Source organism: Lampris incognitus, chromosome 4, assembly GCF_029633865.1.
Source record: "Lampris incognitus isolate fLamInc1 chromosome 4, fLamInc1.hap2, whole genome shotgun sequence".
Taxonomy (NCBI): domain Eukaryota; kingdom Metazoa; phylum Chordata; class Actinopteri; order Lampriformes; family Lampridae; genus Lampris; species Lampris incognitus.
Window position 1 is genome coordinate 48,111,902 of NC_079214.1, and position 61,674 is coordinate 48,173,575.

Consider the following 61,674-nt stretch of genomic DNA (forward strand, 5'->3'; position numbering starts at 1 on the left):
AAGCTAAGCTAATTTTAAAGGAAGAACAGGCCAGCTACCTTAGCTCCATAGGAAACCATAAATCGATAACGTTAGCTGTATCATACTGTAGCTATTAATACTTGCTCTTATAAGAATTAATGCTGGAAATTGCTTTAATTCACAGCTAGCTACCTAATGTTAGCTAATTTAGAAAACTGTACAAAATAAATAGCTGGGGCGCATTCCAGTTTTACACTGAATTTAAACATTCCAAGTGTGTGAGCTAGCTATATAACTAGCTATGCTAGCTCTAGTCTAGCATAATCACCGTAGTTGACTCGCCCAAAAGAGCGAACGTTACATGACAAAAGACCCAAAATTTAACAGTTGGCTTGCTTTGCTAACAATATAAAAGCTATTGCACGAATGACTAACCTGTCTTTATGGCTTTATGGCTCCATATGCCTATAGAAGCTTGATGTTGTCCCAACGGTCTCCGTGATCGATTTGTGGCAAAACTTGCAGACGGCTTGATGCTTCTTTTCATATTAGACACAAACTCTTTGTTATTAGTGTAATGAATGAAAGGTCACGTGTTTAACTTGACCTACTCATGGGTGTACGTGCAGTGCGTGTGACGTATACAGGAAGTTGGAGACGCGCATGTTATGAAGGTTGTAACTCGGATGAACGCTAGTAAAAGCTACACAGTTAAGAACCTACGAAGTCGGCTCGTTCTTGAATTATTCTTATGTCAGTAAGACAAGGCGTCTACGGACATTACATGGTGTCAGAATAGTCTGTGTATCTGAACACGAGTGGTCATGCCGAGGTTTAATCCGCCGAGTGAATTCAAGTTTGACTGCCCCGTTGAATGGCCGGAGTGGAGACAACGGTTTTCGCGCTTCAGGCTCGCGACAAAGCTGGATAAAGACGACGGGGAGATTCAAGTGAGTTCGCTGATTTATGCAATGGGCAGCGAGGCTGAAAAGATATTCAGCTCGTTTGACTTCGCGGCGGAGGGTGATAAAGTGGACTATGATATCGTACTGAAAAAGTCGACGACTACTTTATTCCCCGCCGTAACATCATACATGAGAGGGCGTGCTTCTATCAACGTAGCCAGCAGCCAGGAGAGACAGCGGAGATGTACATCCGGACATTGTATGAGCTGTCTGAACACTGTGAGTTTGGGGACAAGAGGGATGAACATATCAGAGATCGTCTGGTAGTGGGCATAAAAGATAAGGTGCTCTCCCGTCAGTTCCAGCTCACAGCGGACCTTACTCTGGTGAAAGTCATTGAACAAGTGCGCCAGGCGGAGGCAATAACAAAGCAGCTCAGCCTCCAAGCTAACCAACCAGAGGCCCTGCTGGCTAACGTCAATGTTGTCCGATGGCGGGACGAACGCCAAAACAAAAAGGGCGGACAGCGTCATGGTGGCGGCAGTCCGGCAACCAACAAAGTAGACGAATGCGGGAGGTGCGGCAAGACGCAGCACACCGATGAGCGGAAGTGTCCTGCAACGAACAGTAAGTGCAACAAGTGTCATAAAAAGGGACATTGGGAGCGTGTATGTCACTCTAAAGCGGTGAGAGAAGTCACTGAAGAGGTTAAACAGCTGTACTTTCTGGGAGAAGTTGGCAAAGAGAGCAGTCAGGAAGATTGGACTGTTAGTTTAACAATAAGTGATGTACCAATAACCTTTAAAATTGACACGGGGGCTGACGCTACTGTTATCAACCAAGGGACATTTAAAAAGCTGAAGCCAAACATAAAACTGGGACCTCCTGACACATGCTTCATAAGCCCAGGTGGAAACATCAGCTGCATAGGACCGTTTCAAGCCACAACCAACTACAAGGAGAAACAATACTCCTTTCCAGTGTATGTGATCAAGGGGAGAGGCAGCTGTCTGCTGAGTCGTCCAGAGGCAGTGGAGATGGGTCTAGTGAAGCGGATGAATGAGGTCAGTGGAGTTTTCGGTTCAAGTGGACTGCTGAAAACAGACCCAGTGAAAATAGCTCTGGTGGAGGGTGCCCAGCCATACGCGGTGCATACAGCCAGACGGATACCACTGCCACTTGTACCACTGGTTAAGAAAGAACTGCAGCGCATGGAAAATGAGGGCATTATTGAAAAAGTGACTCAGCCCACAGAATGGTGCGCCGCTATGGTGCCGGTGCTGAAACCGAACAAGAAAGAGGTTCGCTGCTGCGCTGACCTCAGGAGGCTGAATCGAGCGGTGAAACGTGAGAAATACGTGCTGCCCACTATGGAGGAAATAATGCCAAGGCTCGCAGGGTCAAAGTTCTTCACAACGTTGGATGCAGCAAGTGGGTTTTACCAGATCCCCTTGCATGAAGACAGCAGGGGGCTCACCACTTTCATCACCCCATTTGGGAGGTATGCTTTCTGCCGCCTTCCATTTGGTATAACGAGTGCTCCAGAGATTTTCCAGAGAAAGATGGCGGAAACTCTGACCGGGCTAGAGGGCACAGAGGTGTACATGGATGACATCCTTATACATGGAGAGACTGAGGAAATCCATGACCGGCGCCTAGCAGAGGCGCTGGGGGTCATTGAAACAGCAGGTCTCAAACTGAACCAAGCGAAATGCAAGTTCAAACAGAAACAAGTCCGCTTCCTTGGTCATATCATCAACGAGGCAGGCATCAGACCTGACCCGGACAAAGTGGCCGGAATAGAGAACTTTCCTCAGCCCCAGAACGTGACGGAACTCAAAGGTTCCTCGGGATGGTGAACTATTTGGCAAAATACGTCCCAGAGCTGTCCACTGTAGGTCAGCCGCTTTATGGACTGCTTAAAGCAACGACAGAGTGGCTGTGGGGACCTGCACAGAACACAGCATTCCAAGACCTTAAAGCAGCACTCGCCACCGCCCCGGTACTCACCTTTTATGACGTCACTAAGGCTACGGTGGTGTCAGCAGATGCCAGCAGCTACGGGCTGGGAGGCGTTCTGCTCCAGCAGCACGGGGAACACTGGAAGCCCGTGGCCTACTGCTCCCGACGGCTGAGTGACGCAGAGACAAGGTACGCACAGATCGAGAAAGAGTGCTTAGCCAGCGTCTGGGCATGTGAAAGGTTCGAGAAGTACTTGTTTGGGCTTGACAATTTCAGACTTGTCACCGATCATAAACCACTAGTGCCTCTCATGAACAGCAAAGACTTGGATAATGTGCCCATTAGGTGCCAGAGACTGTTAATGAGGCTGATGCGTTTCAATGCAGTGGCTGAATACGCACCAGGCAAAACTTTAGCTGTGGCTGATGCACTCTCCAGAGGCCCAGAGCAGCGCTACGGAGATGGTGCTTCTCATGATGATGTTGCAGCGCACATTGATGCCATCGTGTGCCAGGTGCCTGCCACACCTCAAAGGATGCAGGAGATAAAACAGAGCATGGATGGGGATCTGCAGCTCCAGACAGTGTTGGGCTTCATCAGACACGGCTGGCCTGAGTATGTCGATAAAGTGCCGGAGACAGTCAGAGACTTTTATCAGGTGAGAGGGGAGTTATCTGAGGTAGATGGTTTAGTCATCAGAGGCAGTCGTATCGTCATTCCCACAGAGATGAGGGAGGTGATCTTAGACAGAATACACGACGGGCACCAGGGGATAGCTAAGTGCAGAGAGAGAGCTAGCCAGTCAGTGTGGTGGCCCAAAATGACAGAGCACATTACAACAAAGATACAGCAATGTCAATTCTGCAGAGAACACAAGAACACACAGAGAAAAGAGCCTTTAATGTCAAGTGAGCTCCCATCCAGACCATGGCAGAAAGTTGGCATAGACCTGTGTGAGTACAAAAAGCAAAACTACTTGATAGTGTCTGACTATTATTCCAGGTTTTTGGAGATCCTAAATCTACCAACAACTACTAGCAGTCAGGTTGTAGCTAGGCTGAAGGCTACATTTGCACGTTTTGGTATCCCTGAAATTGTAGTTAGCGATAATGGGCCACAGCTAGTTTCAGAAGAGATGAGGAGGTTCAGTGAGGATTATGATTTCATCCATGTGACTTCAAGCCCACACTACCCCCAGAGTAATGGACAGGCAGAGAGGGCTGTTCAGATAGCCAAAAGCATATTAAGGCAGGAAGACCCTCTCCTCGCCCTGTTGACATACAGAGCTACACCCTCTTCTTCCACTGGAGCCAGTCCAGCGGAATTGCTCATGGGTAGGAGAATCAGAACCACCTTACCCACATTGCAGCATAACCTGAAACCGGCCTGGCCTAAAGAGGAACTGATCAAAACCGCTGACGCCGCAGCCAAATCGAGGCAGGCTTTCTACTACAACCGCAGGAACGGCGTGCGGACACTGCGCCCACTGAACTCGGGTGACGCAGTACTCACCAAACTTGATGGACAGAAAACATGGACAATGCCAGCAGTTGTTCACAGTCAGAGCTCCGCTCCCAGATCCTACATAGTGGAGACAGCTCAAGGTGAACATTACAGAAGGAACAGGCGCCACCTGTTGGCTACACCCAAAACACTCACCTCTGTCAGCAGGGATCCTGACCATGTCACTCCAGGGGAGAGTGGAAACACGGATGAGTCCCGAGCAGCAGAAATGCCAACTTCCACACCATATGTTACTCGCTCTGGCAGGGTGAGCAAGCCTGCAATCCGGCTGGATTTGTGAGGCGTATGGACTTGTGTACTGCGGGGGATTTTTTATTTTTTGTGAAAAGGGGGGTGATATACAGGTTAAAATTGTTGGCAGTAAATGTTCAGAGAAATGTTTAGAAAATAATCTTAGAGGAGGAGATGTAATGAATGAAAGGTCACGTGTTTAACTTGACCTACTCACGGGTGTACGTGCAGTGCGTGTGACGTATACAGGAAGTTGGAGACGCGCATGTTATGAAGGCTGTAACTCGGATGAACGCTAGTAAAAGCTACACAGTTAAGAACCTACGAAGTCGGCTCGTTCTTGAATTATTCTTATGTCAGTAAGACAAGGCGTCTACGGACATTACAATTAGTGTACCCGAAGCGAATTATTGACGACAACGCAGACATGATTAATTAACTTAATTATTATTAGCTAGTGTGCGCGTATTCAGCAGCGAGAATCACAACGAACTGAGCCGTGGCTCGCAATAGAAATGAACAGTAACGTTAACGTACACAGTTGCCAATGGTAACGAGAAAGGAAGGAATGGCATCTTTACAACAGTTAGCTAGTTCCGACCAAGTACTTTGATTTGACGAGAGGCAGCCAATGAGTGCTGATATTCAGTACAACATCACTGGGACTTCACTTTAGTATCACCCCGCTTTCTGCTTTGTGTTGATTACGATCGTAATCTATTTTAGCGAATGAGGAAATGGGACTGGGTTACATTTCACGCGAATGGTTAATACAAATATGTTTACATTGTGCTAAAATACACGTAGCCTGTTAGTGTAAATACACGGATTAGTCATAGTTTAGTAAAAAGCTATACTGTTCTGAAAAGTAGGCTACGATGCTTCATATGATCTGTTACAGTCAACTTTAAACATACTGTAGCCTATCTAAGAAAAAGGCCAAAGTAGCGACTCTACTTTTGGAGGTAGGTGATTAATTAGCCTCCCATTCCGATATTAAATAGCCATTTAGAAAACAGTAACGTTCGTTGAATGTAAAATGTGTTCTCGAGCTTCGTCAATTACGCATCTAGCTACAATCTGTGTTCAGTGCGTGGATGACTGTGTGTGTCTGCAGCGCAGCCTACCGGCTGATTCTCACCAACCTATTATTTTTTAAATTGCCTCCACTTAATTTTCACTCGATACAAATTTGAGAAATGCAAGACCAATATCCGAGACCAAGACAAGACCGAGACAAAATATGTCCGAGACCAAGACCATGGGATCCTGGTCTCGAGACCGGTCTCGAGAACTACAACACTGTTCATTTGTTGACTCCATCTTCCTTGTTAGTGCTAGCTAAATCGCAGCACCCACAGTTTATTTTTTGACCGCCCCAGCGCCGTGTATAGAGAGAGTCTGGCCATCCTTTGATTTTTGTAACACGCGCTGTGATTGGCTGAGAGCCTGTGTCATTATGACGTTTCAATGATTTTTCTTGCGTTTCCGTCCATTTCTCGTCGATTTGTTGCAGTTGAAGGAGAAACGGTGTGTTGTGCGGCTTGGGGCTGTTCCGCTCGGCCGGGACAAGGCCATATGATGCATCGATTTACACAGGATGCCCGAAGGAGGGCAGTTTGGACCTTGAAGATCCACAGGCTGGGCTGGTCCCCCTCAGTTTATTCCTACTTGTGCTCGGTGAGTTCATTTCAGTGTTTACGATTTTTCGATAAACTAACTTCCCTAGAGCAATCCGGGGTCTGTAAGGTATTGATGTGTGGAAATCAGTTGTATAGCACATCCAAGCCATGTATAGCCATTGACAGAAATCAGGCAAATGTAAACAGTGTCAGATTGTCAAATGGGATGGATTGAGTGACAGGCCTGAGCCTAAGCCGAGGCAGTGTGTGGGTAGTGTTGAGATAAACTAGACAAGAGCCCCGATACAGAACTGACGCTGCACTGGCTAAACCTCAAAACAGGTAGGCCTAATATTTCTCAAGTGTCCCTGATATTATTGCTCATTATCATTCACTAGTAGCCTACTGAACGTTGCAAAATATATAATACTGGTACTGATCACCAATTTATCCACCACACCAGTAGTGCAGTGGATAAAAACTAAAGTCTCTGGAGTAAATTCTTTGGGTTGAAATCTACATGTATGCAGCAGAGGCCCATGCTCGGCGCCTGCGACTGTGTTATGACTGCTGGTGGGTTTCTTCCTGATCTCATCACCTTCATCATGGACTGAAAAAGTGAAACACGTTATTACCATAGCCTCTGCTGCTGATCTGGTGTTAAACCACCTACTCTGACTACTGGTACGCAATGATAAAAAAATGTACACCAAGCGCTGCTGCAGAGAGGGCATTTGTTCATACTGATGGCAAGATTCACTCAGCACTGTGCTGAAAACCTATTTGGATCCATTCGCATGAAAAATCCAGTGCCAGCGTCTGTAGAATTTCGAGCTGCTCTGAAAGTCATAACACCTTTTATTTTTAGAAATAACACACTCCAGGTGTCAAACTTACTATATCTGTGCATCACACCTATTGTTTCCTCTTCTATATCTGTGCATCTCACTTATTATTCACTCAAATGTACACTTACTGCTGGCTAACTGCTAATTGTGGACGACTCATTCCCCACCCATAAGACATTTCAAAAATCACGCTCACCATGCCTGAGAACCTCACCCAACACCCCATCTCTGTTTTCCCTTATTTCTTTGAAAGTGCAGCTTGAGAGATCATGAAGTGAGCGCGATTTTGAATAGCGCACGCATGGGGCTGCCTACCAGTTGGTAGGCAATGTGGCACCCATGTAGCCAGTTGGCCACACTCTGTACACGGCGCTGGACTGCCCGCAGCAAAGTTAAAACTGCCTGCTCCCATGAGATTTGCGTTCTAACACTCTCTTCACCTCCAGCACACTCTTGACATACTCTTCCTTCAGAATTAGGGGTACCATTTTTCCTCCCGTTTGCACCATGGTAGAATAAAGTCTGTCAAAATCAAAAAAGGGTGATGAATGAAAAGCATCACAGAATTTAACTGCACAGCCGGCGTTGATAATGTGAGAGCGTGTTTTAGGCTAGTGATTAGGAATAGTGAGCTGTGGGACTTTGAAAATGACAGCTTTATGGTCAGATACAGGCATATCCACCAGATTAAGACAATTGAGAGAGAAACCAGATGAGAGTACAAGGTCTAAGATGCAGCCTTTGGAATGTGTGGCCCCTTTAACAGATTGAATGAGGTTAGACAAGTCTTTAAGATTAAAAAAATGTGACGTAAGGGAATGGGGAAGGACAACACACATGAATATTAAATTAACCAAGAATAAGCACCCTGTCATATTTTGTCATGACAATAGATAGTTCGGAAAACTCACATCACTCACTCATCTACGATTCTAAGTCACAATTTGATGCCCTCAGCTACAAATTGCTCGAGGAAATTATGCTTTCTCTCTCAACTCATCCACCTGCTGTCGTGATCCTATTCCATCAAGCCTCTGTACAAACGTTTAAGCTGCCTGGCAACAGACCTGTTGCAAATAGTTAATAGTTCTCTTCTCTCCGGTAGTTTTCCAAAGGCCTTAAAACTGCTGTCATTAAGCCTCTCTTAATAAGTGTAACCTGGATACCCCTGTAATTTGCAACTGCAGTAACTTAACTTACAGTAACTCTACTTAATGGTGACGGCAATTTGCATATGAAACCGATCGTTGTTTTTGGTCGTTATGCCACTATATTGTTTATAAGGGTGGGGATACCTGCAGTCAGATGAGACTGAAGAGGTGGCTTAGATGAATGATGAAACATTTCTATCTCAATAAACGTTGTCTCCAGATGAACTGATTCAACTTTCTGTGATACAGAAATAATAACAATAACTTATTTATATAGCACTTTTCTAAAACAATGTTACAAAGTGCTTTACAAAGAAATAAAACCAGACAAGGCAAAACTAGAAATAAGACCAAAAGTAAGTAAAATAATTGAAAAGGTTTTATCTTCAACAAGTCAGTAACTTTTTTAAGCTATGGCAGAGTATGAACACTTAACACTGTCTAATGAATCCAACCGTTTTGTACTGTACTGTACATTTTACGTATACGCTCTGTCATGTCCATCTATCTCAGGCATGTATGTAAGTAACCTGCTAACATTTATTTCAGCATCTCTGATATATTCTCGCACCATTGCACTTTATCACCTATTTCACCTGTATAAGTCAATACTTGTGTATCTATCTGAAGCTTGTTGTGTTGTATAATGTTGTTATTGTATGTTAAGTACACTGAGAGAGCTACAAAACTGGAGTCAAAATCCATGTAGTGCAAACCTACATTGCCATTAAACAAGATTCTGATTCTGATCTGATTCTGAGTATTAGGGCTGCATTGAGGGAAAACAAATTTCTGAGATTTCGAGAATAAAGTCATAATATTATGAGAATCTACTACTACTACTTTCGGCTGCTCCCATTAGGGGTCGCCACAGCGGATCATCCGTTTCCATTTCTTCATGTCTTCTGCGTCTTCCTCTGTCACACCAGCCACCTGCATGTCTTCCCTCACCACATCCATAAACCTCCTCTTTGGCCTTCCTCTTCTCCTCTTCCCTGGCAGCTCCATATTCAGCATCCTTTCATAATATTATGAGAATAACGTCATAATTTTACGTATTATCTTAGAGGGGGGCAGCACAGTGGCATAGTGGTTAGTGCGGTTGCTTCACAACAAGAAAGTCCTGGGTTTGAGCCCTGGTGTAGTCCAACCTTGGGGGTCATCCAGGGTTGTCCTCTGTGTGGAGTTTGTATGTTTTCCCCGTGTCTGCGTGGGTTTTCTCCACGTGCTCCGGTTTCCTCCCACAATCCAAAGGCATGTAGGTCAGGTGACTCGGCAATACTAAAAATTGTCCCAAGGCGTGTGTGCGTGTGTGCGTGTGTGTGTGTGTGGGCCCTGTGATGGACTGGCGGCCTGTCCAGGGTGTCTCCCCGCCTACCGCCCAATAGGCTCCAGCATCCCGGCGACCCTGAGTAGGATAAGCGGTTAGGATACTGGATGGATGGATGGATCTAAGAGGGGACGTATCAGAAGAGCACCCAGGCGCCTGTGTTAAAATGAGGACGTGGAGTATGTTATGAAGTTATACTTTAGTATACTAGGTTTCACACATAATGTAATACTTAAACTTTTGGCACATCAGCACCACATTATCATAAGTATCAGGACTTTGAAAAGATTGTGCAAGAAACTGTCCATTGCGAAGAAAGAACTACATGGACTTGGAGGAGGAAATTTGCCTCTTTTGGTGGAGGAGGAAAATGTGGCCTTAATAGTCCGTTGTATGGAAGACCCGATTGTAGGCCTGATTCGATGACCGGAAACCCCGCCCATCAAAATCAACCTCTTTGTCAACTAACCGAGCTGGGGATCTCCACGTTTTGAACGTTGTTGCATTTCTGTGGTTTATTCTAAAAAATAGAAAGAAGGGATTAATAACGCGGAAAGACTGGAGATGCAATAAGGAAACTGAGGGTGGCAGCAACGCGCCTATAAACGTCTAGTCTGCCGGACATTGAAGTTAAGAAGAAGAATAGCTGTTATTTTTCTTCTTCCTTTTCGTGTAACAGATATGTCAGCCTCAAGTGAAGTCTGTGATAATTTTGACCGTTATCACCTTCATGATTGTCCAGTGTTGGCTCTGCTCGGCTTGAATTTGATGTTCTTCATAAGTGACCGCTGGATAAATCCTTAAAAAAAAATTTTTTTTTAAAAACCCAGACGCTTTAGCCCCGCCCGTTGTACTGGCCCTTCAACTTGTGAGAGAAATCCCTGCTGTTCCCCAGAGTTTTAGATCCAAACTCTCCAACTTCGGAAAGTGAGTAAGACTTCGCTCCCGGCAAGAGGAACCAAAGCGCTAACTTTAACTTATTTGTTGTTGCTGCTGTTTTTTTGCGTTAAAGCGTTGCTCTGCTGTGGGTATACGTGGGTGTATCATTACACATAGTCGGCGTTTTTAGACGACCTCATGCTCATGTTTTGCTTTTGTTGTTCGGACAGCTGGCTAACTAGCTAATGTTAACTAAGTGAGCGCGTCTAACCTGCAAAGCAAGTTTAGCGTCAAAATTCAGTTTGACGATTTTCCGTCGTTAAGGTCGCTTGGAATAGCCAGCAGACACACTGTTTCCATAGTTAACGTCACTTCGCGCAACAAGTTGTCCGCGCGGGGTTATTTATCTCCTAACGCAAAACACGCCATGTGATGGAGGGCGATCTGAAGGGGAGTGAAGTGAGGTTTTTGCAGCCTGGTGACTTCAGCTAGCGTTAACTGTTTTACATTGGGTATAGCAAACTAGTTTTGCTCAATTTTAAATACTAAGACGAGTTTTGTTTGTTCTTTGTTTTGTTTTTGTTTTTTTTACTCTCACGAGTGGCTGCCGAGGTTGTTTAATTCGTTGTGGTCATTCAATCAATCAAGTTGCATTTTCGTAATTCTCAGGGTTGGGTGTCATCAGGATTTTAAGGATCCTGGTTCCGCTTTTGTAATCCGGTTCTTGTCGAATCCCGGTTCCGAGTATTTAGATTTTTTTAATGAGAAACCAAAATGCAAAGAATATCACCTCGATATATTATTACTCGTAGTTTAGTACATAACTAGGCCGTCTCTATGCAATATTACACTAAAGATTGAGAGCCTCTTGTTGTAATTTCAGAGTTTTAATTCTCTTTTTTTTGCCACTACAAAATAAAGTTGTACATATACTGTCAATGTTGAAATAACTGATATGATATAAAGGAATATCATCTAAATAACGGTATCAATCATACCTGAATAGAGGAGATACAACAGTTGAGAAGAAACTGTTATATTCACTCATTCACATCTGCCCCTTCATTGCAGAAATTAATGGATTGTTCCTACCTGGAGGAGTTTGGGTATAAACTAGATGAGGGGGTCATTTTTCTCAGGGGAGCTCATCTAAATAAAATATAGAACATACATTTAATTTCTTATCTAATAATAGCAGAGCTTGAAGTCCGCTGATCATGTGGTGTTGTATCCATCCATCCATTATCCAAACCGCTTATCCTGCTCTAAGGGTGGCGGGGATGCTGGAGCCTATCCCAGCAGTCATTGGGCGGCAGGCGGGGAAACACACCTGGACAGGCCGCCAGGGCATCACAGGGCTGTTAATAAGTATTTCATAAGTACCTGTCCTATAAAGGCCGTATTACCTATTAACTGTGAGGCATTAACAGTGCTAGTCAAGTCAGTTTTATTTGTATAGCCCAATAATATAAATTACAAATTCGCCTCAAGGGGCTTTACAGCAACACAACATGCTAGTGACATCAGGGTTGCTATGATGACTGGGGCTGAGAAAGAAATCAAAAATGGTGCTTTCATGTTGCAACAAAGGAGTCACAGAATTAAATGTATTCATTCCCTTGAATGAAATTATTTATTTGCAATGATTTCTGTTTACTGTATTGCTATTGTCTTTAATGAAGCTTAGTCATGCCGTGTTTGCGTCACTCATCTGTGCCTATCATTAGCTTAACAGTATAGGCCTGCATGCTGTGTTGACACACATAACCAGTGATGAAAAGGTTAGAGCAACAGGTCCCAGTAGTTTACGAAAACCTTTTTCCATAGACATTTTCAATGCTGCATGTTTCATTAATACTACTACTTTAGGCTGCTCCCGTTAAGGGTCACCACAGCGGATTATCCGTTTCTTCCTGTCTTCTGCAGCTTCCTCTGTTATGCCAACCACCTGCATGTCCTCCCTCACCACAACCATAAACCTCCTCTTTGGCCTTCCTCTTTTCCTCTTGCCTGGCACTCCATCTTCAGCATCCTTCTCCCATTATCCCCAGCATCTCTCCTCCGCACATGTCCAAACCATCTCAAGCTTAACTCTCTTTCTTTGTCTCCAAACCGTCCAACCTGCGCTGTCACTCTGATATACTCATTCCTAATCCTGTCCTTCTTCATCACTCCCATCAAAAATCTTAGCATCTTCAACTTTGCCACCTCCAGTTCCGCGTCCTGTCTTTTCGTCAGTTCCACTGGCTCCAAACCGTACAACATAGCTGGTCTCACTACTATCTTGTCAAGCTTCCCTTTAACTCTTGCTGGTACCCTTCTGTTGCACATCACTCCTGACACTCTTTTCCACCCATTAGAGATTAATCTTTACACTAAGAAATTGCCATTGCCTTAAATTTACAAGCAGGAATCTGTATTTACAGAGAAAGTGTTATAAATACATTTGTAAAATAAAACCCTCTGGTTCATGGTTCCTATATCAGTGTACACAAAAGTCATATTGAGGCTGTATTCATAGTCATTTTTATTGTGCAATTAAAAATTTATGCTATTTATTGAAGGTTTGAATTCTGCAATTAATAAACATCACCAGACAATTGATATTGTGTAGGGGTGCACAATATATTGTTTTAGCATCGTCATCACGATGTATGCATGCGTAATAGTGACATCACAGGACGTGCGATGTGAAGCAAGGCAAATTAAGTCGAACACCTCATGATACAACTTTTTGCTGCTTGCTATAAAACGAAAACTCACACGGTGCTCATTTTCCACAACTAATCTACAAGAGAAGTTTGTCTGTAGCATTATTTACTCTGATTTAATGCACGGAACTTAGTTATTTCTCACTCCGTTTGGACAAATGACACCTCGATGTGTTCGTCTGCTTCTCGGCTAGTGATGCATGGAGCACAGTTATATCTGCTTGCACTGCGGTTAATCTGCGGTTTGGGGGGGGCTGAGTCATAAAAATTAACATTCTGATTAATAGTGGATGGGTTGCGGGTGGGTGAAATGATATATAATTAATGAGGAAGATATTAATTACATGAACATATTCTAAGCTTCATTTTTCGTCAGGCACAAATTATCAAACTAGACCCCAATTGCGCCAATTGTGGCATCCATTTGTCTTAAGCAGCAATGGAGGCAAAAAAGAACCAAGAGAGAATTAAAAAAGGAATATTACAAAAAAAAGAAGAAGGGCAGAAAAGTTCTGTGTGGGAGCAATTTAGTGAAATACTTAATGAGTATAATGAGATATAATGAGAAATACTTGATGAGTAAAGTGCCTGGTATGTCCTATGCAACAGCTGTGAAGCGCTGTATGTTTATGTGATAGCCACAAAACTGGTACCTAAAATATGGTTTATGTTACCATATCATCACGCTCACATATGTCCCACTGAGAAATAATGGTAATGTGTGATGGGGTGTGGGTCTCTAAATCAGAGAAAATAATTAGTTCGGGTGGGTGGCAGGTGGATGATGCGTACATGCAAATTCGGATGACGCTGGAGCCGATCTGTACATCACTGTTCTCAGCCGTCGCGCCGCGTCGTCTGTCTGGCTCCATCTCCTTCTCTTCCTGTATGAATGATGAAAAAAAGGCACCACTAACTTTTCACAGTTTCCCAACCACTCCCCTACAAAATCACCCAATCATTATAGAATGATTAATTCTTTACGAATACAGTTATTCAAGACATCTGGTGGAAATTCCTGTATTTTTAATATCACAATATATATTGCAGAGAAAAAAATATTGCAGTGTGATTTTTGCCAATATCATGCAACTCTATTTTGTAGCAGTATTCTCTGGTAATTTCCTCTAAAGTTTTGTGGAAGGATATCAGGTCAGAGTCAACTTGTCAAATAAAGTCCACTTTGATCGCTTGAGGAATCAGATGTCATGCATGGTAGAACTTTTGAGTGGGTGTGTCATTTCTGTTACATGCAAAGCAATTAGAATATATTGCCAGAATGACAGACACACACACACGGTCTAGGTTGAAGGTGATACAGGAGAAAGACATAACCTGCCTTTTCCGTCCCTTGGGTGGGAAATGACAGGTTGGCAATGTAATGAGATGGTAATAATAATTGGGAAAGTTTCATTTGCTTGCTCCCGTCCTGGGATATCTGAGAACAGGGCCACCTACAGAACAGCACCTCTAAAACCTTTAGGATTAATGTTTTGCTCAAGAACTCTTTAGCAGGTTGGATGGTTGCAACTCAAAGGCTTAAAGGTGCTACATTATATTTTTGTCTTTCCTGACCACACTAAAGCCACGTCTAAAATTAACTGTTTCCAATCATGTGCCTAAACTTAACCATTTCTGACTTTATACGTAAATTCAACGATATCTAGTAGCTGTATCCTGGCTGAAATACTGTGTTTTAAGAGTATGGTCATATGCTGTCACAAAATACTTGGGGTCAACTGTCCAAAGTAACGGGGAGTGCAGTAGAGAGGTGAAGAAGAGAGTGCAGGCAGGGTGGAGTGGGTGGAGAAGAGTGTCAGGAGTGATTTGCGACAGAAGGGTACCAGCAAGAGTTAAAGGGAAGGTTTACAGGATGGTTGTGAGACCAGCTATGTTATATGGTTTGGAGACAGTGGCACTGATGAAAAGACAGGAGGCAGAGCTGGAGGTGGCAGAGTTGAAGATGCTAAGATTTTCACTGGGAGTAACGAAGGAGGACAGGATTAGGAATGATTATATTAGAGGGACCGCTCAAGTTGGACGGTTTGGAGACAAAGCAAGAGAGGCAAGATTGAGATGGCTTGGACATGTGTGGAGGAGAGATGCTGGGTATATTGGGAGAAGGATGCTGAATATGGAGCTGCCAAGAAAGAGGAAAAGAGGAAGGCCAAAGAGGAGGTTTATGGATGTGGTGAGGGAGGACATGCAGGTGGCTGGTGTGACAGAGGAAGACGCAGAAGACAGGAAGAAATGGAAACGGATGATCCGCTGTGGCGACCCCTAATGGGAGCAGCTGAAAGTAGTAGTAGTAGTAGAGGTCATATGCTGTCACAGATTTTGGTGTAACACCCCGCTTCGCTGCAACTTCCTTTCTGTGTGTTCTGCACAAAGGGTGTTCGTTCTCTTGAGCACTTTTAATGTTACAAAATAAGACCATGGTTCTGACTTTTTCCTCTTAGAAGGGCAGACGCTCTCCAGAGTGCAGTCACTGCAGCCAAGTTCACATTGCATACTGCGCCTGCTCAGTTGCGTACTTTGTAGGGAGATTAGTGGAAGACTTTGGTTAATGATGGGCAGTGGGTAACCACCTTTTCATAATGAAACCGATGGCCTCTTAAAACACGTAATTAAACACTTATATTATGAAGGTTAAAATTTGAAATGGTTTACTTACCGTTGCGTATTTTTACTGTGGAATAAAACCGCCATACCCATTTGACATCCCGCCCCTCATGAAGACTTGGCTCACACTTGCAATCAAGTCAAGTCAGTTTATTTTGTTTAGCCCAATATCCTCAGAAAACTATGCAGCAAACAATCTCTACTAATGGTGTCCAAAAATAGACAATGTTGGCAAATGGGCTGTGAGTCTATTTGAATTTGTATGCTTTCTCTGACTTGTTATTCACATCGCTGAACAGCAGACATCAGGAAGAATACACATAGCATCTTTTAATCCTGATCTTGATGCTCTTTTCTAACCACAAACCACGCTCATTCCTTCAGCGTCAAGATTTCCTTAATTAAGGTTACTGGTATTCAGCATATTAATGTTTACTCGCCAAAATATATCACTTTTGACAGTTGACATACAGATAGAAAGTAAAAGTTTGCACTTATTGTAATAAGTTGCATGACAGTTGTGCTAACATTACTTAACTGTTGGATGACAAATTTTAGTTGGGATTGTTTCATGGTTGCCCGGCTATGGCAAAGAGACCACATTGTGGTCATTGTTGTGAAACACTTAATCAGAGTCGGTAAATATGACAGCAAATGGCTCTACAGGTATATACTATATTCACTTTCGTCCACAATTTCAGCCTTTAGAACAACAAAAGATTGGTGACTGGTGATTGTTCTTATTTTCTAGTGGCCCAATGACGATGCACTCATAGCAGAAGAAGAAGGAAGAGGGTGTAGCAGATATGTCTCCCAAGGTGCCAAGTGGTCAGGGCAGAGGGGATGAGTCTGCAGTACAGGTCGCTATCCGGGTGCGTCCTCTACTGCCCAAAGAAATTCTGCACAACCACGAGAGCTGCATCACTGTGGACCCTGAACAACGCCGGGTTACTCTGGGCCACGACCGACACTTCCTTTGTGACTTTCTGTTTGAAGAAACTTGGTGCCAGGAGGAGGTGTATTCTGTATCTGTCCAACCACTCATAGAGGCCTTCTTCCAGGGTTTCAATGCTACAGTGTTTGCTTATGGACAGACAGGCTCAGGCAAGACTTACACGATTGGCGAGGCCAATATTTGTAAGTTTCTTTATTTCTGTTTCTTTGCTCTGTTAAACTTTCACCTTTTTTGAGCAGTTTATCTTGCATTAGAGAATTTGTTAACAACAGATGCTTCTGCCCTCATCTCATGAAATTATTAATGGGTGATGAAACCCACAATTTTATCACTTCACCGCCCACCCAAGCATTAAAAAAAAATGCCGTGAAATTGCCGTGGGGTGCAACAGTGGAGAAGGAGGGCGAGGAGCTCTGATGAAAACTGTCCTGCTCTTCATAAACAGCAAGGCTTGTCACTACCCGGCACAGAAACATAGATGCCGATGCTATTTAAAAGGGCTTGATAGCCAGTTTATTGTTTTTGAGTTTGTGTTTAACACGAGAGATTAAAATCAGTTAAAACAGCATGATGTCTGTCTGCAGTCTTAATATAGGTGAGAGAGCTTCCGCATGTCCCCTGAATTAGGCTCTTCATTTAATCTTATTTACAGTTACCAGTTAACTGTATAGTATGTTAAATATATTATAAATAATATGAGGCTGTGAACTTGAAAAATGTTTTGAAATGATAGTCTCATCATATACCAGTAATTCACTGACAGTTAGTATTGATTTATACACTTCCTGTCTTTTTGAGAGAACATCACTGAAAAGCAGTAAGTATAACAAGCTCAAACTCAAATTCAGTTGTCACAATCTTCATGTTGTCATGCTGTGAAGCCGCCACCTAATCCCAACCAACACTGCTTTCAAAAAAGTTGTATAACAAACTTGTGTATCACAAAAAGCCCAAAAACATCCCTTGTAATTTTCCTCTTTGATTCCTCTAATGTAATTGAAACTGGAAAATGGCCTGGTGGCCTGTCCAGGGTATCTTTCCGCCTGCCGCCCAATGACTGCTGGGATAGGCTCCAGCATCCCCACGACCCTTAGACCAAGATAAGCGGTTTGGATAATGGATGGATGGATGGAATAAAGCCATTTGCTTCAATTGTCATTTGACACTGATGCCTAATGAAAAAATCTATTTATGGTATAGTATTTTATCTATTTAAAACAAAATTTTCTGGCATCTGACTACACTGAAATTGGAATTCAGTTCAGCTAAGTACAAATTCATGTGTATGTCCATCTGTAGTTCATCATGTCGTGGAAGAGCAGGAATCTGTTAGGAAGATGGTACATGTGATGTTTCTGAGACAGCCGCAGCATAACAAGAGGTAGAGGGCTAGCAGGCACAACAGTTGAGCTCACCAACATTGAGTATCTCTTAGCTTTATAGGTAACCAGACAGTTATTACTGCCATTGGTATTCAATCTTAAAGAAAATGGACCAGAAGGAAAGGACGGTGCATATTAATTATGCCAAGTACTGCATTCTGGTTCAGTTTTAATAAGAAACAGTGAGCATTCTTAATTGACAGTTTATGTCCCTTATTTTTGTGATTATAGCTTCCTTTAGGGATGAAGAACAGGGCATTATTCCCAGAGCTGTGGCAGAAATCTTCAAGCTGCTAGATGAAAATGACCTCACAGACTTCTCAGTCCGAGTCTCCTACCTGGAGGTTTACAAAGAAGAATTTAAGGACTTGCTGGAGGTAGAGACAGCCAGTAAGGACATCCACATCAGAGAGGATAAGGGCAACATCGGTACGGAACAAATTTCAAACTTTTTAGCCTCTTATTTTCTTATTCAACTCATCTATTTTTTTTGCTGTTGTGATATGGTTTAAATGAGTGTAACTGGTTTGTCTGTGTGTGACTTTGTAGTGTTGTATGGAATTAAGGAGTGTGAAGTGGAGAGCCTTGACGAGGTGCTAAGTTTGCTGGAGTCAGGAAACACTGCCAGGCACACAGGGGCAACTCAAATGAATCCCCACTCCAGTCGTTCACACACCATTTTCACAGTGCACATGGACCAACGTCGGGGAGGCTCGCGCCTCTACGGGAGCTCAACGGGTGCCAGGCCTCAAATCCTGTCCTCTAAATTCCACTTTGTGGACTTGGCTGGCTCAGAACGCATTCTGCGGACAGGAAACACCGGGGAAAGGTTGAAGGAAAGCATCCAGATCAACAGCGGCCTGCTAGCTCTGGGAAATGTCATAGGAGCACTGGGTGACCCGAAGAGAAAAGGCACTCACATACCATACAGAGATTCTAAAATCACCAGGTATATTAATAATTTGTAAGATACTACAGATTTGTTTTGGAGTACTTCATTATATTTTGTTTTTAATATGTAATACCCATTTTATCTAGAATCCTGAAAGACTCTTTGGGAGGAAATTCAAAAACACTTATGATCGCTTGCATCAGTCCCTCTTCCATGGACTTTGACGAGAGTTTGAACACACTGAACTACGCCATGCGGGCACGTAACATTCAGAACCGGGCTACTGTGAACTGCAAGGGTGAGCCAGATCGGGTGGAGGGACTGGAGCAACAAATCAAGGCCCTGCGCAGAGCACTGGAGAACCGCCAGCGCTCTGAGACCCGCATCATCTCTCATGCTGATCCACACAGGAGACCTCGACATGGAGAGGCAGAGATCAGCAGGCTGCATGCCCAGAGTGCCCACTACAGGACATGCACCGACACTGCCTACAGGTTAGCCCAAAAGCAGATTATTCAGCTCTCAAATTTGTTTTAGTTCACAATAATTACCGTTGAAATATATTTCGCAATAATATTAAGACTCCTGTTTTTTTGTTTTTTTTTCTGGAATTATTGACAGTTTATTTTTTGTATGGTTGCTGCATGCCTACAAAAAGTTAGTAATGCTAAATTCTCTTTGTAATTTTTGGAAAGGATATGCGTTGTAAACTATAAATGAATTCCCAAACCTTTTTTACCACATTGCTATGTCCAACACTAATTGGAAAAAAAGTTCTTGAGCTGTGGCCATCATTCTTCATGTTAGTGTCACAGATACAATGCATCCTGCTTCCTCTTAAGTAGGTGTATTTTTCTGCTTTCTTATAGATCTGAGAACACCTCAATGAGCTGATAATGCTAGTAAAATGTCAACCCATGATGTTCTTCTAAATAGATTATAGAATTTAGATGACAGAATGGAGGAAAATAAATATAATCCAAGTTGGAGTAGTCAAAGGCCACAAATGGCCATCAAATCAAATGTTTGGTTTTTTTTTTCTTTCTGTCTGTTGGATTTCAAAGCTACAATCTGAAGATTGTTATTTTCGTTTTACCCTACCGACACTTTTGGGGATACTTATTAAATTGGTGTTTGGCCACTCCAAATCAGATCAATTTGAAAGGAAATAGAGTATCTGGTGCTGTTGTTTTGCCCAGTGCTGAGCAAAGGAAACATGGAAGTCGAAAACGGAAATGACGTAACCCAAATTTGGTTACTGATGTTTTAGTATTTTTGGTGAAGGTCTTTTACAAGCTTGTTAAGCCATTTCTAGTTGTTAGCAAGATCAACTTTGTTCTTCTGCATTTGGCTGCTTTGGTGAAGATGTAAGCTATTGTCTCAATAACACATACATTTTTTTGTATGTAAACCTTAAAGATTAGCTTTAAGTGTATTAACGTTCAAAATGTATAAGTATGTAGTCTTACTTTTTGGCGTTGCTTTGATTCCACCGAGGATGGAGCAGTTCCTCCTTACTGTTGATCATAGATCGATAACACTAATGACTTCATGGATGGTTGGTTCTTCTTCATTCTGATGCATCCTAATGCACTTCCTTTGGGCCTGTTTAATCTACAGGTTGCTGCGGGAGTTGCAGAGTGAAGGAGCTCTTACTGCAGAACAGAGTCTCAGAGTGAAGGAGTGGCTCTCTTCAGTGGAGGAGGAGCGGAGTGGACTCACCACCGCCTCAGGACCAGATAGTGGCATTGAGAACAGCTCCACAGAGGACAGTTTGGCATTGAGGAGGGGAAGGAGTGGTTTGAAGAGCCAGGTTAGACACACACAAACATACAGTATGTGAAGGTGCCCAGAAAGAGTAATACTGTATTCACACACACCTGCATCAAACTATATTTTCCAGTGGATTAATTCATATGGTTATAACTGTTTAAATGCTTTCTGAGCCTGTTTGATGCTACGCTAGAATACATGTATTATTTATTACCCAGGAATCAGATGCTGTGGGAGAGAGTTGGAGCCATGAGAATGAAAATGAGAAAGATGGAGAGAGAGATGAGAGTATTGCTCAACTTCAAGCCCAAATCCAGCAGTTGGAGAAAGAGAATACAGACTTCCTTGCAGCTCTGGAGGATGCAATGGAGCAGTACAAGCAACAAGTAAGGTCATCCTTATGCATGAACATCATCATATTCATGGCTCATAATTGCAGTCTTCTGAGATAGGATCTTGAAAGATGGACAGTATGTTTTTGTTTGTTTGCCATAGATGATATGTTACAGACTTATTTGATGATGTTCCCCTCTCAGAGTGATAAGCTGCAGGAGCAACAGGACCTGATAGTGGAGCTACAATATCTGATGTCTACACCAGGGCTGCCCAGGCTCGGCATCAACTTGAGACCACGGCCACACACTGCCCCTCTAGGCTCTACACGGCGCACCCAGAATGGAGGCACCAACAGACAGGTACTTGATTAGGAGAGCCAATTTTTTAGCCTGTTACCTTGGAAAATACATTGTGTGTAAAAGCTGATGTTTAGCTAGCATGAATGAATCATGGTGTCTTTGCTCTCTTTTTTTTTAAATTTTTTTGACATTTTTTAGTAAAAAAAAAAAAAAAAAACAACCAAAATCTAATTGATGTGTTTGTCTGAGTTTAAAAAGGAAAGGTACTTAGATATCAGTACTCACGTGGAATTTTTTTTTAAGTATCTTCATATATAATCATAATGATGATTGATAAAGCAACCTGCATAGACATACTTTGTGAGTCAAATATGAAAATGGCAAATAATTTCTCATAACTTTGTGAAAGAGCTAGTGATAATGTATAAGGTCATTTATTAGGTTTATATCTGCAGGGCAATGTTTTTTATCGAAGTTCGCATTATGAAGAAGACGTGATGACCCAAATTCACGAAAAAAAGGGGGAAACACCATAGTACATGAAGTTAAAATTTATTCATTCTCAACTTCATGCATTATGCTTTCAATAGATCATTGGTAAATGACATATAAAATGTGAACACAGATCTCATGTGAATATGTACAAATTCAATGAAGAACATAGTTCTTGTCCAAGCCATTTTCCAGACGAAGTCCAAACATGCTTGTATTTAGAGCTGTGGGTGTATACCTGTGGTTATAGGCCAGTCCGGTGGACTGTCTTGATAATGGAGCATGCGGTGAGCAGGAACAGTACGGTTGGAATCCAGGTAACCCTTTTGAAGAACATGAGGTCTCAGGAGGTGGACCAGAAATTAAGGTCACAGAGGAAGAGGACAGTCGTACCAGCCTGATCCGGGAAAAGTGCAGGTATATTACTAATATCATTGGCTCACTATTCTGATGGACGTGATAGCACACAGGAATTGATTTGGTTTCTTTTTATTAAGAAAATGAAATCTTGAAATATTTATTATTCTTTTGCTGACAGTATAAATCACTTAAGTAATTTCTGCTTGTGCTCATTTTGTTTATACATTGTGACATTACTTCTCTCAGACAGGCTAACCTTACCTGGACCAAGAGAGACATGCTATTAGGGGGACTAGTTTCTGGTAGCAAAGGCCAGATACCTCAGCTGCCTTTCCCAGACCAGCTCTCCACTTCGCTCAGAAAAGCATGTGAGTCAAACTGCTCTAACCTACTAACCTGCCCCAAGTTTAGATGATACATACAAGATGTGAAAGGGACCTTTTTTATGGTGAAACTGTTGTTCCCCAGAGGAAAACTGCCTGTGCTCCACAGGTTGGTCATAATGCAGAGTAGACTGCAGAACAGGGGTTTTGCTCAGGGATACTTAAACAGAGCATCTGCTCACAGTCATTGGGATTTTCAACATCAGCCTTCCAGGGAAGGGCAGCCTCCTAACTCACTGTGACACCCTGCTGACTGCTTGTCACTTGTGGTCAGTATCTTAATTTGACATGACATGCATTTCTCTCGAATTATTTCTCTATGTAGCCAATTGCACTGTCGAGAGGACCCCTGTCCGTGACAGTCTAAAGGGTTTTGAGGCAGTCTCCGAGTGGGGGCTTCTACAGGCCCAGCAGAAGATTAGGGAACTTTCAGTCACCATCCGAATGAAGGAGGAACTCATCAGAGAGCTGGTCAAGACTGGTACATACATCTTACTTTCATATCCCTCTTCAGAGATAGTATGCCTTATGTCCATTGAGTCTCCGTTTTTTGCAATGTGCAAAGACCATTTGAGACCATTGAGTAATAATCCATCATAAGTAATCACAAATGTTAAATAACAACTTCCTCTCCCCTTGACCATATATTAAGAACCTCATGAAAAAATTTTACCCTGAAATTGCGGCTCTTTTGAGAAACAACTGTTCTTTTTTTTTGTAAAGAGATACTACATCTTTGCCGCTCAATAAATGTGTCTCCTTCCATTCTCTCTGGTCCATAAACACTGTATCTTTATTAAATTTGGGTGTGTGATATTACAGGTAAGGATGCCCAAGCTCTGAATAGGCAGTACAGTCATAAAATCACTACCTTGGAGAGTGAAGGCCTGCAGGCACGGCAAGAGTTGCAGGAGGCCCAGAGGCAACTGCAAGAACTGGAGAGGCAAGAGAGGGAGACCAGTGCCACTGACAGGACCAGAGCCCAGGAGTGTCGCAGGAAGATAGCTGCCGCTCAGAGTAAAGTCCAGGTTTGACAACCACACATCTATATTAACACACATGTGCAGCCATGGTCGAGAGACAAATACAACTTTAGTGAGCAACAGAACAATGACGACCAGTGGTCAGTGATGGCAGTATATCTGAAAGACAGTCTGTTGAAGTCAACAGACCTCAAAGCTCTCAGTTCCAAAAGGCAAAACCAGTTCACTTAGAGTGAATCAAAGAGGATTTTAGTGCTGTTTGGTATGTCCTGTCTGTATTTTACTTGCCATTTTTCATACTGTATAAAGCACAACAAAAGTCTTTGTTGAGTGTGTTAATTTTTAATAGAAAATGCTTTTTGTTGTGTATTAGGTCTTAAGCCAGCGTCAGAGAGATACTGCTCGTCTGGCTTCTCTGCCGGCACTGAATGAACGTCGTGTGTCAGAGCTGGAGCGCAGTGTCCAGAGCATGAGGCAGCAGCAGGAGCAGTTGCAAAAACGGCTGCGCCAGGAGAGCCAGCAGAAACGTCGTCTGGAGACTGAGATGCAGCGGAGAACACACAGAGTTAAGGTTTGTAGCTCAGGAGAAGTCACTGTGAATCTTGTGGTAGTATAATGTTATATCCTCCGGCCAATTCAGCAGTGTCTACATCATGCAAATGGTGCTGTATATTCATTAATTTTCATCTGAAACTTCGCTTTCTCTAAATGTTTAGGTGTTACCACAATTGTTTATAACTTAACTCTCATGCTAGATACATAGAATAAATTCAAATAAGAAGTCCGTCTGAATGCTATGACAGGATCATACACAGTAGCAGAATGCAAGAGTTGAATTCAAGTTATGCAGAGTGGTTGGCATTAATCCAACCTATCCAATCTGGGTAGACTAGTGTTAATGATGCATACATCGTGACCTTTTAAAGGGCCTACCCAGTGGTTAGTTTTAGTGAATCCACTTCTCTATAAATGTATATACTATGTATGTTCGCTTATGTTCATTGTACATCTACAATGAATGTAAATGAATCACAGCGTCCTCTGGGAAGAATTTGTAACATTTATTCACTGCTAGGCAGCCAAACACTGTATTTCCAAGACATTGGTTTTAAACCGAACAGTTGGTTTCAAATGATTTCTCCAGGTCCAGTCAGAGAAGTCGACAAGATGTCCCATCGCCCTGGGGACAATAGAAAATGTGTTTGGGATGAACAGAGATCTTCCCTGGGATACCTTTGGGACGAAAGGGATTTTATACATTATTTATTTATTTATCTTAAACCATCACTTAGCAAATGACAACTGAACCGAGCACTGACTTCAATGGAGCGTGTCTTCTCATGCTGTTACTTACTATCACTGGCTAGCTTACTCAGCGCGACACCTGAAATGCACCTACAGTACTGGTCCATCTATCCCCTCAGTCACGAACGGCTTGCTGGTAGGACCTCGCAAATATGTTACGCTGGTTAAACAAAGCACAGATCGAGCATCAAGAGGGCACTGCATTGCCTTCATTGAACTTGAGTAGGCCTTCAAACCTCGAGTCTAAGATAAGGACACATTTAAATGGATTTTTTACATTTTTTTTGTTAGTCATTTAATTGAAACAGTTTAGCCAGCTGCTTGCTGCTATCTAACTAACTTTTAGTCAGACACTCTGATTAATAGTGGGTCACGGGTGGAGAAATAATGCATCATTAATGAGGAAAATATTAATTACATTCTCGTAATATGTGAGCATAGCAGAGAGTAGAGCTGTTGTTTGCTGCTGCTTCGCAGCTGGTTGTCCCTACACACACACACACACCAGAGGTCACGCTAGACTTTCTCGTTGTCCGTCATGATGACAGACAGGGTCATAAAAATCCGGTCATCATCAGTTATTACCCGTCATATTAATTTTCATTTTTTAATGAGATATAGCCTATTTAATAGTATTTCATTTTCAAAAACAATTGACCACAATACATTTAAAATGCAGAATAACGCTAATATAGACAGAAGAACAAACTTAGATTATGCATTTATAAGAGAGGGGGAAAAAAGGAACAAACGAGACACCGACACTCTTTTCATGTCAACATATGAATGATTTATTTTATTTTTTTACAGTAAAACCTAATATCTGAACCTCAGATTTAACAAGAAGAATGGGCAGAATATGAATTTGAAACAGCTTTAGTTAGTGATTTCCCCCCCGCAGTGACAGCGGAAAAACAATAAACAATATGGGGGCACTAATTAACACCGCCGCGGCTATTGTGCATAAACAAGCAAATGTGAACGATGCAATTTTACGGAATTCGACAATTAGGCTGACAATTAAAATATGAACAAATCATTTAAAATAAATTAAATTCAAAAAATCAAAACACAATTGACCTGCTGTTGCGCTATGCTTAACACTGAACTCAAACCTTCCTCCAGGTCTGCATGGACTTGAAGTGTGTGCTCGCTTGAGTGTAATCAAACTCATCAAGGGAGACAGCTGCAGAGGCGATTGCCATTAAGTATTGTGTTTTTGCTACGGACAGACAGCTTCTCATGGCCGTTTTAATGTTGTTCTGCATGCTAAACTCGCGCTCTGCTGCCATGCTGGAAACTGGAATTACCAGCGCCACTTCTGCCAAAGTTTTGAGGTCTGGGAACATTTCTCCCAGGGAAGTGTTGCATGTGAATTTAATCGGTCAAATGACGGACAGCCTTTAGATTTTTCTGTCATTGTTAAAAAAAATCGGTCAAAGACAGAAAATATTCAGTTAATGTGACCCCTGACACACACACACACACACACACACACACACACACACACACACACACACACACACACACATAGTTAATTTCACTCTCTGATGGTAAGAGAAGCTCTGTGCTCAGAGAGTTAAGCTTTCTCTCCTGCCATCTAGAGCAGGTGGTATCCTGGACATGCAGTGACTGAAACACACAGATATGTAGGCTAATAATTCAACTTTTTTTCTGTAGAGCTAGCAATAATAATATGCCATGACGATTCTTGTGAAATCTTTCCACCTGGTTGCCTTTTGACCAAATCAAATCAATTTATTTTCTGCTTCTCTACAGAAACAAGGTAGCTCTGGCCATGAAGCAAAATGCAAAAGAAAATTTCTTACCGAATGGAGCCTTATCATGATGTGTTCAAATGTTCTTGTAAAATTTTGTTTTTGGCAAGAAATTTGAATGAACACAGCTGTTTGAAAGGGGAATTTATTGGCTTTCACAGCAGTTTAAAATAGACATTAGAGAGGGAATTATTACTAGTTTAACTTCCTAACACTCTGGTTCGCTGGTCGGGTTCAGTTGGTTAATTAATGCATATTTTAGTGGGTCGGGTGGTGCAGATTGGCTCTCATAACGGGTTGGGTGAGTGTGGGTATTAAAAACCCTTACCCACACATCTATACTGTACCAACAGATAAATGGGACTTATACACCGAAGCGACTTATAGTATATGTTTTTTTCCTCGCAACAACGACATGCGACTTGTACTCTGGGAAATACAGTATACACCTCTGGAACATCATGTTGTATGTCTCACATGCAAAAGGGCAGTTGTGTTCCATAACCAATTTGTCAGAAACACTGAAAATGTGCAATTTTGGACTAAAACCATTACATATAGGTACTGTAGACCTAAGGAAACCTGTGGCTTTTAACCTTGGCTGTCAGTTAAAAAAAAAAATTGGTGGTTGTCCCTTTTCAACATTGTGGCCAAATATCTAGTTTTATGTGCTCATATCCCTTTAACAGCTTATTTCTGTCCACTGCCATCTATCTGCACCCTTTTGTAGGAATTGGAGATAAAGAATGAGCAGCAGCAGAAGATTCTGAGGATAAAGACAGAGGAGATTGCAGCCTTTCAAAGACAGAGACGCAGCGGCAGTAATGGCTCCGTTGTCTCACTGGAAGAACAACAGGTTGGACCAAAAACTCAGGATGTAGTTATTTAGAGGTTGTGAACTTGTAATTCAGAATTTAACTTTTAATCCTTGGTGGGAAATCTGCCCTTTCATGCAGTGCTGGACACAGTTGTTCATACAGTGGTTATAATAATCATGACTGTTTCAGTTGTGATCGTGATTATGATTTTCATTCTGGTCATCATTTTAAAGGCCTTTAAACACCTTACGTTTAGCTTGATGAGACATGCAAATACTTAGTAATTAGCTGTGGAGGTCAGCCTCCGATAAACCTGAAATTCTCACCCCTGGTCTACATCAAGCTCGTTCTTTAGTCATGCATCTCTTGCAACAGATATGCTCTAATTTCAGTCAATGCTGCCATCTGCAGTTTGCCCATGAAGCTAAGCATCTCAAATTAAACCCCATGTGTGACACTGTCACCTATTCTGTCTTTTTATGCGTAGATTGTACAAACCCCAATTCCAATGAAGTTGGGACGTTGTGTAAAACGTAAATAAAAACAGGATACAATGATTTGCAAATCCTTTTCGACCTATATTCAATTGAATACAAAGACAAGATATTTAATGTTCAAACTGATAAACTTCATTGTTTTTTGCAAATATTCACTCATGTTGAATTTGATGCCTGCAACATGTTCCAAAAAAGCTGGGACAGGGGCTTGTTTACCACTGTGTTACATCACCTTTCCTTTTAACAACACTCAATAAGCGTTTGGGAACTGAGGACACTAATTGTTGAAGCTTTGTAGGTGGAATTCTTTCCCAATCTTGCTTGATGTACGACTTCAGTTGCTCAACATTCCGGGGTCTCCGTTGTCGTATTTTGCACTTCATAATGCGCCACACATTTTCAATGGGAGACAGGTCTGGACTGCAGGCAGGCCAGTCTAGTACCCGCACTCTTTTACTACGAAGCCACGCTGTTGTAACACGTGCAGAATGTGGCTTGGCATCGTCTTGCTGAAATAAGCAGGGACGTCCCTGAAAAAGACATCGCTTGGATCGCAGCATATGTTGCTCCAAAACCTGTATGTACCTTTCAGCATTAATGGAGCCTTCACAGATGTGCAAATTACCCATGCCATGGGCACTAACACACCCCCATACCATCACAGATGCTGGCTTTTGAACTTTGCGCTGATAAAAATCTGGATGGTCCTTTTCCTCTTTAGCCCAGAGGACACGACGTCCATGATTTCCAAAAACAATTTGAAATGTGGACTCGTCAGACCACAGCACATTTTTCCACGTTGCGTCAGTCCATCTCAGATGAGCTCAGGCACAGAGAAGCCAGCGGTGTTTCTGGGTGTTGTTGATATATGGCTTTCACTTTGAATGGGAGAGTTTTAACTTGCACTTGTAGATGTAGCGACGAACTGTGTTAACTGACGATGGTTTTCCCCAAGTGTTCCCGAGCCCACATGGTAATATCCTTTACAGAATGATGTTGGTTTTAATGCAGTGCCGCCTGAGGGGTCGAAGGTCACGGGCATTCAGTGTTGGTTCTTGGCCTTGCTGCTTACGTGCAGAGATTTCTCCGGATTCTCTGAATCTTTTGATGATATTATGGACTGTAGATGATGAAATCCCTAAATTCCTTGCAACTGTTGGACTATTTGCTCATGCAGTTGTTCACAAAGTGGTGAACCTTGCCCCATCCTTGCTTGTGAACGACTGAGCTTTTCGGGGATGCTCCTTTTATACCCAGTCATGACACTCACCTGTTTCCAATTAACCTGTTCACATGTGGAATGTTCCAAATAGGTGTTTTTTGAGCATTCCTCAACTTTCCCAGTCTTTTGTTGCCCCTGTCCCAGCTTCTTTGGAACGTGTTGCAGGCATCAAATTCAAAATGAGTGAATATTTGCAAAAAACAATAAAGTTTATCGGTTTGAACATTAAATATCTTGTCTTTGTAGTGTATTCAATTGAATATAGGTCGAAAAGGATTTGAAAATCATTGTATTCTGTTTTTATTCACGTTTTACACAACGTCCCAACTTCATTGGAATTGGGGTTTGTATATCATGTACATATGCCTGTTAATAAAGCACTTGTTGGTTTTTTTCAAATCACTTTTCAATTATTATTATAAAAAATATACAAAGGTGAGAAAGAAAAAAAGACATTCCAAACACAACACTAAAACATGGTTTACACACCTGGTTAACCTATAGAATCTGGATGCCTATGATTTATAAAATGCCTGTTGGGTTTTGCAAACGCAAGTGTACAGACCTGTACAATAAGCCTACAGTTGCCAATTTTTTCCTTTAGTTCATTTAGTAGGCATTCCTTTGGTTCTCGTGTATTGCCCTCACTGTTAACACTTTTGAATGCAGGACTAAAATCAGAAAGGGTCTGGGCACAAGCTGAGGCATTGTGTTTAGACTGTTTATGTAGCAGACATGCTGCTGATGAGACCAGTTAAACTTGGTTAGACCAGTTCAGGCTCTATGTAAAAATAAACCTATAGCTTACAACCAGACTGTGACCAATGGCCGCTTCAAATTCTCTGCTTTAGTCTCAGACACAATAAGCAACATTCTTTAAAGGGAAAATTCACCGATTTTCAACCTCATCTCTGTCCGTCTGCGAGAGGGATAGCATGAGGAAAATTATTTTTCCTTTAAAAACTACAGCCTAGCAGGGTTTCTAATGCTCTAATCTACTCTAAACACCCTGCTAAAAAAAACACATCCTCATTCTCTCGACTAAGCTACGATTCTGATGGTGTAAATGACATCCCACAACACTAGCACAGAGGATTTTATGGACGATGATACAGAAGCTTACTTGCAATGCATTCTGGTATGTGTAGGTACTGTGGGAAAGGCTCTCTGAGTTGAACAACACCAATTTCTCCATCAGTATAGTACACAGCAGGGATTGTATTGCTTCAGTCAACTACATTGCTCATCGGTACTGATTGCACATACACAAAACAATTGGCGAAATTTCCATATAAATCAAACAATTTTATATCACGTACAAACGAGCAGTGCTAGAAAACTTGTATGTTTCAGATAGAAGTCTTTGTTTAGGGTTATTATCGTCATAAGGATTTTGTGTTTTATGTGTTTTGTAAATGTTTCATTTGAGCAGAAGATTGAGGAGCAGAAGCGCTGGCTGGATGAGGAAATGGAGCGGGTACTTGAACAGAGGAGAGGATTGGAGGACCTGGAAGGGGAGCTTACCAAACGGGAGGAGATCGTAGCTAAGAAAGAGGCCCTCCTCCAGGAACGTAGTGGCCTGGAAACAAAAAGAATGCGCTCCAGCCAGGTAATAACAAACCGTCAGACTTGCTTCGTTCACCCTAGAACTGTGGAAATACTTACCAATTCAATCCTCTCCTCTGCAGGCCCTTAGTAAAGACCTGATGACCCTTTCAGGGCGCATTGAGTCTCTTGAGCGGGAGCTGAGTGAGAGGAATGGCCTCCTCCGCAGCAGCAGTGCCCAGGATTCCCAACAGATTCGACAAGAGATCTCCAACCTGCGGCAAGAGAAGGACACGCTCCTTAAACAAAGAGTAGAGCTGGATGATAAACTACGGCAGGGCAGCCTCCTTTCTCCTGAGGTCAGATGCTTGACATGGGTGTCATTTTGTTGATCTGGCATAATCAAAGCTGTTTGTCTATTTGGGACTCTGTGACTGATTCTTGATCCTTTGTCTTTTGTTTACATGGAAAAGAACTAGTTTTTGTGTCTCTAATAGTTGTAAGAACTGAATGTTTTTATTATTACAGACACCAACACTTGAAAACATTCCAGCTGAGGCAAAAGAGTGTTGTGGTGTCAAACTGGTTTTAGGTACTTCCAGCTACTGCAGGAGCTACAACTAAGTTCTTGATGCACAAGTAAAAAAAATCCTAGCTGCAAAAAAGAAGTGATAGCTTGGCAACATTCTTAAGGGAGAGTATTTGCCAGTGAATCTTTGTGCAGGTTGGAGTCCCATTAACCTCTCCTGTTCCCTCTGATGATGTGTCCACAGGAGGAGCGGACTCTGTTCCAGTTGGATGAGGCGATTGAGGCTCTAGATGCAGCTATTGAGTACAAGAATGAGGCCATCACTCAGAGACAGAGACAGCTGAGGGCCTCTGCCAGCATGCTCTCCCAGTGGGAGATGAACCTTATGGCCAAACTCAGTTACTTATCTGCCTCAGAGACAAGAGCCCTACTCTGCAAGTACTTTGACAAGGTTTGTGTGCTCCGCATCAGTCGAGATACTTTTCTCTTTGTCTGCAAAATGATGGCGCGTCTGACACATAAGCCTTATTTTGACTGTATTTCTGTGTGCGCGGTCCTGTCAAATCAATAGGCAATTTCTTTCATTCATGCCAACCTCACTACTAGGGCTGACCCGAATGCGTCAAAGCCTTCGATAGTTTCGATTGTAATTGACGGGGCAAAATCAGTATTCAAATTCCCTTCCACTGTGCCAGTTGCCAGTGGCAGTTGGCAATTCATTATTCCAATCGGTCACGTGACTTCCTTGTTGCCGCCATGTTGGATCACAACTTAGCTGTGGATACATGTAGCAACTGTTTGTTTATTCTATGCAACATGTGTGCTCGCCACTTGTTTTTGCTTGAAAGTGCGTTTATAAGTTAAGAAAAGTTCATTCTTACTCCGTAAAATTATTGCCTGCTGCCATTTGTTATCTACAGAACAGTTTCTTTTTTTTCTTTTTCTTTTTTTTAACTTGGTAAGTACCTGGCTCTGACGGAAGTAGGAAAAATTCTTCGAGTTAGTGCCTACCGTTTTGGGCCATAAGCCTACCCGATCAAAAGGAGTACATCAGTCATGGTTAACTTTTGTGCAATTGTTGGTGTTCAAACAGAATTGGAAGGGATAAGAAATTTTTTTTCAGATTACCAAAAGTTATCACACATCAAGGTGAAGATGCAAAATTAATTTCAGAGATAGATGAGCCATCTGGTTGGCTCGGATTAGGAGATCAGATTTGACCATGGAGAAGCAAACCAACATCAGAGTTTGTTCAGATCACTTCGTCTCCGGGAAACCAGCTGCTCTTTTCGACAAGGCGAACATAGGCTGGGCACCTACTTTAAACTTGGGACACAACAAATTCAGGCGTCCTGCAGATTCATCCCTGAAAAGAATCATTAGAGGTCAAAAACGGAAGCAACAACAGGCAAACGAAGATGAAGGCAGTAGTGAAACTATATGAGTGATGGTAACAAATTCTCTTGATGAGGCTTTGAGAAGGGCACTTAATATATGTCCTACAGCAAGATTTTAATGTTGATGAGGAAATACGTCCTGCCTTGAATTGTAGCCAAAGCTTAGATTTTGCCTGTTCCTGAGTTAGCTCTTCAACACATTTTATTTGCTTATCAGTTACGCTCAGGTCAATCTTTCCACAATGATCATTAATTGTTTGTATGTCGTGGCATATGTTTCTTCACCATTTAGTTCTGATGAAACCTTTGGCATCGACCTATTCAATGATGCTGGGCTGTAGCTATCTGAATATGGCTCAATCAGTGAAAGAATAACAGGTTTCTGTTTGTTTCCACTGAGACTTTTGTAAAACTTTGTAATTTCATCATATGTTGGAGGAGGTACTGCAGTAGTGGGAGATGGCTGAATATTTCTTTGCCTCACTTCCCTTTGATCAATTGTAAGGTCCAAATTTCTCTTCTTAGATTTCGAGGCAGTGAAGTCTATTTCAGACACCGTACTGTAGGGTACCTTTTCCAAAGACAGAGGAAGCATCCAGTATGCCTTCTTCTCTGTGCATGTCTTCGAATCCCTGATTCTTACTGTTGCCTCTATGGCAAAGAGGAGAGCTGCAACATGAGTACATGACTCACCGACACCTGCCATACAATTGCAATGTCCAGCTAATGTTTGCCCATCCTTTTTTGAAATTATCCAGGCGTGGAGGGCTGTTTCATTCATTCTTTGTGAGTGCCGTACCTGGAAAGAAATAAGATAAGAAATTATAATTGAATAGCATTTAAAATAGGCATCTAAGGTATCAAATGAATTGCACATTCCTTGTTAATAATTAAAGCAAATGATATCAAAATAAACAATGAAAGCAAAGTTTCTTTAAATTTGGACAATAACTTTAACCCCTGCTTTATTTGACAGGGTCCATTTCAAATGAATGCATAGTACAGAAGAAGGAAATATTTTCTCAAGTTATCTTAGCCTGCAATGAACAAGGATGTTCCCATTAGAAGCTTTAAGCAATGGTATTTCTTTAACCCATCCCCACAAAAATTGATTGTAGGCCTCTAGACTCTTGAAATTCTTAATTTCTTCACAGGTGTAGGCACGCTTTGTAAATAAATAGCAGGTAGTTCACAATGTCTGGATATGTTATTGTAGAATATTCAGCCAGGCTTGTGGTCCAGTTCTTTTTAGGAACAACATATGGACCCATGCCATCCACTAAGCTTAGCTTGTCTTGATATCCTTTTTTTGCTTTTGGCTCAAGCGAATCAAAATAGTTCTTCAGACATGCCATTATAGGCCTAAATGATTGAATCCCAAATAGCAAGCAAAGAGCAAAACTTCTTCTAGTAAGCCAGAGTGCTACGTCCCCCTGGCGAAACTCCTCACTGTCAGGTGAAAAGCGGCTGGCGACTCCACATGTATTGGAGGAGGCATGTGGTAGTCTGCAGCCTTCCCCAGATTGGCAGAGGGGGTGGGGCAGAGATCGGGATGGCTCGGAAGCGTAGGGTAATTGGCTGGATACAATTGGGGAGAAAGGGGGGGGGGGTTTGCTGTTTTTTTGGGGGGGGGGGGCCAAAAAAATACATAACAGCAAACAAGCAATTTATATTTAAATATTGTACAGTCAGCCCCCCCCATTGTGGCGCAGCTTCAAATACATTCAGATACTTGCAGCCAAATATTCGTAGTCCAAAACAAGGTATTCGGGACAGCCCTACTCCCCACACCTGTCACAGTGGTTTCAAGAGTCACAACTCAGACCTGGTGCACCACAGAGTTCAAGCAGTTGTGAACATCAGTATGATGTATTTGGTCCTGCCATTTGGCTACCAACTGTTAATGGAAGTTTGTTCCAAATTTGAGACCTTTTTATTGCACATGCAACAACACTGCATCATTCCTAGAAAAAGTTATTTTCTCCATGGTTATTGTTTTTTGTTTTTTTTTTGGCATACAAAGATTCTTCTCAAATCATCTGCACTTTTCAAGGTTACTATTTTTTTTTCCTGCTGTAAAGGTCACTCAGGTTTTGAAAGTGTTGTATGCTAAGCCCATTCTATCAAATATTAAATGCTCAGACTGTTTGTATGTCCCTGTTTAGGTGGTGTCTCTTCGTGAGGAAGAGCGTAAACTGCAGTTGGCTTTAGCTGAGCTTGAAATGCGACTAGATGAACAGCTGCAGCTGGTGCACTGGTTGGAGAATGCTCTGGATCGCACACAGCTGGACACAGATCGCCGGCTTACACAGCAGCAGAAGGAGCATGAAAGGAGTGTACAGCTTCTCCTGCAGCAGTGTCGTGGTGGGTGTCAAACATGTACCAGTGTCTATGTGTGTGTGTGTGTGTGTGTAGGCTGACTTTTTCCTAAAGAATTTGTGTGTACATGCACTTATCATACATCCAGTTGCTGTAGTTTGATTAGAAGGTAGGATTGAGAGCATACTTGTTAGCCTTTCAAATGGTCATTGTGTTTGGAATTGGACTTAAGATTAGATAATGAGTAATGCCAAGCACTTAACAGTTATGGCTTAAGTCAACACAATACGCCTTGTAGTATTATCAAAAAATTGACTTTCTTGCGTAAGTTTGTATTATCTGTTTAATGTCATTTTTGACGTTTCCACATGTCAGTTAACACTAGAACGACTAAGCTGCCATTTTTACCGTTTTGAATTTTCAAAGTTTAATAACTTTGTTTTAAAAAAAAGATACAGACCTGTCACTCCCTGAATTCTCCTAAAATTGCATATATTTGCATTAAAATGAGTTTTAGATCAATTGTATAAAAAAGTTATGATGAGATCTACCTAAAACAACCATGAGCGGTCAAAATGACTGCTCGTAATTTGCGCCTCAGTTCAGTATGACGTGTGTTGGTCGCATCATTTCCTTCACGAAGTTCATTGCTCTGTCCTAGAAACACACTAGCGTTCTTCAGTGCAGAGTAATAGTCTACACTTGATATTTTATTATATCCAACATGTCTTACAGCTGCCGTTTCAGACACACCATGACTACCACTAAGGTTGCAGTACTTACAGGCGTTGGACAGCGGCGATTTTATATTGTTGGAAAATAGTATTAAAGTTGTTAAAATGTTAATTTTGGTGTAAGTCGTTTCTTAACAGACATACTAGCATATGCAGTGCATTAATACCTCAGTTGGGTATTTATCTTGACAGTATAAAGTTTAAAAAACCTCCCATGGTCGTTCTAGTAGTTTTTAAGTTCTGGTCGTTGTTTGGGACTGTTTCAATGGTTATTTTCAGTTCTTTTTTTACATTTCACGTTTTATAGGCCTTGTTACATTTGTTAGATTAGAAATGTGTTTTCCGTTTCACTTTTTCAATTTTGCTATTCAAGCAAAATTGAGCCCATGTCTCTCTGAAGTTTAAATTGTTTAAAAATAGTATTATAGTTGTTAAAAGGTTGATTTTGGTGTCAGTCGTTTCCTAACAGACATACTAACATATGCAATGCATTAATATCTCAATTGGGTATTTAATTTGACAGAATATAGAATTTAAAAACCAGCCGTCATTTTGACCGCCCATGGTCATTGTAGGTAGGAGTGAAATCCTGGTCGTTCTAGTGTTAAGCGCCACACAAAACTTGTGCCAGTGTCATGCTGTATTGTGTTTGTATTCCATCATGTATACCCTCTCTGCAGAGCAAATAGATGAGGGCCTGGCAGGAAGGCAAAGACAGTATGAGGGATGGATCCATAACCTCAGCAAGGAGCTGAACCACTACAAGGCTGCAAATCTAGAATTGAGCAACAGGCTCAGGGAGGTTTGCAGTTCAATCAACCAGCCAAAGGAATATGCCAAAGGTATAATATTATGCCGTGTTCATATACATTGTTTTCACCCACTTTCAGTGAAAAGGCTTTAAGTAAATAAAAGTAAATGAATCATACTCCGCTTCCTGCTTTTAAAAATGACTGTTTAAAATAATCTGCAAATACCCATCCATTGACTACTGGATATCATTATGGAAAGCTTTCTCACTTTTGTAAAAAGAACCATAACTCAGTTTTCTGTCAGTTCAAATCTTAGAGATTTGTACGTTATATTCCCCCATCATGCATCTTACCTGTGAACGAGCTTCCTCGAAATTCACCATAGTGCTCCTCCACACCTCCACCAAGCATTTGCTGGACTTAAATGAATGAATGACTGCATTTGAATGAGCGAATGAATGAACGCATTTCAATAGTGATTTTCCAGTCCAAGCATAAAGTGCTTTAGAATGAAGTGACTGCCTCACATTACAGTATAGAAATCTCCAGAGAAAATGTCAAATAGAAAGTTTGGGTTAAGGTTATGTGTTATAATTTGAATGTTCCGTTTCTAATGCCCCAACATTTCAAACAACAAGTTGTGTTTTGGTGTAATTCTTATTGTCCTCATGGTATGTGATCTTGCAGTGTTGACATTTGAGGGCAAGCCACCAAGTGTTGGCAGCATGGAGAAGCTGTGCCAAGGCCAGGAAGACAGCCAAGGAGGCAGAGGAGCAGGGCAGCATGAGAAACCTCCCAAATCCAGGGAGGAAATGAGGGAGCTGGTAAATGCTCCTCTTCCATCCACATGGAGACGGTCCTCTCTCCCCACGGAGGAACCGGCTGTCATGGAGGAGCTATGTCTCCAGGCGACTGGGGAGGCTCCTGTCAATCATGTTGTTCAAACGGGACCGGGTCCCCGGGGCACAACGACATCCCTGCCCCTTGTTAAATCTCGTAGGGAGTTGCGCCGATCCAGCCTGAACACAGGACCACTAATCTCAAACAATGCATTGATCGATGTACGGAAAAACCCTGTTTAAAGAAAAAAAAATGTACATTCTTGATCACAGTTTGTCTGTGATTTCACAATTATTGTATTTGTGTTCTGATGGGGTTTTTTTTATTTTGTATATCACCACTTTTTTGTACTTGTACAGTTAGTTTTTTTTTCCAACAAAGAAAGCTGTTCATTTTTATACGAAGCACTTTAACCGACATATTGTTTATATTTCTAGATACAGTAATGGATGTAGGGCGAGGCCTTTCCCCAGCCATTTATCATGAATATTTCACATTTGTCTTATTTGTATCGTTCTTTTTGAATAAAACGAGGTCCTTTTTTGTAATGTCTATCAACCTTCTACTTTTTCAGTTTTGCCCTTATCTTTTTTTCCCTCTTTCTATTTCTGTTTTTATGGTTTTTCTTGTGACTGTAATCTAAATTTGGGATATACATTGACAGTTTGATAGAATTAAGCACAAATTTTTGCCACAGCTTGCCCATCTCGCCATTTCAAAAAATGTCTGCCATCTGATGTCTCTTTTGTAACCTGTCCATGTGTCAGTGATGAAAAGATGTCAACTGGTAATGGCATCAAAAGTTTAGATTGTCCTGTCATTCATTTCCTGGACAAACTTGATCTTAGATCCTTCTATTGAAAGTGACCACCACCAAGGCTGGGAATCTTTCTCCTCCGTTTTTGGGAGAGCAGGCAATGCATGAATGCACAAATGTTTGTGGTCGTGGATCAAAGGAGCTGTTTTTGGACTGCTAAGTACCCCGAGCTGTCTGTATTTGGCTCCAGTGTTGATTGACAGGCTTCATAACTGCTCCATCCTTTTCCCCCTTACTATCACTTATTTCCTCCTGGACAATTACTTGGTGGAGGGGGAAATGAGGACAGCTTGAGCACTTCTGCGTTACAGCTGAGATGTTTGATGATAACCTCCTTCCAGTAAATACCCTTTTAAAATGAGCCCTTTAGCCATGACGTATTGTATATAATTTGTGATTGCTTCCAAACAATTGATTATTGGAGGCACTGTGTATGATTAATGGTCAAATCAGCAAAGAAATATTGCTTTCCGGGGTATATTCAAAGTTAATATGCAATTTACCTTGTTGTGGATTCACCCGACCATCTCGTGTTGTTTATTTGTACTACGTTTATTGGCACTGTTTGCCGTGATTTTTTTTAAAATGTTAAAGCAATAGCTACACCAAGGAAAGGGGCAAAGGCTAAACCCAAAAACCACAAGAACATACGTGAAATGAGTTGTGATTGTGTATGTTGTTTAGTACGAAGCCTAGGAGGAATATCCTCTTTTAGGTAAACTGTTGTAATTGGGTTATTGTAAGAAAATGTAGTCTGCTTAAATACAAAGCCCCACTTAATAGGCAAAATATTCCACCTGTGCTGTAATCTCAGATGAGGTGATAGGAGAATCACCTTACATATGAGGTTAACATTGAGTTTACGGCCATCATTGTATCAAGCCTGGACCCAAGAATGAACTTGTTGCCCTCTGGGTGACTTCATCCTCAGTATGCGTAAAACATGTGCATCTCGAAATTTGAGCAAAAAAATTTTTGATTTATAATTTGCTGTGTGAAATTCCTCACACAAATTAAAATATAAAGGCAAAAATAATAGGCAAATTATGAGAGCAACTATTTAAATAACTTTAGGAGTTTAACTCTGAGGTACATGAGTTTGTGTCCTTTGTGCGCCTCACCAACATAACCAGCAGGGGGCGCTGCCGGGAGGGTTTATATCAAAACCAAACTGTAAACGTAAACATCCCATAGCCCTGGGGCGTCAGAGCAATTCTTTAAACCACTGAAAATGACTAATTATAGGCCAGAAGTTTCAGCTGCAAAGATTGAAAACTTGTAATTTTAGTATAAAATCTTCTTGTAGCCTCTTCTATATTCAATTAATCCCCCCCCCCAATCGTGAATGACATGTTTCTCCTGCCAACAATAAACCACCGTGTATTGCTACATGCATTTTGGTTGTGAATATTAGATAACGTGTGATTTATTGGTATTCGTATGTGTCATAAAAATGGATACAAACGAACCGTGACCTGCATTATGAATTAAACACTAAATGGACACTAGAGGTCAGTATAGCCTCTGCTTGAGAATGGGCTAGCTCTAAACTTTTATTATTTCACACTTCTTTTTTTCCCTCTTTTTTCGGGTCCGGTCATCCAAAATAGTTACGATAAATCAAAATCCGCTTGCAGAAGCATAAGCTTTTAGCTCACGGTTGTGCAGTTTTATGGCAAGTCTTGGTGGTGCTACAGTCCTACTGTTCCGTTTTAGCCGTTCAACCAAATTTGATTCAGAGTTTAACAATATATGGTCATCTCTGCAGACAGTTCAGTCGTTTCCAATGCCCACCAAAGCAAACACAAAAGGCGCCTGCTTTTACTGCTATGGTCCCTAAACAGTTTATTGTTGTTATTATCAGTTTGGATAAGCGGTTTGGATAATGGATGGATGAATGGATGGATGGATAACCTTCGAAGTAAAGTGATTGGGCTTAAACGACCTTACCAATGTAAATTACCGCAAATTCACGCACTCTTTGGCCTACCTCATGTTATTATTCGGCTGCAGGCCTGCTGTCAGTCAGTGGTGTGAGAACTGATCCGTCTGGTCTACCGTGTTTTACCACTCCTTCATCTGCTTTATTTCACACCTGATCATTTACTCAGACGACTGACTGGGAGACGATCAGACCAAAATAGATCCTGGCAGTCATTCCGCTTTCATTGTTTTTTCCCCCTCTAAAAGAAAGGCTGCCTATGTTTAGCCTTCCAGATAATACCATTTCATATCTTAACTCAAACTTTTGTTTATTTTTAGCCCACGCATTTCATTATAAAAGAACAGTAGACACACGGTCATCACCAGGCCTGAGACAAGAAGGTTGCGTTAATCTTTTTTTTTCTTATTTCTATTTGACTTGACGGTTTTCAAACAGCAACCTATAAACGAGGCTTTAGCCTAAATCTGTCGAGTTAAACGGATACGTTGCGAAATAAGTGAAGGAGTTTGCGGGGAGAGGGAAAAAAAACCCGAAACTTTTGAATATGACAAAATAGCACGAAGTGTGACAGACGGGGGGGATGTTTGTGATTGGCCAGTCGGCAACTTGCGGCTGGTGACGTCAGTGCAGAAGAGCCGTATCAGAGGAGGAGGCATTTAGGAAAACGTCCGACTGGCCCGGCAGTCAGACACAGGGGGGGCTCTCGCGGTGGGTACACGAGCGAGCCACAGCACTCCTCTGGATTAGAAAGCACGGGATGAAAAACCTCGGCTGCATGATGACAGGAAGGAAATGAATTAATGGACTGAAGTAATCTTCGAATGACGGATATAAAAAAAAACCATGATATTCAACACGGATCACTCCAAGCGGACGCTGATGTGAGCATCCATCCATCCATCCATCCATCCATCCATCCATCCGTTGCACCGTCTAGCCAGCCAGAGATCGACGGTCTCGCAAAAAAAGAAAAAGAAAAGCGGATTGCGTGGGATTTATCGACCTGACCCGTGTACCCGCTCACCTGTCAGGGCTGCAGATAAACTGTCCGGTGTCAGGGTGGGCCTGCGGGGTCCTGCACCGAAATGTGCCCTTCTCGTGACACGTGGATGCTGTAGCTCTCTCTTGGATGCGAGAGAGACACGCGCTTCTCACAATGGAAAGTAAGAGGCTTTATGCATTCAGTTGTCTTGATGTCTCATGCTGTACCTATATTGTCATGGGTGAGACTATACTCACATCATTTAGCCAAGGAAAACACTATAACATCTCTCAGGCTTCAGCCCTACACGAATTGGTCCGGCATGAGTGTTTCTGCAGAAAAACAAACAAACAAAACAAGACAAAAAACCCAAAACAAACAAAACAAGAAATTGTATAAGGAGTACTAGTACATTCATCAACAGACTAAGATTGGTAGCATTTAAAGTCAAAGCCATTATCAACAGGCTCCCTCATTGCTTACATCCTATAGATGATGATCTCTGATTGGCTAAATAAGGCCTTTAGTCTACATCACCCACTGTGTAATAAACAAATCACGATTTGTTTCTGCACTAATTTGTCGCATTAAATTGTGTTTAGAATAAATGTGGAGCCCAGCTTTATATTTTCCCATTTTCCCTGAACTATGACAGGATATTCATTGTGACCAAAGCTTTTCATACTCACAGAAGGTCATGACACGACAAACGGTTTGCTGTTGATATTTACTGTTTGCCTTGGCTCATTGTAATCAGGAGCTGTAATGCATCATGTTTTTATTTACACATTTCTATTTCAAAGTGTTTATTAAACACATTTTTGCATGTTTTCTCGCTGTTTGAAAAAAAAAGAAAAGTAACGCAGGCCTCACCATGCAATCTTCTTTTCCAATTAAGCCGTCTGACGTCAGACGCTGACCGGAAACGCGGGTTCATCGGAAGGTTACTCTGAAGTTCACCCTGTTCTAGCTGCGTGCCTCCGCATCCTGTTAAATTACAACCGAGAATTATGGGATAAATTTGCTGTTTATTCCAACCAACCCGTTTTGTGTGAAGTCCATTTTAGAGCAAATCCTTCATGCTCAACATCATTTAAACCCAGGAAAGGATGTTTTCAACATATCAGTAGTGTTTAGTAACAAGTGCAAATGCTGAAACATGTAGAGACATTTAACCAGACGAATAGGATAGGTTAGTCTGTCCTTCTAATTATTTCTCCAACTGCCCACATCCCCCCGACATTTAAAGGACTCTCGATGGTTCGACGGGTTTCCATCCTGTAACTTTGTGTAGGGTGACAAAGACTACTGATGTGCAGGGTGATGAAGACTACTGATGTGCAGGGTGATGAAGACTACTGATGTGCAGTGTGATGAAGACTACTAATGTGCAGGCTTGACAGTGATGGAGACACATATTCTGTGAGGCTGATTAAAATGGTACAGCCTTATGGCCTCTCGGGGGCGGGGGGGTGAGTTAGAGAGGATTTTAAAGGCTTTTGGAAAATGTGCAGAAAGTAGGCAAGATCCACAGAGAGAACATGAGGCATAAATATAGACTAAACCAGAAAACCTTTCCATCAGCTATTTCACTACACTGTCATGGTAGCCTAATCCTGTTCCCTGACAACAGGCCCATACAGTTATGCATGCATGTGTAGCTGAGGAAATGCATCTATACACCACTTCACATTTATACTCCAATGGTAATTACACTGGTAAGTCGATTGACTGAATTACAGTTGTGTTTATTCCCATTTAAACATCAACACATCTCAGGGCCCATCGATAATAGAGTACAGTGGTTATATTGCATCTTCATAATAATTTACTTTGTTTGTAGAAATTGTCAGAATGACTGCACCACATAAGACGAGATGGAGCCTGTTCCTATCTTTGGTTATCTAGCTGTATGAGTGTTAATCATCCATCATAAAGCTAGATAACCGAAAGTAGGGATGGCCTCCAAACCTGCAGGATGCTGCACAACAGACATGAGACAAAAAGCAGAGTTGAGTTTGGGAGGAGTCTTACGAGAAGACCTGCTGCTTTGTCCAGGTAAGTTGTAATCTCCTTTTTGTGAGCTTCAAGAGTTGCACAATCCAAATTGCACAGATACAATTTTATTCTTAGTGATATTTTTGTGAACATCTTTTTTTGCACGTTTGAATTGTTGCAACAAGGCAATATGTAAACCTGTAGATAGACCCATATCAGATTACATCTAATTACATATCAAATGTGCATATGTAAGTTTTTTCTAAAACTGTGAAATATTCAACACAGTCCCTGTTTAGTGTTTTATGAATAAATTAACTCTGCTGACCAGCAGCCTGACCAGAACTGATTACAACTTTTAGACACCAAGAGCGGAGTGCAACACGTCACCATCACACTCTTTATGAGCAAAGTTTTCTCCCTGTGCACCCATGTGTGAAGTCATATATCAATATTCAGGACAGTCGTTAGTGGAGAATTTATAACGCTGATCATAAAGAACAATATAAATGCACAGTGAGACAGTATGAACTAATTGAAATTCAGTGACATTCACCTTGAATCTACCCTCATCACCCTTAAACGCCTTTTAGCTTTGCTGTACCATGTTAACCCCCCAGACTCGGGGGTGAATCTTAAGAGTCACACCTTGATGCCAATTTTTCTGCATGCTGAGCATCGTCTGAAAGTTAATAAAACCTCTTTCTGTCACCCAATGCATGCCTAGCTCTCTTCTAACCTGTCTGCAAGTGAATTTAAAAAAAGAAAAAAAAAGTGAATTGAGTCCATGCAGGATGCAGACTGTACAGTAAAGAAGTAAATCCATAACTCGACTACATGGTCAGGTGTCAGTTTGCATTGAAATAACTGGTTGAAAATATCCAAAACACTTGTGGGGGAAAATAATCTTGACAATACACGTGTACTGCATCGCAGTACTGAACCATCTCTACCATCAAAAGCTATAGTTGCACGAAAACAGAAACATATGGGGGGAAAACACACAGCATTCTTAACCAACACACATCAGAAGTAGTTACTCAGAATGTGATTTGCAATAATACTGTGGGTGCAAAATGTGTAACAGAGTCTGACATCGAGGGAAAATGACAGCCATTCACAGCAGTGTGAGTCAGGAAAATGTATTACAACAACAAAAGGGACAAAGATAGCCAAGGGCACACCAGATGATAGAAAGGAAGACACGTTATTTGGCATTGTAAGCAAGCATACAACGAAATCCATCCTCTGCATTTAACCCATCTTATGCGAGGAGCAGTGGGCAGCCGCAGTGCAGCTGCAGCACCCGGGGACCAATTCCGGCTCCTCTTTCTGTTGCCTCGGTCAGGGGCACGAGCTGGGAGGGAGACTGTGTAGACTGACAGGAGTATTAACCCGAACATGCATGTCTTCTTGAGGGTGGGAGGAAACCGGAGCGTCCGGCAGAAACGCACGCAGACACGGGGAGAATGTGCATACCGGGGTTTGAACCCAGGACCCTCTTGCTGTGAGGCGACAGCGCTAACCACTGGGCCACGCGCTGTGTGGGGATGCGGCCTCGCGCTCTCCACTACCGACTCAGCTGAGTCGACAAAGTTTCAGGTCTGTTAGCGGCGGGCATGCGGGAGCCCTGCATAATTAGCGACTTCCGGCTTCCGGCTTTGATTTTAATACGCCGCAGTTAATCAGAGATTTTGGGGGAACAATAAAACTAACTAATTGTAGGTACAATCGCTCTCATCAGTGTCTCGCGCTCGTTTGTTTAGGTCTTCCTGTTTCCTCATTAAACACAGTCGCTTTATGTTCTCACCAGCAACCCACACACAGCGAACCATGAAAGCCACAAATACTACATGGATAAATATCTAGTCAGAAATATTAATTCACGTCAGATTTTAAACCTCACAAGCTGAGAGTAAATTTTCTTTTCGCACTTTTTGTCAAGTAAGACATTTAAACAGTTTGACACGATAGGGATTATCTTTAAATCTTTATTTGGAAATTATATCTGGTAATTTTAATAGCCTCGGTACAGCCTCTGTGAAATATCGTGCTGCTTAAATGGCGTCACATATAAGCTGGCTGCTGTCCCAGCAAGTTGAAAACAGCAAGAGGCTCATGACATTCTCTGCCCATTAACGAACCAATACATTCAGCATTCAGCATTGCACCCCCCCCCCCCGCGTGCTAAAGTTGAATTACAACAATATTAATTTAGCGTTTAATAGCTGATTTATAAAAAACCACTATATGAAAATTCAACTGTATAGATTTCATTGAATTATAAGACATACGTTTATGCTTTAATAGGCAGCAATACTGGGCTACTATTTCTCCCAATGAAGATAGCAGTTATGTAGAGGATATTATATGTGTACTATACAATTGTGCGCGTGCGTGGCGTACGCGTGCGTGTATGTGGAAGAATGGAAAAACGGACAAATGGCCAAAAAGTGTAAGACTTAGGGGAGGTCAAATACCCTCCCCCCTTTTTTTCTTTTCTTTTTTTGTTAACTCTCAAATCTCACCTCGATCACTTGAAGCCTCGCGGATGACAAAATTGGAGATGAGGCAAGCAGGAACAGCCACCCTTGCCCGCTAAATGACTGTTTACTTCCAGTGTCGCGACAGAAGCCATCTTGATGGAGAGTCTTGCTACTTACTGCTCCTAAGATGGCTGTGGTCGCCTCAAGTATAGGGTCGCAATCCACATTTGTCTTATTTGCCCCCTGATCCGCGTTGTCTTCTGTATAGTGGGCTCCTCTCCGTGTGACCTGGCTGGCACGTGGCGGCGAGGCAGACCCTGACAGAAAGACAACGCTCGTCTTCAGTCACGCATCCAACACTGGCATCCTGCTGGGGTTTTCTTATTCTTATTCTTATTCTTATTCTTATTCTTATTCTTCTTTTTAATTAGAAAACCGGTAGCAGATTGTGTTCCGCGCACAATTCAACCGAATATTGAAATTAAATTCAATAGACAGACGTTGCTCAGATCTTGCAGCTCACACAATCCTACATCATGGTTAGTATTATAATCCCTCCTCCTCGTTATTCTCACACTTCTTTGAATTACACCATCCGATGAAAACAAGCATGTTTATGTCTGTGATGTCTGTTGATCAGGCTATAGGAGACAGACAGGCCCTACTGTTTTCACAGACGCGTTTCTAGTTCTCGTAAGGGTGCGTTTTAAACCACAGCTGGGCCAGAGGTGGACGTAACTTTGTTAAAAAAATGTCTTCATTTGACGGATGCACATAGAAGTAATGTACAGAGAGATAAGATGAACTAGAAAATCATACCATGGCCCAAAAGTGTATTTTCTCTTTATCTTAGAAAAGAAAATAGGCTCACTTTTTAACGGTAGCCCGTAGTGGTGACACGGGATTGAAAAACAGTTGAACTATTAAATATTGGATTTATTTATTTATTTTGCTTCAGTTTATGAAAACGGTTCATTATTAAATAGCATAATACATTTCTATGTATTTTGGGTAATTCTGTTTTCTAAAACATCGAGGATATGAGGGCACTTGTTGGGCCTAAATCAGCCCTAAAAAGATAACTGACCATTCGCCACTACACACCGCTGGTGTTAACGGCAATTGATATTATACTGACCGCGTTCACGTGAACATTTGTCCGCAGCGGAAAACGAATTCCACCTGTAAATACACGATAAGGCGATAAGGACAAACGGGGGACGAGAGTAACGGGACACAACCGGAAACCAAAGGACGGACCAAATAATTACCAAAATAGGAATTCAAATGGCGGAGTCAGTGGCCATAATTCATGTCAGGGAGATTTTTAAGGGAAAGGCTTGCGAAGGTGATTTCATCAGTGTGAAGGCAGCTTCCACAAAGACCTCTAATGGCGTCGGTTTATATGTGACGCGTTTTCGTGCACGTCAAGAGTTGGAGCGTCTCTCTCTCTCTCTCTCTCTCTCTCTCTCTCTCTCTCTCTCTCTCTCTCTCTCTCTCTCTCTCTCTCTCTCTCTCTCTCTCTCTCTCTCTCTCTCTCTCTCTCTCTCTCTCTCTCGGTCGAGTCCCACTTTGACTCGAGAGTTTGTCCAATCTGCCCGTTAGGCCATTTACAGTTCGTCATCTGCCGAAGGAGTGTGTGTGTGTGTGGGGGGGGGGGGCATTTTAAAATACCTAAAATATACATAATTTCGTTACGTTAATGTAAAGGATGCTCTGTATTGTTCGAGATGGCACCTTTTCACCAGTTGCACACAGGCCTGCTGTAAAAATGAGAATGAACACGGACATACATGCTTGCTGGTATCTCAACCATCAAAGGAAGACACAAAGCAGGACATCGAATATTAATATTAATAATAACAAGTAGACATGACTTTGTCAGTAAGAACTCGGGACATGTTTACCCCAGAAGACCTAAACGATAGATGTCAGTAACAGAAACAGTTGTTTATACGTTGCCGCTTTTGTGTGTGTTTCTGCGTGCGCGGGGGCAAAAGCAGACCTGGGGGGGACCCCATCAGTGACTGACAGCTGACGGGGGCGTGCTTAAAGACGCAGCTTGGCACGGCCGCCTCATGCACATGTAGGCTGGCTTAAAACACTGGCGGCTTTGTCCCAATGAGGAGAATCAGTACACGTTTACATGACATGTTCACTGCTTAAAAAACGATTTAAATGTAAGGCAAATGATGACCATAACATAATAGCTGCCCACTAAAAAGCCTGTTTCAACTGGGCCTGTCATTGTAAAATCAAAAGCCTAAAGGTTTTATATATATATATTATTTTTTTGCCACAGAATGCGAGAAAGTAAATTGAATTGGTAAAATAATGACAAAGGATTATTTCCTTTTATCCTAAAATGGGCAAAAGTGCAGGCATCATGATTATTACTAAGATGAATTTATTTGTGTAAGGTGGAATATTGAATTAGAAGGTTGACAAACATTAGCTTTTCCTACCATCGGCCTACCTTCCTCCACATGCCCTCTTCATAATGTCCTAAACATTTTTCAATGTGTTCAAAGATGCTTCCAGAAACAACAACCACAGCTTATTAAAGGATAACTGTGCCTTTAATACAAACCAGGTTGTAATTAGACAAGAAGCCCCTGCCTTAGAGAGGGGCACATAGTCCATTTGCATATTCTCAAGGCCTGTATAACAGATGCCTTTCTATGCAAAGCAGAGAAATGGGCACCTAGACTACATTTTGATAAAAGTAGTTTATTGAGAATAAAATATTGGTGTGTGTGTGTGTGTGTGTGTGTGTGTGTGTGTGTGTGTGTGTGTGTGTGTGTGTGTGTGTGTGTTTTAACATGGCTGTATCAGTGTCTCAGCTATACTTTGAAATTCTGCATTTCCTTCTGTGATTATTAATTCTCAGCCTAAATTTTCTCAATGAGTCAGTCAGATATCTTTTCCCATTTTTATTTTTATGAGTGAAAGTTAAATCTGTCCTGTAAACAAAGACTGTCTTGTAGTTATCATTAAATCAGTAGGCATGAATTATGTGGAGCACTATACTAGGTAGGGATTTTGTTGTTAAAGTCATTGCTTGCCTAACTTTTGAGAGTAATAATAATGAATTTACATATATTAGCCTCCTCATTTCCCATATCATGAGTTTTTTGCTTCTTACTTGAAAGAAGCCTGAACCACAGCTGATGCTGCAGCTGTGCTGGCAAGTCTGTGTAAGCATGTATAAAATAGGAAAATGCATAGGAATAATGGCTTGTGTCTGAATTAGATGGCAGATGCCATTTGGGCATATGTGCTCCGAAGACATGGGAAAATATAGATGTTGTCTCCTGCCCGTGTGATGACAGAGGTTGGGTGGCAGGCAGTTGCCGACCTGCCGATGAGCGGTAGCCAAAATCCAGACTATCAGTCTGATCCGAGCTTCCGAGCTTTATCCAGCAATGGCTGTCTTGTGAAAGGGGCAATTGACAGACAGCCACACCCCTTTTTCTTGAACACTGTTCATCTGTCTAGGTGCCTCAGTAAACCTGGGTAGCGAGTAGGGAAATATGCTGCTGACTGGACTGTGGCAGATGCCTGCATCAGTAGCACAGCCACAATAATGTCCCCTGGATTTTGTTTTTCTCCCAGTTTCTGTCTTTAAATGGATGTCTCTAACAGTGTGTGTTTGTGCAAGCGTGTATTTACATGACAATGCTACATTATGTTACTGGGAAAAAAAACTGAGGCTAGCCCACTCATTTCTGGGTTTGCAGTTAGCTACTGCTGTGGTCGACCCCAGTGACTGCTGGAACAATAAAGATGAGAGACAGCAGGCCAGTTTCTTCTCTTTTGCCTCTCTCCGTCACACACCAACTGGTTACCTCATCCTGGCTGATTCTGTATAAAAATAATACTTTGGTGTGTTGACTGCAAGTCTTTCCATCGTCTTCTCTCATACCAAGAAATCCCTGCAGTGAGGTGAGCTTTTTTTTTCTTTATAGCAAAGGTTAATAGGTATTCGCTAATAAGCCCATGTCATTCATATGATTTTGAGAAAAAGACCAATACTGGCCTCCCCTAACATAATGGAGTGACTGAACAAAAAGACAGTAACATTAAGGTCAAGGCTGTGATATAGCTAACCTAGCTAAGACAAGCATTACTAGCTAATTGATATTAATTAACTGGTCCAGTAAGCTAAACCTTTTTATCCCCTGCAAAATAAAATGATCGTGGCAGATTTCACCTGCTGCCGTGTGCAGTCTCTCTAAGACATACGACAGCCTTTCTGCTGGCTGGGTTCATTAACAAAGCCAAAAAGAAGGATTCCCATATTGGCATTTTTCTAACTTTTGTAAATCATGTCATAGTTGCCATTCTGGGATAATACAAATTTGATCTGATGAGATTCCCTACACATTGTCTACACTTTTTGAAAAAAAAAGAATGATAGAAAGCAACTTATTAATTTTTCACTTTTGACTTGAGCACAGAGCAACACCTTTACCTTGAAATCAAAGATTCATGCTGAGAAAGTCTGAACATCTTATGTATTAATGAGTGTATTTACAGTAAAACTAATGACATATGTTCGATGAGCAGCAATTGTTGTTGTATTAAAGTGGGGTTTTTTATATTTTAAATGGAATGGTTGTGCTCGGACTGTGCTGGTTAAATAACATTTTTACAGATTTTAGAGTGAGGAACACTGTAATTATAGTGAGCCATCTGTAAGTTTAAGCTTTAACCTTGCTGTTTAGTCAGTATGAACTAGCATATGGATTGAACGATCAACCAAATTTACCAAGATGCACAATTTAACTTGTGGCAAAACATCCGGTGTGTGTGTGTGTGCGCGTGTGTGTGTATGTGTGCGTGTGTGTTTCAGTTTATGTAGGAAACCTTAGATATAATATTAATGAACAACTCATGTATATTCTCTTCCATGTACATGTATGTTGCATCAAGGTATTTATATAGTTAATGCAAATGGCCTGAAAGTCTTTTTAGTTTCATGGAAGATATATACCTGATTTATGTTCTGTCAAATCCAGAGTAGGTATTAATTTAATGGACATTGCGATGTATCCCGGTTGTAAGGGGAAAAAAAACCTTCTACAGTGGAAATTGGCAAAAAGGCAAAACCATGTCTTTAAAAAAATGACAAAAGTTGTATATTGCATGCCAAGTACATAAGTTATGATAGTTGTTGAGACGTAAGAGGAGAGAAATAGAGGGGGGTATGAGCGAGGAAGCAGGACAACTGAAAAATGGAGACATTCACCCAGAGACAAATATATCGTACTGAACTTGAAATAGCTTTTTGGAACGAAGCACAATTTCTGTGTGTGTGTGTGTGTGTGTGTGTGTGTGTGTGTGTGTGTGTGTGTGTGTGTGTGTGTGTGTGTGTGTGTGTGTGTGTGTGTGTGTGTGTGTGTGTGTGTACAAAAAAGAGATGGCACAGTGAGTGTGTATTTAGTGGGAGCTACCTGTCTCTGTAGTTAATTTTGAAGCAGTCTGGCAGATCTATGGGGAAAAAAAGTCTGCAAATTTCATTCAAATGCAGCACAAATCACTGATCAGTCTTAGATCAAAACTATAAAATTTGGTCGTCCAAATTAGGTTGGTAAAAAAAAAGTCAGGTGTGTCTGTTGGTGAGAGTGGTGATGGGTACTGCCAGTAGTCCTTTATTACAGTCCTGATTCCTTGTATTGTGAGGCTTTTTTTTTAATTCTCCGAATTTCAATATTTGAAGCCTGCTCCAAAGAGGCAAGCAAAGCCCCACTTCTCAATATATATCATCTCGACCTAGACATTACCTTAAACTTGGCGAGCCGAGACACCACATTCGAGAGGCAAAGCCAAAGCTCATGTTCACCTTATTCATCATATGAAAACATTGTCTAACTGTCTGACCATAGGAATCAATGAAGACAACAACTTTGGTGTTTCTGCGAGGGAGGAGGGTGAGTGTTCTTCACTCTCCCTTGCCCCCCCCCCCCCCCGCACCCAAGGATACCTCAGCTGCGATCTTCTCTTAATCTGGGGATAAATGTGATTATCCTGCAATGGCTTGTTCTGGGCTTTGTAGCGGCGACAGGGGACCTTTCACAGCACCCTTTTTCCCATGGCTGAGTGGGTCTGAGCAGCTAAGACCCTGACACGGCCTAGCCACCATTCACAGGCTTTTGACTGAAGCAAATAACCATTACCCCCACCTTCAGCCCCGGGGATGGCAGTATACCACAATTATATGGTACTATCTCAATGGACATATTCATGGTTTATATAGATAACAGACTGCAGTTATTATGGTCACTGACGTAAAATCATATGACTGCGGTATACTTTACAACTGCCTTTCCGGTGCAGAGATGTATATCTATGTCTAACATAAAGGAATGTAAGATTTATGAAAAAGGATTCATTCATTTTTATTTTGATCATTTGTGGACCTGTCTTTAGACAAGCCATTATTCATCAATGGGAAATTTTAAAAAAATTAAAAAAATTGACAATGCAAAGAACAGGACTGAAATCTTTGCATTTGCAAACAAAATCAAAATAGTCTTAACTAAAAATAAAAGAGATTTTTTTTTTGTCTTTTTGGACCCAGAGCAAGGGATGAATTCTAAATGATAGATGGCCGTTGTCTTCATTACAAGTCTATCCTACCCCACCGTTCAGACAAAGGTCCAGTCAAGTTCAAGTTCACCGTGGTAGGAACGTCTAGACACTCCTAATTGAGATTCTGTACTTCTTAATTCACTTCTGTTGCCCCTAGCTGTCAACCCCCCTTTCTAAACACACACACACACACACACACACACACACACACACACACACACGCACACACACACACACACAGCCAATGGAAATGTCCTAGGCAAGCTGGCTTTTGGGGACCCATGTGTTGTGTGCTGACTCTGGTGTTACTGTGACGGCGGGGCCGTGGTGTTGTTATGGCAGCGGGCTAGAGGGCCCTAGGTATTCGCTGGTGAAAAAGACTGCCTGTCAGAGAGTGTGAGAGGAGTCACTCAGGTTTCCTTACAGCTGGGCAAAGGCTCTCTGTATGCCCGCCCATCCCCTCCTGTCCCCCACCCCTCTGATCCCTCAAATGCCGCCCAGAGCCTGGGAACACAGAGTAGTTCACATTCATCACACATACACACACCCTCCCATTCCCCAACACCCCTCCCCCAGCACCTCCGTCCATCCATCCATCCATCCATCCATCCATCCACCTCCTAATGTCACTCTTGATTTGTAACCAATGCATTCCTGTCACTCTTTCCTCAGTCTCCATCCTTCTCCTCTGCATCTCTCATTGAGCTAACCTGTATCTTACACAATCAGGCTGAGGCTTACAAATCATTTAGAAATATGACATGAAGGAATGATGCTACAGATGTTGTCTAAGAACTGTGGGAGTGATATAAATGTTTGAATCTTAATGAATCAACGTATATTTGTGAGGTAATGTGTACATGCTTGTGTGTGTACGTGCGTGCGTGCGTGTGTGCGTGTGTGTGTGTGTGCGTGTGCAAGAGAGACAGAGACAGAGTGAGATTTCGTTGAGGTCTCATTCAAAGTTTGAGGACGAGTATTGAGCATAAAAGGGCTGATGATTTGCATAAGCTGCATGCTGTCTAAGGGGCTTGGGGGTGGCAGCCACACAGAGAAAAGATATGAGAGGACATTAAAAAAAAAGTGAGATCCCTCATTGTGGAGCCAACGAAAGAAAGAAAGAAGAGGTTTGAATGAGAGAAAGGGTGAAAATTGACAAAAGAAAAGGGTCAGCCCAAGTCTCCCAGCGGAATTAGATGGTCCATAAACCTCTCCCTATATGTAATTTGGTGAAACCTGAAGTGGCCTGAGTCCACTACATATAGAAGGTAATGAAAACACAGCACCTGTATTTCATGTCAAGATGGTGGCAGATCAGACAGACGCAGCTGGCACAAGGACAATAAATACACAGTGTGTTAACTGTCCAACGCACATTGTGGAATTATGTTGATTGACAGGTTGTTGTTTTTTCTCCTCTCTTTTTTCTATCTATTTCCAGAAATGGACCAGATACTGCTGATGCCGCCTTGCTGTGTATGGCCCCATTATTTATCACGTGGGCCTTGCCAGGCCAGGGCTCAAGCAGTGTTTCTGCAGTCGTGGAAAAGAAGACTACAGTAGTGATGATAATGGCCGTGTGCTTTGGAAGTGTCGCTGCCATCTCTGCATTTGTAGGCGTGAGAAGGATCTCCGACAAACCTGAAATGTGTGTAGCACTGACTACACTTTAACAGATGTTCTCCCAAAGTTCTCATGTATTGCTCAAGAAATTATGAATTTTGGAAATTAAGAACTCTTCTTGTAATATTTGGCTTCATTTGAGGGAAATTTACTGCAAATATTTGTTGGAAAGTGGCATTTTGAGAAGAATATTTTTTTTCTTGTTAAAATTAATTGTTTCCGGCCGCTGTGATGGTCGAGCGGAATAAACCGCCGTTCTTGCAGTCTGCTCGTCATGTGGCTGGGAGATTCGCGTCCCAGTCACGGCCAGAGCGTCCACGGGGTAAGGCATTCATTAGGCCACCCTTACCCCAGGGATAGTGGGTGTAGAGGTGTAGTGTTCGGGGGCTCGTCGTTCGCCAGCGACCCCTCTGGCCCATCCGGGTGCCTGCAGCCAAGCAACCGAAAGCATTCGGCTCCTTCGCGGCCTGAAGGTAATGCAATCCATGCGAGGCCTCAGCGTGTAAAATAGCGAGAGCAGCCGACACGAGCCTGAAGGAAGCTGGTGTTACGACTATCTCCTTCCTGTGGAAACGTGAGCCAGGGGAGTTATTCGACAAGATTTCCGGTCAAATGCAATTGGGTTAATCGGGTGGGATAAGGGGAAAAACTCGAAAAAAATGTGTATATATATATAAATTGTTTTCCGCATGGTTCTCCCTGCTGGGGTCAAATGCAATGCAGCTGGAAGTGTTTTTCAGTATATGTGATTTCATGCAATGCTTTTTTTTAAATATTTGAATGACTAGTTACTGACTAATACCAATGACAATCATTATTTACAGTTGAAGTATGGCCACTATGTAAAACAACAAGGTGAAATTTTATCACAATCCAAATTGTTTGTCCACTAAGTTTTCAATTTATCTATTCAGATGGCATGTGACAAATCTGATTTCAGCAGAATGATTGTTTTTAAATTTGCACAATAAAATGAATTGCAAAAAAAGTTTTGGATGGTTTAGTCATACATGTGGATCCCGTGAGATTTAGTCATTCAGTAACCTTCCTGCATGAGACTGCAGGAATGCATGAGGCCTACATGAGGCCTACATGAGTCTATATGAGGCTTACATGAGGGCTACATACAAGAGACCTACATACAAGAGACCTACATGAGGTCTACATGAGGCGTACATGAGGTTTACAAGAGGCCTTCATGAGGGCTACATACATGAGGTCTACATGAGGTCTACATTAGGCCTACATGAGGCCTACACGAGGTCTACATGAGGCCCACACTCTTAACAGTATTGCTCAGAGTCAAATCGAGACAGTTTTGAGTTTTGAATGCTATTTTACACTTCCTCTTTCTTTCTTTCAAATAAAGAATGTCGAACTCTTTATTTGCTTAATTTCACAGGCCCGTTTCTCAGCATAATCAAAATCTTTACACAAGTCCTTTATATCATATAGCTGGTCAAAAAGGGTCCTTGTGCCGAGGTTTTGGTACATTGGTACTGACCTGTGTTTTATCTCCAGATATGATGTGTGTGTGTGTGTGTGTGTGTGTGTGTGTGTGTGTGTGTGTGTGTGTGTGTGTGTGTGTGTGTGTGTGTGTGTGTGTGTGTGTGTGTGTGTGTGTGTGTGTCCAAAGAGGATTTGTCTCCTAAACAGAGGGTCATGACCTGTCCATTCAGGGGGTCAGGGCACAGCTTGACCCCACAAAGGCAAACCAGCCGACACGTGCTTATCCTTTACACGCTACAGCCTGCAGCGTTAATGGGGAAGTTGTAGCTTCTTTAATTTAGATCATTTTCATTATTTCACATAAAGACAGGGAAATACATGTAATTGCATTATCTCTCTGACTTTGTTTTGCACAAAAAATTAAATAGAAAAGAAGAGTGAATCAATGAATAAAAGAGAGAAAGAACAAAAACGATTTGTACAAATGCAGCAGCACTATCATGATAGAAGTAAAGTATGGGAACTTGGGGAGACAGCAGAGGTTAGTGCTGGTATGTGTCTCCTTGCTGTGTGTTTTGGCCCAGTCAGAGGTCAGTGGGTTGTCTCTCTATTCCCTACAGACCAATGAGAACAATCCATCAACAGCAGATGAATGTCAAAATAAGTCATTGACTAGATATCTAATGTCTCAGCCATAGTCTGAATGTTTTGGTATCATAGGGGCTTTCTGCATGTTTTCATGTTTATAATCACAACCCATTTAATAAATATGTGTTACCAATCTAAAAGCAATTGCCTTGCTGATATTGATACAATTGTGTATTGGTTTCTATAACTTCAGTCATAAACTTGCCACTGATGGTATCTGTTCGCACAATGCCACCATTTCTACTTACAAATCAGCTTCACAGAGCTATTTCAAACCAATTTAAGATTTTGCAGGTTTTAACTTTTTTTTTATTCTAATAATATATGTAATGTAATTACCCATTGCATTTTATCTGTACACTGTAAAAAAATGTATGTAAATTTTATGGTGAAAAACTGTCAAACCATGACAGTAAAAGACCGTAAATTCTAAATAGGTTGAATACAGTTTCTGTTTCAGAGAGATACCGTAAAAACAAGAAAAAGAAGAAAAGGAAATATATATATATATATATATATATATATATATATATCAGACAAAATAATAATTTTTACATCTCTTTTCTGAAAAAACAAATACATTACTCCACCATAAACGGTCCATGCGGTCCACAGCTGCCAGTTTTCTACTGTAAAAACAACATTTTGTATTTTACAGTGTATATTAAGATATAAGGGGTATACTGTGTATATTACGTTATGACAGTGTATATTAAGGTTTGAGGGTATGAGAGTACATATCATGTCCCGGGCGTATCTTGTGTTATAACTAGACTGTGTAACACTGTTTATACTGTAGCGAATTCGGGGGACAACGCAACCACAGGAACTGCCGCGGCCGGGGTGCGAACCTGTATCTCCCGCACCGCAGGAGACATCGCTAACCGCTCGACTAAAGGCTCAGACCCGCCAGCCAGCGGCCAGCGTGTCTTCTTATCCATGCACGTTACAGTACCCCCCCTCCTTCGGGAAGTGCGTCCCCGCGCTTAAGCATATCAGCTCCTTTACGCCTCAGGGCGCATACGCTTCCGATGGCCCTACGGTCGCTCCATCCCACTTCTGACACCAATGTAGCGAATTCGGGGGACAACGCAACCACAGGAACTGCCGCGGCCGGGAAGCGAACCTGTATCGCCCGCACCGCAGGAGACATCGCTAACCGCTCGACTAAAGGCTCAGACACGCCAGCCAAGGGCCAGCGTGTCTTCTTATCCATGCACGTTACAATACATAGTGAGGAAAGAAGCCAAACATTTATGAATAAATGCAAGTTTTAATATTTCACTATTCTGCCATTGCTTGTTATATTTCAGCCCTTTGTTTCCAAGCCAGGACACATCCAGGCAAAGAATCATTCTGCTTTAGTTCATACTTTTAAGTTTTGAGTCCAGTTTTAAACTGTATGAAATATACCTCTTTGGAAAAAATGACACATTGCCATGGCAGGAATTCAGTCAAACCACTGTATGTGTGAGAGACGAAAGAGGAACTGCCTCCAGCAAGCCTGGCACACGAGCTGCCGGCTGCAGGTGTCCTGTCACATGGCACTCGATGATCATTTGTATTCACTCTCTCATTCTGCTCAGATTTTATGCTTGTCAAAAGAAGATAGATCTAGTCTATTGTACAGGGCGTCATTAGGGGTCCCCATACTTAACATTGCTGAAAAATTAATCTTCAGGGTTGTTGCAAAAGAACAAAGCATTGTTTTATGCGTGGCACGCTATGTAAATAACCGAAGCCTTTGAGACAACATCTTGGTCATTTTACATCGCTGCACCCTAAAATCTGCCATTTAAAGATGCAATAATAGAAGTATATGTGAGAACAGAGAGAGTATGATGATTTAATAGTCATCGCTTGAAGGCCTAACAGTTGATTCTCTACAGTTGAACATGATTGATATCTTCTGAGGAGATTTGTAATACTCTGATTACAGTATTGTGTATCACACATACAGTATGGGAGGTTTTATGTAATATTTACAAGGTAAAAATGCTGAAGCATACAGTCAAACAGGATAAATCAGTGCATTAAAATTCATAACCATCGTGTGAAAGAGTATCACTCAGTATTCCCGAAGCCCCGAGAACAGAGTCATCAAAACACAATCCTCTATCTTTCCATCTGTACGAATTAATTAAGATGACTAGAGAAAGCAGCGTTTTTCAAGGACATCGGTGTAAACCGATCTCCTGAATGGACAGAAGGAAGAGCGCAATTAGCCATAAACTAGATTTGTGGCTGCGGAGGGGTACAGATTATTGCTCAGTCATTTATATCTTCCAAGCCAGTGAGCATTGGGGTCTGTATTCTGTGTTAGCATAAGAAAGGAATCAGGTCCTGTGAACTTCCCCGACCTATTGACCCGGCTCCCCAGACATGAATAGCACCACTTTCAGGCTCCCCAGCCTCTCAAACAGGCTTTAATCATGCCTGAAGTCCCAATCATGGTAATTTAATATATCTCGAGCCTCTGGCCACTTTAGTAAAGCCCCTCTACAGTTTGTTTTAGGCATTCACTGTTTCTCACCTCATCATTGCCGCTCCTTATTTGGCAAAAATAAGGGGCCACTATCACACCACAAGTTGCTTTTCATCATCTAAATAAGCCCTACTTCAACACAATTAGAACAGTTTTTCCTTTTATTACTTTTCAGTCTTTTCAAATTATTCCAACAAAAAAAGAGAGAGAGAAAGAGAGAGAGAGAAAAAAGAAGCTTGCCAAGGCTAGATACTTGCTTCCTACCCAAAGAACCATGTTATATAAAGTCTCCATGGAAGAGATGGGGGCTGTCTCAGATAGATTACTGTCTTTACACATGTCAACTGTACGCCCACAGTCACCAAACCCACACTGCCCCGCTCCTCTTGCTTTTTTACATACATGACACATATAAACACACACACACACACACACACACACACACACACACACACACACACACACACACACACACACACACACACACACACACACACACACACACACACCCATCTTTTTAGACATGGTGCATTTAACAACAAGCGTAGCTGCTGTCAGACAGCTCACCATCTGGGCCTTGTGTGTTTTTGCCTGGTAAATGTCATATCCTCTCATAATCGTAGATAAGCTTTACGCATCCTTGTTGCCGTGGCTCCAGTCACCACATCAGCAGAGTCTTTGAGGTTTACAAGACGCAGCAGTTTAAAACCTGAGAGATGATGTCTTCTTTTGGAAACTACCACATGCCTGTAAATGTTATGCTAACAAAAGCAAGGATTTAACCTATATGGAGATTTTTTTTCCATCCTGTATGAATCGTGCCATAAAATATATCAAGGCCGTGAAAGGGAATTGTTCGATTATAGCACCTGACCAATTGTAATAGTTTTTCTCGGGTGTTTCTTAGCAAGTATATAAGTAAATAACCACAGGCATGGCCGATAGGAAGTCTTTTAAATTTGACTGCAATTCATTTCCTGAGAATAAAGGCTGTTGAACCCCCACAGTCTCGTTTATTGCACACAGTGTTTCACAACTTCACCAGCAGAAGTTCACCAGTTTTTTGTTGTTGTTTTTTTTAGCACACTGCAACAGGTCCTTTTTTCCCCCAAGGTTATACCCTGTCTACTTGCTTGTTTCAGCCTGACATCCTGTTACACAACTCTATGCATCCTAAATCTTTCAGCAATTGTTTTTGGAAATTTCATAGCTAAAACTACATGTTCCTTTTTTTGGGGGGTGGGGTGCTCAGTGAACTCAAGAAGTTTCCTTTGAGATGTGAAAGCAGTATACATAATTTCTATCTAAATGGAAAAGGTCTAGTATCTTTTCAGCCTTCCATGTTTGGTTTCATCTATGCATTTTGTTTCCCTTTCTTCATTCCTCCATCAATTTCACTGTTTTTTTCCTTGGCTATGGGGGAAATGAACACAGACATGGGTGAGAGAAATGGTTTCCCTGTGGAAACTTAGATTTTAAGGTGAAAGTTGTATTTCTTTCTTTTGGGGTTTCAGAGTTTCACTGAATCCCGTCTGTGCCCATGCCATGATGCACACCTGCACCAATGCTGTGATTTGGATACTTCCACGAAGAAAAAAAAGGTAAAACAGCAAATAATTTTAATCATTTGAGTTTGCGTGTGGCTAGTGTGTTGCTTGTATAGTATCTCAGTAAGTTGGTTTTACAGGACATTTGTACTTCATGCTAGTGTCTGCAACAATATTAGAGGATATTATTAAATCATTGCCATTATGGTATAGTTGAAACCGTTGAGGGACTCCCAACACTTTGCAGTCAGATTGAATGGTGGTTTAGAAGCAGTGGTCTGACTGTATCTTGCAGTTTTAAAAAAAAAAAAATATAATCTATGGCCATCATCTGGCTTTGGCAGCCTGACTTGCTTCAAAAGTTGCACTGACAAAAGGATTGCTCAGAGCGCAAGTGGTAATTTTCCTAACGGAGAATTTGTATCCTTTTAGATGAGAAAAAAGATACCTCTTGTGTGTATGTTTTTCATATGTTGTTTCTACCAAGATGATATAAAACCTTTCTTCAAGCTGTTTACTGTCATGTGTTTAGTTTTACCATCTTCATGCACTTTGCAGTTAATGTCAAACAAAAACAAATACCTTAAAATACTACATATGGGATCTTAAAACTATGCAATGAATCCAACTAGACCTCTAGAACAATGTAGTTAATATGAATGAACAATGACTTTTAAATGCCGAGAAAAGAAAGTCAAAATGCTTAGAGATATTGGGAATAAATAAAACTTGAAGTCCACTATCTCTACATGGACAGTTTTGTGTCCACATGCAATCTATGAATGCAGGACGTCGGAGCTACTTAATCTCTGAATTACTACTACCTATGAGAAATCACCTTTGGCAAACTTGTTAACCCTACTTGCTGAATTGTCATAGGCTCTTGACTGAAAATGTTCTATTATATTTTGTAAATAAGATTAGTATTGGATTATATTCTATTTTTTGTACCCCAATTCTGCTAACCTAGCCTGCCCTGTCCTGTTTAGCCCCATTTTTTCACAGGACCTCAGCAAAACAAATCTCATGAAATCATCAATTCGCCCACTTGATGTCATTCCCACAATCCATTCTGAAATAGGTATAGCATCTGTTGGACCCAGACAGGTCCATATTGGAAATAGTTGCCTTACCTCCGGTTGTGCTCTAGAGTACATCAAGTGAGCAAGTATTTAACCCAGTCTAAAAAAACTTGACCCTTCTCTGTTGCAAAACTCCCAATGCACTTAATTCCAAGCTGCCTTTAAATTTTCCAGGTCCTAGAAAAAAGTTGATTTGTTACAATCAGTAGAGGCGGACCCAAATGCAGACAATGGAATTAGTAATATAAAAAGGGTTTATTGTGGGAATAAAGGGGAAATAGGATGGCTGGCAAAGTGGAAAGTAGAGAGGCCATGGCGGCTGTCAGAGCTAAGCTGAGCTGGATGGTGGTTAGCAGAGTTGAGCTGAGCAAGACAGGCGGTCAAGAAGTGAGCGTGGCTGGCTGAGGATAAGCTCAGGGGTATAGTAAGCAAGCAGGCCAGGCAGGCAGGCAGGGGAACCAAAGAGTAGTGATCCTGGAAACACAAGGAAATCTTAAATACAGGTAATGCCAACAACACAAGGAACAACTCTTTATATGCTATTGCAGAGCAGCCAAGAGCGAGAGACTACAACGATCTGGCGATATATTGTTGAGTTGATGGAAGGCAGGTGTAGTGAATGAGCCGCAATCAGGAGGGAGCCGGAGAGTGCCAAAAAAGGAAGCCACATCCACACTACAT

The 61,674-nt window shown here is 41.8% G+C and overlaps 1 protein-coding gene across 1 annotated transcript; it reads left to right on the plus strand.

The window, feature by feature from the left end:
- Nucleotides 1-10,217: 10,217 nt before the first annotated feature.
- On the plus strand, nt 10,218-39,562 carry kif7 (kinesin family member 7). The gene is made up of 20 exons (XM_056278549.1): nt 10,218-10,461; nt 16,498-16,883; nt 18,315-18,512; nt 18,633-19,032; nt 19,122-19,469; nt 20,596-20,788; nt 20,967-21,134; nt 21,285-21,443; nt 22,126-22,292; nt 22,482-22,603; nt 22,944-23,099; nt 23,441-23,646; nt 23,975-24,172; nt 27,415-27,540; nt 30,654-30,830; nt 30,910-31,125; nt 31,540-31,746; nt 34,858-35,056; nt 36,426-36,587; nt 37,185-39,562. The coding sequence occupies exons 2-20, from the start codon at nt 16,553-16,555 to the stop codon at nt 37,577-37,579; spliced, it is 4,128 nt and encodes a 1,375-aa protein (XP_056134524.1). The 5' UTR covers nt 10,218-10,461; nt 16,498-16,552; the 3' UTR covers nt 37,580-39,562.
- The last annotated feature ends 22,112 nt before the right edge of the window (nt 39,563-61,674 follow it).

Excerpts from the sequence above, each read along its gene's own strand:
- kif7 (XM_056278549.1), top strand. The coding sequence starts at position 16,553 with ATGTCTCCCAAGGTGCCAAGTGGTCAGGGCAGAGGGGATGAGTCTGCA. Across the intron at positions 21,444-22,125 it reads ATGGAGGCACCAACAGACAG|GCCAGTCCGGTGGACTGTCT; the intron begins GTACTTGATTAG and ends CTGTGGTTATAG. Across the intron at positions 31,126-31,539 it reads GCAGCCTCCTTTCTCCTGAG|GAGGAGCGGACTCTGTTCCA; the intron begins GTCAGATGCTTG and ends ATGTGTCCACAG.